Below are 72,089 nucleotides of genomic sequence, written 5' to 3'. Positions count from 1 at the left end.
TCCAAGCGGCGCTTTTTCTCCAAAAAGAGGCTGGTCTGCTGTTCCCGCTTCTGTTTGTAACGTTCCACGTTCTGTCGAGTCCCTTTCTGAAGCATTACCACTCTCGCTGCGTTCATCTCCTCCAAAACCGTTCTGCACTTTTCGTCGATCCATTCGTTCCGTCGATTCCGTTCCACGTATCCGATGGCGCTCTCGGATGCGTCGTTAATGGCTGCTTCACTGTACTCCAGCAGTCCTCTAGAGGGGCCTCATCGAGCTCGCCCTCGTCTGGCAACGCGGCCTCGAGATTCTGCGCGTATGCTGAGGCGACATCCGGTTGCTTCAGTCGCCCTAGGTTGTACCGTGGCGGTTGCCGGTACCGTACATTGTTGATGACGGAGAGTTTTGGGCGCAGTTTGACCATCACCAGATAGTGGTCGGAGTCGATGTTGGCACCATGGATCCTGTCCAACACACCTCCTGCAACGCTACGATGCCGAACCCGTGGTCCTTCAGTAGATCGGCGAGTATGCGGGTGCTCCCAATGAAGTTGAGAGATCGGCAGTTCCACGTACCGAGTATCTAATCGCAAGTCCTTTTTGTTCGCTGGGGTCGTTGCCGTTGGTCTCGGTTTGTATTATTTTGTTGCTGATTTTCCGTTACAATGTTTTTTTACGGCTGGCTCGTAGGGCCTGACAGCAATTCCCTACTTTCCAGGGAGACCATAGTGCACAGTTGAGCTTAGAGTCCTTCCCTGGCACTCGGACGTAGATCAGCCGCCCCTAACATGGAGATCAGACGCTTAGGTTTGCCGAAGCAAAGCCCCCCTTCCCTGACCAAAGGTCCCACCGGGGTTGGTTACACGATCTTCCCTAAGGTAGCTCATAGTTTCCGGTCGGTACCACGAGGAGGTAGGGATAGGAGTTGCTGGGCAGAGGGTGGTGGATCACAATGGGATCTGAATTGCGCAGCATAACCAGCCTTTACCGTGCCAAAATCAGATCTGTATAGGAGGCCAAAAGTCTATATGTCTTTAGACTAGATACTGCGTAAGGCTATCCGATGTTGTACTCTGATTACACTTACCGCACATGATGGCGAGAAACGTTGGAATCAAACGTGCATATTTAGTTCATTTCATTTTAAATCAAATGGAATTCATGTTTTTTTTTATTCTCCAACCAGAACTTCCATTCAATGGAAATAGTAATGGTCAAATTGATATATCAACGACTCGTTGAATTTTTCAATTTCAGCAGTTAGAAATCCTAAAGCAACAAAGAGATTGATTTCTCGCACACACGCACACACATCATCCCACTACATGTGAGGGGAAACTAAGAGGAAAAACACCTGCTACGTACACACGAAAGTCGGAAATTTCCCTCCGGGTTTCGTTCCGATTGACCGTTATTGCAAGTGACAGAATGATTGGCACTGACACTGGTATACAGCTGGAACGTCCCGGTCGGTCGGTCGGTCGTCGATGTTGGTGGTTTAGAATATGCAGCTCTAACCCGTTGCGTTGGTCGTCGTCCCTATACGGTCCAGTGAGTTGGAAACTGATTCGATGGCAGCGGGATATTCCAGGATATCAGTCAAATCCAGAGAGATTGAGAGGGTTTACCAACTGCTTTTTTTTTGTTGCTTGTTCTGCCGTGCGTTTTTATATTGCTTGAATAAGCTTGTTTAGAGAATCATGTGTTCGCAAATATGATTCAAACGATGTATTGAAATTTTGCTCGGTGAAGTGAATTGGTTCAGTTTAAACGTATATATTTTTTGTTATTAATTTTTTTTGCTGTTGGAGGCGTTGGTATGCATTCTAAGTTGGGGACTCAAATAACGTGCTGTGTTTAATCATAGATTTAAGTAAGTTTTAAGCCGAAATTCAATTAACCTCATCATGATAAAGCCTATGCTATTTCCAGCTCATTTTTTTTGTCGTGCAGTAAAGGAAGGGGAGCATTTTTCACCAGCTAAGCGAGACGCATCTGCCGTCGACGATTTGTTTTTTTACGATGCAGTCAGATGTAATAGGAGGCAATCAGTGAAGTACTAGATTGAAAGTAGTGAGCTGGATTTTTGTATGGTGAGATGTTTAATTCTCCATTTCTGCAATGAAATGGTGCAAACAGCGTGGATATTATGATTTCTTGACTAAGTTGATGCTGTTTGAGCAAAAGTTTGGGTAACTGTGTTGTTGAAGTTGCATGAAATGAATAATACAACAACGAAGTTACCCAAACTTTTGCTCAAACAGCATTAAATTAGCCAAGAAATCACATAACCCACGCTGTTTGCACCATTTCATTGCAGAAATGCAGAATTGAACATCTCACTATACAAAAATCCAGCTCACTACTTTCAATCTAGTACTTCACTGATTGCCTCCTATTGCTTGAAGAATTGTCATTAGAGAAGCTCAAAAATCTAATGCCATCTATTATATCTAGGTATTCAAGTCATGACAGTTCGGATTATGTATTATAAGAACACTGAGATCCACGCTTCAGCAAACAACTGACTTTATTCACTCTGATCGACTATCTCTAACCGAAAAGTCTTACTTCACCTCACCGGTCAGGCTAAGGCCTGAGTGGCATCTTCTGTACATAGTAACCGTCTCCATTCTACTCGATCAATGGCTGCGTGTCTCCAGTTTCGCACTCTGCGAAGGGTCCGCAGATCGTCTTCGACTTGATCGACCCACCTACAGTGTATCAAACAATTGTCCGTACAGCAAATTTTTTGTCAAAATAATTTTTCCATCAAATGTTCATAACTTTTTTATACGTCAATCAAAACCGCTGAAATTTTGACCAATCATGAATCATATATTACTGCTCTATTGGAAAAATTTTGAGCAAGATCGTGCAAGTTTTCTGAAAGTTATAGAACTTTTACTAAAACTTATAAGATTTTTGAACACATTTTTACAACATTATATCTCAATATGTAGTCGATGAAACTTTTTCAATCTTTTTTTGTGTTACAGCTTATACCTAAGGCTTTCATATGCAGCTTTGTTTGAGGTTTTATATTCACTACAAAAAATATGAAAAATTTGCTTATGTAGTTGACGGTATTCAAAAAATTACCATATTTTGAACATATAATCTGCCAAACGATTTCTACCAATAAAAGTGCATTGACTGAAAATGCATATGTTGTTAAGTAGGTCCTGTCTAAAAATATTACATTAAGAGAGTTTAAAAAAGTTGAAAACACTTGGCACTTTCATTAATCAAAATATGATAAATTTTCAAATAATACTTTGAATACATACAGATTTTTCATATTTTTTGTAGTGAATATAAAACCTCAAACGAAGCTGCATATGAAAGCCTTAGGTATAAACTGTAACACAAAAAAGATTGAAAAAGTTTCATCGGCTACATTTTAAGATATAATGTTTCAAATATGTGTTCAAACATCCTATAAGTTTTACTAAAAGTTCTATAACTTTCAGAAAACTTATTCGATCTCGCTCAAAATTTTACCAATGAAGCTGCAATATATGGTTTATTATTGGTCAAAATTTCAGCGTTTTTGATTCACATATAAAAAAGTTATAAACATTTGAATGAAAAAATATTTTGACCAAAAAATTGCTGTATGGACAATAATTGTTTGATACACTACGCACCATGTATTCTTATACCGGTCGGATGGCTCTCAAGAACCATTTTATTCGAATTGCAATCCGACGTCCTGATGACGTAACCCATCCATCGTAGCCTCCCGATTTTCGCGGTGTGGACGAGGGTTGGTTCCCTCATCAACTAATGCAGTTCGTGGTTCATTTGCCTTCTCAAAGTCCCGTCTTCCATTTGCACTTCGCCGTAGATGGTACGCAACACCTTCCGTTCGAAATCTCTAAGGGCGCGTTGGTCCTCTGCACGTAGGATCCATGCTTAGTGCCCATAGAGGACTACCGGTCTAATCAGTATTTTATTGGTAGTTATTTTCGTGTGACGGCGAACTTTGTTCGATCGCTCCTCTCTCTCTCTCTCTTCTTGGCGTAACGTCCTCACTGGGTTAAAGCCTGCTTCTCAGCTTAGTGTTCAATAAGCACGTCCACAGTTTTTTACTGAGAGCTTCCTCTGCCAATGACCATTTTGCATGTGTGTATCGTGTGGCAGGCACGAAGATACTCTATGCCCAAGGAAGTCAAGGAAATTTCCTTTACGAAAAGATCCTGGACCGACCGGGAATCGAACCCGTCACCCTCAGCATGGTCATGCTAAATACCCGTGCGTTTACCGCCTCGGCTGATTCCTTACCGATCGTTTGAAGCAGCCGGTCGTGTGTACCGTGTCTGAATCGCAGTCAATCGCTTTGTAGCCGGTGGAGTTTTTTTGCCCACCTAGTGGTTTTTTATATCGCGAGTTATTTATCCTACCGAGGACGAAGACGATTGTCTTGGGCGATCCGCGATCGCGGGAAGGAAGCAGGCATTGGAATAGTGCACTGTGCAACGGAAATTTAATTACCCACGCCATCAATAGCGGGCCCGACATCAACGGCGGTGCGCGGCGGCGGCGGTGACGAGTGTGACGGGTGATACAATAGCAGCAGCAGCGTTTTGTCTGTGCATCCGAGGCATCACCAACAAACAGCTATCTATACACTCGATAAGTATAATCGATATTCGATCTCGTTTTGTGTTGTCCCATTCCTCCGCTCATCACGTCATCACGTGTTAGTTGTTTGTCCACTTTGCAATAACAGTAGGCTGAGGCTCTACAGTGGGCTAAGGCTCAACAGTGGGCTGAGGCCAGAGTGAGCAATTGTAAAATTTTTTTCTCTTTATATATATTTTTTTTCTTGTGAATTTTTTTTTTTTTTTGCCGGGTTTTTTTTTTCTTATTAGCTAACGTTCCACACAGAGTGTGTTAAAATATAAACAAATTTTGTATTAATTCTTCTCCTGTGCATGGATGAATCCAATGGAGGCGAAACGCCTCCCAATGATATCATTGCTCGTACGCGGTTTTATCAGCCATCTTCGCCTGGGCCTTGGGTTGTCTATTTCCGGCGCAAATGCAAACCATTGAATATGCTTTCGATTTCTCGAGAGCTGACGCGTAAGTATCCTGGGACCGTTATTCACCAAGTGAAAGCATCCAAGCTGCGTGTTACCGCACCTAGCTACAAAGCAGCAAATGAAATTGCTCAACACGAAGCGTTTACTGTTGAATACGTGGTCTATGTGCCAGCACGAGAAGTGGAGGTGGAGGGGAAGATCCTCGACGAAATGTTGACATGTGAGGACATCAAGACCGGCTTTGGTCGATTCAAAAATAGGTCAATTCCTGATGTGGCTATCCTAGACTGTAAACGCTTATCTAAGGCTTCCATGGAAGGAAATAAAAAGGTGTACTCGCCTTCAGCGTTTTTTCGAGTGACTTTTCCAGGTTCCGTCCTCCCGGAATTTGTTGTTATCGATGGTGGTTTTTACCCAGTGCATCTTTTTAGGCCGAAGGTTTTTAATTGTACCAAATGCAAGCAGTTTGGTCACAGTGATAGCTTTTGCGACAACAAGCCCCGTTGTGGCAAATGCAACCAAGCTCATTTGGAGGACTCTTGCACACAGGAAGCGGAAAAATGTAGCTACTGTGGTGGAGATCCACATGACTTGCAAGTTTGCCCGGCTTACAAAAGACGCATTCGAAATGAGAGTCGCTCTATCATAAGGCGCTCCAAACAGACATATGCGGAGATGGTGAAATCTTTTAAAACACCAGATTCCGTGTCTGAATCAGCTGTCCCAGTTGAAAATCCCTATCAGGAGTTGTCTTCCGATGATCAGGACGATGGCGAAACTGATGAGGGTGGATCTCTATCGGAGGTACACGCACCTGGAAAAAAGAAGTCATCATCTTCCCCGGGATTGCGCCGAAAGGTCTTTTTGAAGTCTTCCCTCAAAAGTTTGCCTAATGTCAAAGGAGGCGGGGTAAATTTAAAAACTCCAAATAATCAGGTTCCTTTACCTTCAGATCCATGTTGTAGCAAGAATCTGTCATCCCCGTCTCCGCCTGTTAAATACACTTCAAAGACAAATATTCGACAAGGTAGCAAGAAAAAAGCTACCAAAGTTCCTCGCACTTCAAGCAAGCCTCCTAGACCCAAGCGAGGACTGTTTACTTTTAGGGTTCTCGTGGATCGCTTATATAATGCCCTCAGCCTTCCAGAAACATTTAGAGGCATTATTGATATGTTTATACCTACAGTAGAAGAATATCTTCGGAATCTGACACAATCATGGCCCCTCCTTGCTGCGATCATATCTTTCGATGGATAATTCATCAAGTGAGGTACAAGATATGATCACTGTGCTACAGTGGAACTGTCATAGCCTAAAACCTAAATTAGACCTGTTTAAGTTTTTGATTCACAACTCTGACTGTGATATATTTGCCCTTTGTGAAACATGGCTTTCTTCTGAAGATGAACTCAACTTCCACGATTTTAACATTATACGCCAGGATCGAGATGACCATTATGGAGGGGTTCTTTTGGGGATCAAAAAGACTTACTCATTTTATAGAATTCCAATCGCGACTCATCCTGGCGTAGAAATCGTCGCTTGCCAAATAAACGTAAAGGGTAAAGAACTTTGCGTAGCTTCCGTTTACATTCCTCCAAGAATTTCAATTAACCGCCGTCATCTTTGGAATGCGGTTGCTGCACTATCACATCCAGTTTTAATTCTGGGTGATATGAACGCACATGGTACAGGGTGGGGCGAACCATGTGACGATAATAGAGCGGCCATTTTCTATTATTTGTGCGACGATTTCAATTTGAACATTTTAAATACAGGTGAAGTGACACGTATTGCATCTGACGGCAAAGAAAGTCGTCTCGACCTATCACTGGGGTCAAGTTCACTATCATTCGATTGCTTGTGGAAGGTAATCGAGGATCCTCATGGTAGTGATCACTTGCCCATTATAACCACCATAAAGCATAATAGTGAAAGGTCAGACCAACCAATTCAGGTTCCTTTTGACCTCACAAGGAATATCGATTGGCAAAAATATGCAGAAGCGGTATCTTTTGGCATCGAATCATTCAACCCCCTCCCACCTTTGGATGAATATCGATTCCTATCAGAACTGATATACAAGAGTGCATTAGAATCACAAAAACGACGAGTTCCCAGTGCAACTTTCAAAAGAAGACCCGCCACACTAGGCTGGGATGATGATTGCACCCAGTTGTATCTTAAAAAATCTGATGCTTTCAAAGCTTTTCGTAGGCATGGTACTTCAGATCTTTTTCAAGAGTATGCTAAGCTCGAAAGACAGCTGAAGAACCTGCTGAAAGCGAAGAAGCGTAGTTATTGGCGACACTTCATTGAGGGCCTCTCTAGAGAAACTTCAATGACAACGCTTTGGAGAGTGGCTCGCAACATGCGAAACCGCTCTTCTTCTAATGAGAGTGACGAATACTCCAACCGTTGGATATTTAGCTTCGCGAAAAAGGTCTGCCCAGACTCAGTCCCAGCACAACCGATTTCTTGGGAAACATCCTCAGGAGACGGTTCTCTGGACAGACCCTTCACTATGCTGGAATTTTCTATGGCTCTTCTTTCATCAAACAATTCCGCTCCGGGACGCGATATGATCAAGTTCAATCTTCTCAAAAATCTCCCAGATATCGCGAAAAGACGATTACTGGACCTGTTCAACTCATTGATGGAGAATAACATTGTTCCGCCAGAATGGAGACAGGTCAAAGTAATAGCTATTCAAAAGCCTGGTAAACCAGCGTCTGATCATAATTCATACCGCCCAATGGCTATGTTATCATGTTTAAGGAAATTGTTAGAAAAAATGATCCTATCACGACTCGACCATTGGGTTGAATCGAATGATTTGCTTTCAAATACACAGTTCGGGTTTCGCAAGGGCAAAGGAACAAACGATTGTCTAGCGTTGCTTTCAACAGATATTCAACTGGCCTTTGCGGAAAAGGAGCAACTGGCTTCAGTTTTCTTGGATATTAAGGGCGCCTTTGATTCAGTTTCCATAGGAATATTGTCAGAAAAACTGCACAATAGTGGACTTCCAGGAATTTTAAATAATTTCTTGTATAATTTGTTGTCAGAAAAACATATGAGCTTCAATCTCGGACAACTGACAACTTCCAGAATTAGTTACATGGGCCTACCCCAAGGCTCATGTTTAAGTCCCTTGCTTTATAATTTTTACGTGAAAGACATTGATAGTTGCTTGGAAGGACAATGCACGCTAAGACAACTTGCAGATGATGCTGTGGTTTCTCTAAAAGGCCCACATGCAGAAATGTTGCAAAGACCATTGCAAAATTCTCTAAATAATCTGTCAATCTGGGCAAGAGATTTGGGGATCGAGTTTGCTCCGCAAAAAACTCAATTGGTTGTGTTTTCTAGAAAGCGGAACCCAGCCCAACTGAAACTCAATCTTTTGGGAATTGAAATCGACCAGTCTTTGACTTCGAAATACCTTGGGGTCTGGTTTGATTCAAAAGGCACTTGGGGTACCCAAATCAAGTATTTGGTGCAAAAATGTCAACAAAGGATCAATTTTCTACGCACAATTACCGGAACATGGTGGGGTGCTCACCCGGAAGACCTCATAAAACTTTACAAAACGACTATTCTCTCTGTTCTCGAGTATGGCTCTTTCTGCTTCCACTCAGCAGCAAACTGCCACCTAATAAAGTTGGAACGAATTCAATACCGTTGTTTGCGTATTGCTCTCGGTTGTATGCACTCAACGCATAATGCGAGCCTAGAGGTCCTGGCAGGGGTGAAACCTCTCCAGAACCGATTCTGGGAGCTCTCGCTAAGGTTACTTATCAAGTGTGGAGTGAGCAACACACTTGTCATTGAAAACTTCGAAGAAATGCTCAGTCTGAACACTCAATCAAAATTCATGAGAATCTATCTGTTCTACATGTCATCTGACATAAGCCTACCAAGTTATAATCCTCCTCGTGTACACTTCACTAATGACAGTTCCTCTGTTAAATACGATCTGTCCATGAAACAAGCTATTCATGGAATACCAGATCAACTTCGTTGTCTATCTATTCCTCGCATTTTTAACGAAAAGTACCAAAATGTCAATTCCTGTAAGAGATTCTTCACTGATGGGTCTCGCATAAATGGATCCACTGGTTTCGGTGTCTTCAATGAAAATTTCACCGCCTTCCTCAAACTTCAGGAACCTTGTTCGGTTTATGTTGCTGAGCTGGCAGCAATCAATTTCGCTTTGGGGATGATTTCCAACATGCCCGTAGACCATTTCTTCATCTTCTCGGATAGCCTTAGTTCGATTGAGGCACTCCGGTCGATAAAACCTGTAAAACATCCATCTTACTTTCTTACAAAAATAAGGGAGCAGATGGGTGCACTGGTCGAAAGATCCTACAAGATTACCTTTGTATGGGTCCCCTCTCATTGCTCAATTTATGGCAATGAGAAGGCGGACTCTCTCGCAAAGGTGGGCGCACAGGAAGGTGAGATCTATGATAGAAGAATTTCACATGATGAATTTTTCCATTTTGTTCGCCAGAGTTCTCTTCAAAGTTGGCAAAATGATTGGCGAGATGGCCAGCTGGGACGGTGGTTACATTCCATTATTCCTAATGTTTCTTTGCGAGTGTGGTGGTATGGTCTGGATGTAAGTCGCAATTTCATTCGCGTGATGTCAAGACTTATGTCCAACCATTACTCGCTAGACGCGCATTTACACAGGATTAACCTCGCGTTGAGCAATGTTTGTACTAAGTGCGGTTCCGGTTATGATGACATCGACCACGTAGTTTGGCAATGCCCGGATAATGACGCCTCCAGAGCACTACTTTTGGATACCCTTGAGGCCCGAGGTAGACAACCCTTTGTTCTTGTGAGAGATGTGTTGGGGACCCGCGATGTCACATATATGGGATGTATTTTCGACTTTCTTCGCTCTGCTGGTATAAAAGTTTAATTCGCTTGTGTTTTCTTCTCCAGTTTTTTTTTCTCTGTTTTGTCCTCTTTGTGTTACCAAGCTACTCCTGGCCATCCGGAAGACCAAGTCCCACAACAAGTTGGTACCAACACCACAAGGCACCGAATTCGCTAGCAAGATGCGATTTACCCCCGGATGAGCAGCAGTGAAACCTTTGGCCCAATCCTTACCCTGTCCATCCCTCAAAATGTGACCTTCTAACCTCGAGCTGCCACGAGTACCCTGGCTTCCACCCATTACTAACAGATATCATTAAAAAGTTATTACTATGTATAGTGTATACTATTAAGTACAAAGAAAGATCTTCGGCTCCGTAAAGCGTTATACGCGATTGAGTCCCAAATAAATGAACTAGATAAAAAAAAAAATACCGCCTCGGCTATATGAGCCCTGTTCGATCGCAGAGTTCTCGATTTCCTGCCACAATGCGTCTCTGAATTTCTCTGCTAGTGCTGTTGTCGGCGGTCACCAGTGAGCGCAAGTACACGAATTCTTCAACCGCCTCGATTTCATCGCCGTCGATATAAATTCGGGGTGGCGGGCGCGGTGATTCCTCCCTGGAGCCCTTTACCATCATGTACTTTGTCTTCGACACATTAATGACTTATCCGATTCGTTTTTCTTCACTCTTTAGTCGGATATACGTTTCCACCATCGTCTCAAATTTGCGAGTTATAATATAAATATCATCAGCGAAACCAAGTAGCTGAACGGACTTCGTGAAAATCGTTCCCCTCGTGTTTATCCTCGCTCTACTTATTACACCCTCTAAACATTGTTGTACAGCAAGCACGAAGGGCCTGTCCATAAACTACGTATACTCTAAGGGGGGACGGGGGGCCAAAGTCTACGCTCTATACAAATTTTGAAAAATTTGTATGAACAAAAGTCTACGAGGGGGGAGGGGGGGGGGTTGGAAATGACCGAAAAAAGTCTACGTAGTTTATGGACAGCCCCGAACGACCATCACCTTGCCGTAACTCTCTGCGAGATTCGAAGGGACTTAAGAGTGTCGTTGATACTCGAACTACGCACATCACTCGATCCATCGTCGCCTTGATCAACCGTATCAGTTTATCCGGGAATCCGTATTCGTGCATAATCTGCCATAGCTGGTCTTGTTCGATTGTAACATACGCCGATTTAAAATCGATGAACAGGTGATGTGTGGGCACGTTGTATTCGCGGCATTTCTGCAAAAACCTGGCGGATGGCGAACTTCTGGTCCGTTGTAGCGCGTTCACCCATAAATCCAGCCTGATATTACCCCGCGAACTCTGTTGCAATCGGTGATAGACGGTGGCATAAAGTTTGAGAGAGTATCTTGTAGGCAGCGCTCAGTAGTGTGATCGCGCGATAGTTCCCGCAATCCAACTTGCCGCCCTTTTTGTAGATGGGACACACGATACCTTCCATCCATTCCTCCGGTAATACTTCTTCCTCCCAAATCTTGGTAATGACCCAGTGTAGTGCTCTCACCAGTGCTTCTCCATCGTATTTTAGAAGTTCGGTTGGTAGTTGATCCGCTCTAGCAGCTTTCTTGTTTTTCAACTGGCCAACCTCCTCCTCAATCTCTTGGAGGTTGAGGGCTGGATCGTTCTGCGCACGTGCTCCCAGATCTGTTACCACGCCCCCTTCGGTACTTGCAACGTCGCCATAGAGGTGTTTATCGTAATGCTGCCTCCACCTGCTGCCACCTGTCGACCACCTCACGCTCGCTCGTGAGAATAATCCCGTGATTATCTCGGCACATGTCGGCTTGTGGCACGAAGCCTCTGCGCGAGCGGTTCAACTTCTCGTAGAATTTTCGTGTGTCCTTATTGCGGTACAGCTCTTCCATCGCTTCGCGATCTCGTTCTTCCTGCTGGCGCTTCTTCATCCGGAAGACTGAGTTCTGCCTGTTCTGCGCCTGTCTGTAACGTGCCTCGTTCGCTCTCGTACGGTATTGCAGTATTCTCTCCCATGTTGAATTCTTCTCGTTTTTCAACTGTTCACATTCGCCGTCGTACCAGTCGTTTCTGTGATTCGGAGTCGCGAAGCCTAGTGCTCCAACCATCTTCAAGTATAGCTGCGCCAAGCTGCTCTTCCGTTGGTACGGCCACTGCTAACTGCTACACGTAGTCTTGACCCAAGTAACACACATGTTATATAAAAGTTACGACAGCGCAAGTTTTGGTTGTATAGAAGTTTATTTTACGTTATTTCAACACAATGTTAGATTTACGTAAAATAAACTTCTATACAACCAAAATTTGCGCTGTCGTAACTTCATTATAACATGTGTGTTGCTTGGGGAGCCACTTCTACGTTACGCAGTTGCTCGATGTTGAGCGGCGACATTCGATTTCGACGCGTGGTGATAACTGTTGAAAGTTTTGAGCGCATGCATACAGCGACTAAGTAGGGTAATTCGCCAATTGTTGAACGGTTAGTACTGACATTTTTGTTTTCGTTTATTTTTCCGTGCATAATTCCACTTTAGTTGAAAAATATCCAGTGAACGTATAGATCCACTCATTCCTTATACTTCCCATTGAATTTAAATTCCCTTAAATTACACCCACGGGACACGATACGAGAACGGACACAACACGTATTGCTCTCACAAACGATTTAAAGGGTTTTTAATTTACCTTTTTAGCCGACCGGTTTCGGGCTCGATGCAGCCCATCGATGGGACGATGTCCGACTAATTACGTAGAGTCGCTCACACATATTCGTACTTTACACAGTACACGTCGAGATGAGATAAAATGTTTACTGTATTTTCAGCTTCGTCAACGACGTTGACGATGTTGACGTTGCACGATTCTCGCTAATTGTTGAACGGTTCGAGCCTTCTTCGTAATTGATGACGTATAACCCGACATCAACCTATCATTGACCTGTTTTTATTTAGGCTACTAAACGCAATATAGACCCTACATATATCCGATGTGTGTCCAACAGTGGTCCAACATTTGATAAAATTTGACCCGACTTTGACCCGACATCCGATAATGTTTCACTCTGGCGGATTTTTTTTCCGGATATTTCGTGTTTTGTGGCCAGTAAGTCATTTGAGTAGCAATTTATTCAAATGACAGGGAATCGCTTGTTATTTGAAAAGAGCTCTAGTGGACTGAAATCGCTTTAAACATGACTAGATATAAAAAATGACTGAAAAAATTTGACTAGAAACGAAAAAGATTGGAGAAAAGAACGCTTGTGAAAGCCCCTGAAACACTCCTGGATACCCACGGTATCCACTCAACCTCCTAGAACACCCCTGCAACGACTCTGAAATCCCTTTCAAACTCGTGGATCGCTCCTAAACCCCTCTGGAACGCCCTGAAATACTCCTGGGGGGACCACCTTAACACTCTGAATCCCTCTGGAACACCTCTGGAACGCTCTTACACGATTAGGTAAAGTGGAAAAAAATCTGATAGTCATGCTAACATCGTAGGTTATGCCAGTGTTCAACAATAGAATCTTAGATGCATAATGATAGTGTGATAAAAAAAAAATATTTTTTAAAAATGAATTAAGAATGAAAATGTGATTTTAAGCAATGTTGAACTGTTAAGGACATCCTTCCAGTTCTTGTAACTGTGGTGTGACTTTGATATTTGTGTATGATTTGCCAACAAAGCTTATTTCGTAAGAGCAATTTCTTAAAATTAGTCTTAAGAATTGTGCAGTTTTCGTGTCATCAGCGGTACAAAATTTGCAATCAATATTTTTGAAGTCAAATGTGTATAATTTTGTAACCTTATTGGAGCAATAGGTATCGTGACACACATGTACAGTACTGGCCAAAATTATAGGCAATGCTCATGATACTATGTTTAGGTTGATAAATCTCCCTTTGAGATAGCTTTATTCAAATGCAATTATTTTAGTATTATTGGCTATTGACTACATATTAACAATACAACGTTTTTTACTCCAAACGATTATCAATATAGAAATACTAATTAAATTATTGAAATTGGTCAAAAACTGTCTGGCCAAAATTATAGGCACTATGTTGACCTACTAAAGAAGGTATGATGTCCTATCTCAGAAACTTTTTATCATCGAGGTTATAATACTTTCACGAGCCTTAAATATTCTTTTAGCACGGTTTGGAATCGGGATCATAAGTTTATGCCATTGGCGTTTGGTGAATTTTGAACAAATATCCATGAAAGCTACAACGAATACCTGGCGATTTTTAGTTTGATAGTTTTACAACTGCTGATCAATATACTTCAAGTGTTCTCAATACGATTGTTGTCTAGGCTAGTTGACGATCAAGCTAGGACAGAAATTCCATGACTTTGAAACCAATCAATTGATATTTCACCTTGTGATATGAAGCATTCTCTTCATGGAAATACCAGTTATCATCATTATAACTGAAGTTCTCATCAAAGTGTTTATCCTAGAAAACAGATATAGTTTTGATATATTGTTTGGCATTCAGCATACCCCCAGATGATATCAGGGGATCAATATCTTTAAAAAAAATCATCCTCACAGACTGTTACTACCCCAGCCCCTTGCAGTCGTGTTTGGATGCTGAATAGCATATTGCGTTATTCTACTCTCCACCTTACAGACACCCCATATTCCAGTAAATTTCTTCAAAAAGGATAAAATCACTGAATACAGCATGGTACCGTTGTATTTGGCTCCAATGGGCATGTTTTTGGCACCCTTCGAGGCGTTCTTAATTTACTTGTTGTCTTAGACTGAAAACCGCTTTTTTGAGTAGCTGTATATAACTAATAACGGAAAGTGGGACTGGATACTAACAGTGTGTGAGACTGCATTTCTTCAATAGAAACTGGACTGCCGGTTTCATAGAAAGATAGATTGAATTCCATTAGGTATATCAGAAACATTTCCAATGTCCACGAGAAATATCTCAATAAGAACTTTCGTCGTAATGATGGTTACAGGTATTTTGAACAAGCCAACGCTTAATTTCACAATTCAAAATTAATCAATTTCAATGCCATACAACAAAACTTACCCATTACAATACCTGGGAGTTCATATTCTGAACGGCTTGCGCACTAACCTACACTTAAAACCTTTTGGAAACGTATGGAGGACATTTATTATTAACTGCAAATTAGAAATGACAAGTATCTCGAGATAGCTATCATTGACATTTGATAAGATACACCCAAAATCAAACTTACAAACCAATGATCTCGATTCTAAACAATACTAACACCTCTTCTAAACAGAATATTGAAGGATCCAGGTGATGTTATTACTAATGTCTGAGATAGAACATCAAACTTTCTTAGGAAGGTCGATAAAGTGCCTATAATTTTGGCCAGACAATTTTCGACCAAATTCAAGATTTGAATTCTTTCTCCTTCGTTAAGTTTTGCTTGATGTTTGAAACAATGCAATTTTATTTCGTGATCAATTAACACTTATATTTGAATAATGGCATTTGAGTTAAGCTAACCCGAAGAAAGGTATATCGAACTATGCATCGTATCATCATCACTGCCTATAATTTTGGCCAGTACTGTATACGCATCTACATCATACGTTTACGTTGAGTGAAAATAACTTAAGATAGATTTATAATAACATTTTCAGAAACTGTTCAACATTTTGATTCACTTTCACGAACATTCCCGATCACACGTTGTCGCATCTTGCCCAACACTATAAATCCTGATCCCAGTTCATTGGTGGTGCCACAGCTTTGGTAGAAGGAAGCCACTCGATGCCCGCTTTCCCACACTTTCTGTTCAGTCCAACAAAGTTCCTGCAACGCCACGATGTCGAAGTTGCGGGAATGTAGTTCGTCGTAGATTATCCTGTCACATCCTGCGAAACCTAGTGACTTGCAATTCCATGTTCTAAGTTTCCAATCGTAGTCCTTATTTCGTCGCGTGGGTCTTTGCCGATTGTATCGAGTCGTATTTTCTCCTATGTTATTCGCAATGGGGATTTTTACGGGTGGCTTATTGGGCCTACGCCAACACTCCTGTCTCGCCGGAGGGCCATCGTGCCAGTTCTGTTTAACGTTCCAACCAACACTGGGACGACCACGCTGATGGGGCTACCACCTTGGATCTAGCTGGGCGTGGTGCAGCGTTTCTTACTCAGCCACTGGATACCAGAACAGACACTGTTTGACCCACACCTCCTTGGTGAACAGATGTAATGTACCTCCTCAATCTAACTGAAGTCAGAAGGACAACAGTGCCCAGGCTGCACTACCAGCTAAGCACACAACTCTTAGCTGACGGTCTTTGTCATCGTTTGACCCGTGGAAGCATGAGGTAGGAACTTGTGAGGACCAGAATTTTTTTTTTAAACTCAAATTTTTTTTATTGTAGTTCCTACCGAATCCATGGTAATATTAAGTACTGCACCAACGATTTCCAACTGAATGCAAAATTATGTTAATTGTACTGAAACATTGTCGATATTGATGCTACTATTTTTGCATTGTAATTTCAACCATGTCGACTTGACTTGATGCGCGTCTTGGATAAACATGGTCAAAATAAGGACTGTATCGGAAATTAACTATAAACATTCAAAATGCTCTATCTCGACGCACAGTTGGTCTTTTCATTCCGGTTTTTCTATGAAATCTTCACAATATAGTTAAGTTTAGAACAGCTTAAAGAAATTTGGAAAATGTTTAGTATTATTGAAAATATGGCTCTATGAGTATACCACACAAAATAACAATCTGTTCAAACAGCATTTTAATTTTAATTTTTTTAACGTTTCAAACATCCCTAGCGAAAAAAATTTGAACGGGGGAAAATCTGGAAAATAATGATTATTACTAGCAGTTATGTACACATAACATATCACTCAAAACCGACTTTTAAAGTTCTTATTTTGGATAGAAAAACCTTCAACCTTAAGAATATGGTGTATCCCAAATAAACACTTTTTACTTTTTGGTCGAACTTTGACGCTCTGTTTTAAATATCTTTAGAGGTTATAAAATTCCGTTCTCTGGCAAAACTACCTCTTCAATAGATTTAAATACATACCCAATCGAAAAAAAAATGCAAATTTTCAACTTTATGTATTATTTATTTGCGTAATCGTTCTTTGAAGACGCATAAAAAAAGAGTTCCTCGAAAAATGGCCTTTTTCCATTTTTAAGAATTGCCCTAAACTGCGGAGGAAATTTTTCTTGATAAAAATAATTTTTCTATATCAAGAGCATTCTGGAAAAGAATATATTTGCGCAAAAATAAGTGAAAAAATTTAATATTTTCCCACAGTTTTCGCAATTTTAAATTTTTAGGAGGTGTCCAAAATTTTAAAAACATATGTGCAATCTTTGAGATAAAAGTCCAAGTTAAATGACTATTTTTGGAAAATCTGAACTGCCATTCTTTATATAGTATCTCCAAAAATAAAGTTCTGTTTATTTCGAACATATTATTTTTCAGGCAATTGTGAACGTTTATAGTTAATTTCCGATACAGTCCTTAGTAGCATCAATAATGTTTTCAGTCAACGGTACCGCGCGCTTAGCAATATAGAAAAGGTTTCAGTACAATTAACAGAATTTTGCATTCGGTTGAAAACTGTTGGTGCAGTTCTCAATTTTACCATGGTTTCGGTACAAACTACAACAGTACAAACTACAACAATTTCAGTGTAGTAAACGAGTTATTAGACGACAATTGCATACTTTTAGGCGTTTATCGATTTCTGTCCCAGTTTACAAAATTGATTCCAGTTTGTAAAAACACGTTTCGCTAAGTAATCAAAGGCCAGATTAAGATTATAATACAATTGATCTACCGAGAGTAAACAGCTATTTAGGGTAACCTGGGGTAATACGCACCCCCGGGGAAAAAAAGCCCTCACGCTATTTCATATAGCCGAGGCGGTAAACGCACGGGTATTCAGCATGACCATGCTGAGGGTGACGGGTTCGATTCCCGGTCGGTCCAGGATCTTTTCGTAAAGGAAATTTCCTTGACTTCCTTGGGCATAGAGTATCTTCGTGCCTGCCACACGATATACACATGCAAAATGGTCATTGGCAGAGGAAGCTTGTCACCTCTCTAAAGAAAGGTCGCATGAGACGGAGACAAAGATGGTACGAAGAGGAAGTAGTGACCTTGACTCATTTACCTTTCCCTCTAAGACCAAGGTTCGAATGGGGAACCATCATGAAACAATCTATCCGAGTCAATTCCGCACCAATATAAAAGCATAAATTTACATGCAAGAAATGAGTAAATGGGTTTATTAAATGTTTCTGTACTTACGTCTATTTTGCTGACTTACAAACTACGTTAGGACTTAAGCCTAGTGTTGTGTGGTGTCAGTGTCCTAGTGTATCCCACGGCGACAGGAAAGCAGGACTCCGTCCGGACAGAAGGACACACCGGCTCCATGCCAGTAACTCCGCAGCAGAAAACACTTCCAGGCCTGGTGGTACACCAAGGCACTGAACCACACCATGATGACTCATGGAGCCATTGAATTTGGGTCGAAGCGAAAGGCCTGAACAAAATGAGCAAGAAAGGATCGGGGGCGTTAAAGACAAGGAACGCACTTCAAACGCACAAATTTGGGAATGGCTTTAAACTTCGTCTCAATCCCTTACCGATCTCTAGCAACACACAGCGAACTACTCCATCATGCTATTCATGTTCGCGAACGTTATCTCCATTGTGGATGTATGCTGTGGAAGGGATACATCTTATTTTCGCAACACTAATTATCCACTCAATATCTGCAATCACTGCACATTACCCAATAGGCATTTTATCACATATCAAAATCCACCGTATTCACCAACTTCTATCACTTGAGCTTCTATTATCTCGAATATCTGGCTGTTAATTCTCGGTCAGGCTATTAAAACGAACGATACGCTAGCTAGACTTGCCTGCTTGGAAATTAACCGACTTCTGATCTCAGCTTCAGTGCCGTCCCAATATGTAGCCGCAGGTAGACTTGAGTGGCTGTATCTTCAATTCGTACATGGCTGGCGATAACGAGTAATAGATAGAGAAGAGATGGTGAGATGCTAGGCTGAGAGCGTATCGTGTGGTTAGGGTTTACAAAACCATATTATGGAGACATTGTTGATGTCATCCTTCCCCTTTTCCACATCCAGATAGATAGCCTCTTCCGTATCCTCTGCGCTCTCAAGCCTAAACTTCGTAGAAGATATATGCCTCTCAATACACTGTGTGGTCGGTAGATATCTGCGCTAAATGACTAGATTGGTATTAGCCATTTGATATACTCAGAGAATTGAAATGTTCTGTTGTGGTGTGTTGTAGTGTAGTGGTTTTCACATGGTAAGATGACCTATACTTTTATTTTGAACGGTAGACGTTAGGAGCAACAATCAAGCTCTCGCGAACTAAGGTCGGTATGATGATGTGAAGGTTACAAGCTCTCAGTTAATAACTGTGGAAGTGCTCATAGAACACTAAGCTGAGAAGCAGGCTTTGTCCCAGTGAGGACGTTACGCCAAGAAGAGGAGAGGAGGCTATTTCATTATATAAGTAAAGTTCCATTCGATGCAAGCAAACTAGACGTAAAACTAAGCCGGACAAGCCCAAGAATGCAAAGAATATTCGAATGAAAAGCGTGGAAAACGATGATTTTCCACATTTGGAAAGATTGGCTAATTTGAAGCGCACGCAATTTAAGCTTATTGATTGAACACATACCCTACTTTTACAAAAAGTTTAACTTTTCCTTATTTTTACGCACGTCAACATATATAACCCCTTTATTTATGTACAGTGACCGGCACAAAAATAGATCCACCATACAGTGATTACAGTTTCTAATAAAAACTACATGCAAAAATGATAAAATAAGTATGCCTTTCAATGAATACACTTCATCTATTTTATATAGTTTGAGTAATCTGTGTAGATTAATGTTTGGTTTGTTGTGATGTTTTTAACATATGAAGTTTATTTTGACATGAGTTTTATAAATTTTTAGGGTGATATGGGGTGAATTGATTTTACATAGTGCGTATCATGGGTCAATTATCCCTAAACTACAGGAACTATATGTAAGCATTTATTAATGCTATTATTCCACAACATAATAATAATTCAGCTTGCAGACATGCAGGGATGTACTTTTTTCGACAATTTTTATGAGTTTTGGTCGACCAATGCAAAGAAATTCATGTGTCGTGATCTTTATTGCCCGTTGCGAAGATTTAAAGATTCCGACGCGAAAAATGATTAGGCTCATTTTCAGCGTAGGTACGTTATAAATGTTTGTTCACAATGCAAAACCATCACCAAACGTATACTTAACAACGCAGGGTAAAATATTCACCAGGACATGGTCTGTTTTTATATCTGTGGGCCCACGCAAGAAAAATCCACGCAACTAATTTGCGCGCAGGAGTCTAAACAGGTGGAATCTCCGCAATATTAAGATTTGTTTGATAACTGAAAATACTCTCACGTTTGTTATCGCAATGATCACCTCCATCTGCTTGCGATACAGCTTACTAGGGGTACATTCTATCATGTACACTTTGAAAATTACAAATTTTTAACGTTTCACAAATGTAACAATCTAATGCAACAATCTAACAATCCACAAGGCTGCTCCATAAAACGGTCCCATTTTATTTTTCCCGACGGCAAGGAAAACTTTTCGTTCACCCTTCGTCAAAAACGCACATTGGACGAAGCAAGAAGTCGTCGCGGTGGAAAACTGAACCACAACAACCCCACATCGGACGCGACGCGGCGGAAAATTCTCACCCAATCGGTGCCCCAAAATAGCTTTCCTCACCGTGCTCAGTCTCGAACGGACCGCGGTCGCGTACGGAAGGCGTAGTTCATTTCACCATCGCTCGGGAAAATTTTCATCTTCTCTCTTCATCATCCCAGGACGGATCCATTTCATGCAATGGTGGCAGAGCGGTTCTGGTAGCAAGTGGAAAATCGAAACGTTGCGGTCATTTCCCACGTGGGAATCGTAGGTTTACTGGTGGAAATATGTGTGTTAGATAATATTATTAGTGATAGAGTGCAATTTAGGGGTGGAAATGAGTGCTAAAGTGGGAAAAATGAGTCCTAAACGTGGGCTCATGCTGAGCATCGCTATATTCCTTTTATGGATGAAATTGCCGGACCAAAGTGCTGATGCAACTGTACAGACTGAAATGTAAGTAAGAGAAGTAAATTTTAGGCATCCAATTAGCAAAATTTGAATATTTAGTATGTTTCCTAGATAAAAGTCCAAATTCGTAACCATTTTGACAGCTGTCACCAGGGGAAAAGTGCCATCAAAATGAAAACGAAAACTTAACGAAAGGAAAAGTTATTTTCAGATGCGTGAGATGTCCTCCGCTCACTTCTGAGTGATTTTTCCCACTTCTCACCAAAAACACATGTTGCGCGTGCCGGCATCGTGAGACGATGAGACGAATTCCGGCGTTGTTTTGAACGCTCGCGTGTTTTTGTTGATAAACATGTTTTCTCGGCACGCTGTTTTGTAGGTAATCATAACAGAAAACAGATGATTTTGGGGTAAATGCGCATGCCTGACCGTGAAAGTGAATGTTTGTATACACATCTCCTCTGTTTGCAAACATTTAATTCAAGACCACGCGAAATTGATTTGTTTACATCTTTGTACAATGTATTTTCCTGATCTTTTGAATTTAACCCTCTAATACCCAATCCCGCCTTTAGACGGGGTATAGTTTGAGCATTTTTGTAATTTTTGTTTCGTGGAAAATCTTTTTTTTTATATTTTTGGCTGATATTTTGGACTGTTCTGTATATCTCAAAATGGTTTTTGGTGTATCTTAAAGCGTATTTACATTTTTTCAAAATCATTGAAAAATTGATGTTTCAGTCACCTTTTAGAAGTCATTGCTTATTTTGTATTGAATCGCTACAATTAACATATTTTAAATTTTTCCCACATCATTCTATCCTTTTTTAATACTTTAAGGAAATCGAATACACTCTAAAATTATTTTCCTTAAAATTACACGGAAAATAAAATTTTCTGTGAAAAAAATTTAAAATAATAATTATTCAACAATAATCATAAAATCTCAAAATGTTTTCATCTCAAAAAATCCGTTCCCCAAATTAGCTTCCAGGAAAAATATAAAAGTGTGGGGATGTTCAAAAATAAAAATTAGAAAAATCAAAAACTGAAATTCACGAAATCGAGAATTGAAAAGAATCATCTTCCAAAACATGTTTAAATCGATTTTAGATGACGAAAAATGATATTTAGATCAAAATCAAAAATTTGGGTATTAGAGGGTTAATTGATGATGGTCATTTGATTGAGAAACTATAGTATTGGTCCCCAAATTCATCCTATTCGAAAACAAGGCGATTACGATGTCTATTGATTCTGTAATTTTTATTAGTATACACGGTGTTCAAAACGTTCGAATACACCATATAACTTGAATTAGGGTCTTGTACCATTTGTGCAGGTGTACCTATTTTGGGCACTTGCCGTTACAACTAAGTCAATTTCAAACCGATTGATTTGAGATTTTGTACGTGTACGTGCTCAACTCTATACAAAAATTCAAATCAATCCGTTTGAAATTGACTTAGTTATAGCGGCAAGTGCCCAAAATAGGTGCACCTTGTACCTACCCAAATGGTACAAGACCCTTATTTCAGATTTTCAAAGTAAATGTTTTTATTGAAAGGTCATATAATACTGATCAAATACAGCATATGGTTATGAATAACGTCTTTTTTCATTTTTTTATTTGCATTTGATGATTCTAATGTTTGTTAGCTCCTGCACTCTAAAATAATTTTTGAAAGTTATCCTGTAGCTCATGCTACAGAAGTCTAAAACGTTGACTTTTGAATTTACATCTCCCTATACAATGAGAGTCCGCATTGACGTCTTCCGCGATAAGCTGTTGAAGAAATTCCTTCAATAACTACGTTTCTTCGCCTTCACGAGAATCGTGAATTTGTTGTGATGAGAGAAATACCGTTTGTAGTTCTGCCGTCTACAGTATGACCCATAAAAAAATGCGACATTCCATTTTTTTGCGGTATTTGATAATTTTTAATGAAATAATCCTAATGAATTAAACTTTTTGGGATTAGGATACAATAAGGAGGTCATTGTCATACAGGATCTCCAAAAGTTTTGTCAAAATTTGCATTGGTTACGTATATGAGATACCTTATAATTGTTAACAATTTTTAAATAAAATCAAGTTTTCCTTTATTTTCAGAGCAAAATGAACTTAGATAAAAACTTTTAAACACATGGAAACCATGAGGATATATGTACTCTTTAATACGCCCATGTTTGAAAAATATGTTAAAAATAGTTTCAAATGTTTTGAAAACAAAAACTAAAAAATATGCTACATATTAAAAACCGTATCTATATATATAAAAATGCAGTGGCATACGTGGGACCGCGCATAACTTGCGAACGGATGGTCCGATTTGGGTCGTCTAAGTTTTGTTCCGTTAGTTTTCAACCAAGGAAGGTTTATGAGGCATAAAGCATGGGAAAATTGCGAGTTTTTGAAAATCGGGGTTTCATATATTTTGAACGGGGACTTGGGCTTGGCTAGGAACTTGAAACGTCAAAAATCGCAGTAGGCAAGACAAAGTTTGCCGGGGACAGCTAGTATAAGATAAATTAATAAAAAACTTATCACTGTTTGAACATTTTTAAAAACATTTTTTTGTCCATGAAGGCATATAAACCTACCTTTATGATAAGTACAAATACTAAGTACTTAAAACAATTTCATGCTTTAAAGTAATATTTTCTAAAAATTATCATTTGTAAAATAATTCAATTTTCAAAAAATGTCTCTCAATTTATAAGTTTCTATTTTTATCGTTCTTGTCCGACAAACCAAAGAACTCCTAAAGACCTTATCCAGCCATAAACGTACTATTTTGAAAATAAAATTTGATTGAATGTGATTGAAAGCAATTGAAAGAAAATTATATCCTTAAAAAATGGTCTCTGGCGCGTGGACGATTTCGACATCCATATGTTCAACGTTATATTTCCAAAGGTATGTGCATGAAATCAGTCTATGTTCCTTTGCCATTATCAGATTAGTGGCTCTACTATATTATCCAAGAGATACATGCAAGGTTAATCAGTTCGAAGTAGGAGAACGATGACTTTGAAAACTGTCGCATTTTTTTATGGGTCATACTGTACCGCGCTTCCGGTATGTTTTGAACGCGGCGGATTTTTCGCGATAGGCTCCGGTACATTCTTCATCCCACCACAGGGGGGGGGGGGGCGTAATTGGGTCTTCGCCGCATCGAAGTTCCCGGAGCCGGTCTACGCTGTTACGCCGAACAAGAATTGGTATTCGTCCTGCGGGGGAAGAACATCTACCGACTGCTCGCCGTCGGAGACCAACTCAACATATTTACAGTATGTGGCAGGAAAAAATGCGAAAGTGTTTTTCAACTTCAAACCTCATTTTCGTCCATTTGAAGTTAACCAATCTATGTTTCAACGTTACTTTTTCGTGCCTCTTTGAGAAAGATTTCGTTGAAATCACTCAAAGGGGGTTTTCTCTCTTTCTAAATTTCAAGTTAAAATAAACAATAACAATAATGTTTCAACGTTACAAGATCTCTAATAGGTTACTTTTCTGACAAGTTAATTAAAAAATTTCCCATTTTGGTCACTAACCTTTTCAGGGCGGTGCCTGAATCTGAAGGCAATCAAAATTTTCAAACCGCAGAAAAGCACACAGGTCGCTAAATTTCGTATCTGATAAAACAAACTTTTTAATTTTCTCTACAATATCATCAAATATATGTACTTATTTCATCTAGTATGTGAAACTACATGGCTCTGGATCAATGTGGTCTGGTTGTTCATCGAATTTAACCTAATTTTATTACTGTAATAGTCATTCTGTTTAATGACCATTGGGTGCCCAGTTTATTGATACCCGCTTATTAGGCTTACATTATCACATGTTAAACATCAAATATGTTTATTTTTATTTTGCAGTGCTAGAATATAGACATTGACTGATACACTGTCATGAAAAAATAGTCATATGTATCCCATATTTAGCGTGTAATCGTGCCTTGAACTTTTCGCATTTTTTCCTGCTGCACCCTGTACCCCAGTCAGTATGCTTTGTGAGGTCATGCGCGGCATCGATCTGACGAGCCAGACACGCATAATAGGAGGCAATCAGTGAAGTACTAGATTGAAAGTAGTGAGCTGGATTTTTGTATGGTGAGATGTTCAATTCTCCATTTTTGCAATGAATTGGTGCAAACAGCGTGGGTTATATGATTTCTTGGCTAATTTGATGCTGTTTGAGCAAAAGTTTGGGTAACTTTGTTGTTGTATTATTTATTTCATGCAACTTCAACAACACAGTTACTCAAACTTTTGCTCAAACAGCATCAAATTAGTCAAGAAATCATAATACCCACGCTGTTTGAACCATTTCATTGCAGAAATGGAGAATTGAACATCTCACCATACAAAAATCCAGCTCACTACTTTCAATCTAGTACTTCATTGATTGCCTCCTATTGGTAACTGTAATGTTGATTGGCAGATGATCACTACCATGAGGATCCTGAAATACGTTCCACGTGCAATCCAATGATAGAGCATTCGAACATCGGAGTTCAAAAGAGGCAAATTGAAACAGTCGCAGAGGTCATATCAGGGTTGCACGATTATCGTCCTTGGAAGACCCCTAGGCTGTTCCGTGTGCATTAAAATCTCCCGGGATCAACCATGGTGCAGGCATATCAGCATATCACAGCATAAATATCTCTTCGAGATACTCTAGCGCCGGACGGTATGTACACACTGGCTATACTGAAACTTTTACTTTGTATAGTAACATGACATGCAACTGTTTCAGTGCCGTTCATTTGGGGGAAATAATTCCTTTGAAACCTCTCTGGAATAATATTGTTGCTGTTCGTTCAAAATTTGAGCCGGAAGCGAGTAAATGAGATAGAGCGAATGTAGGGATTGTAGGGACTGTTTTCATAATTATACATAATTTCCGGATAAAATGAATCAATTTTTAGTGTATTCATTGGTATTATAATGCTAGATTAGTAAAGAAATTAATGAAGAAATTAATAAAGAAAACAATAATTTACCGGTTGATGTCACTCACGGATTGCGTTGCTGATCGATCGAATGCGATGCGAAAATGGAACGAAAGCTACCGGCTTTGGCACCCACCTGAGGACTCAGCGGCCTGAAGTAGAGGACTCAACCTGACGCCTGAAAGCAGAAGTATGGGAACACGACACACCCTATCTTCTCTCCCCAGGATCTGCCTAGATGTGTGCGCCGACATTCGGCGTGCATCGGCGTGGGGCTTCTTAAACAATTATGAACAAAGTTCATAATTCATCACTTGAAAAATATTGGCCAGATTCAGAGTGATATCTGTCGTTTCTGTAATACGGAACGTGAAACCTCGGAACATCTTCTTTGCAGTTATGGTGCTTTATTCACGCGCAGGCAAAGATTTCTAAATAGTGGTGGCTTGCCTGGTAACGTCTTGGGGTTTATTAATTCCATTGCACCTGACTGGGAGACGACGCGTCGTGGCAGAAGCTGATTGCTTGACGTATGGTAATTAGCGAGCTAGATGCGAATATCAAAACGGGACATGCCACAAAAGTTCAACTTATTGAATAAAAAAGAACAAAGTTAACTACTTTCTAATGATTGGATTATAACAAGTGGACATGGGGTCTCCAGTTAGTCTAGTGGTTAACGCTATAGATCGCCAATTCGGAGACGGCGGGTTCGATTCCCGTTCCGGTCGGGAAAATTTTCTTGACTCCCTTGGCATAGTGTATCATTGTACTTGCCTCACAATATACAAATTCATGCAATGGCAGGCAAAGAAAGCCCTTCAATTAATAACTGTGGAAGTGCTCAAAGAACACTAAGTTGAAGCGAGGCAGGCCAAGTCCCAGTGGGGGACGTCAAGCCATAAAAAAGAAAAAAAAAAGAAAAAAAAGTGGACATCCAGCTATGTGCTGATACAAAAATTTTCTGGTTTTAATGATGCCTTTCTAAAAAGGGATACGCCGTTCGGCGTGCAGTTTTTCACACCTCCGCCGCCGATTGCCACGTCAATCAGGTTTCTGAGTTCTCTCTCTCTCTCTCTCTCTCTCTCTCTCTCTCTCTCTCTCTCTCTCTCTCTCTCTCTCTCTGAATTTCACTCAGGCCGCTTTATTACGCACAATCGACTCACAGCTTGGCTTTTACATTTAGCAACACGATATTGACGGTTGGGCAAGAGCTCACTGATCTCGACGCTCACGGATCGATTCCAGTCTGCATCATTTTACGAACTTATTGCACTTTTCATTAGTTTATATTATGTTATTACACACTAAGATCAGCTCGGTATTTTCCCCATCTTTTTACGGAGTTTTCAATAGCAGATTTAACTCGGTGCGGTCGGTTATCTTTTTTGCTGAATACTCTATAAATAAGTTAACGAGTCCTGCAAATGAACTGCCAAAAATTACAGATGAACGGTAAATGACGTTACTGGTGAACGGTAAATATTGATTACCGAGTGTACCGAGGTAAATCTGCTGTTGAGAACTAATTAAAAAGATGGAAAAAATACTGTGCCCAGTAAAAATATTACTGAGCTGTAAAATGAGAATCTTTGTGTGTAGGTCATATTTAACAAACATGATAAATTTTCATAAGGTATTCTTATGGCTAAATTTCATAAGGTATTTTGATGAATTTCGGTAGTTTACTTCGCTGAGTACTATTGGGGACAACCAGGCTTGATAATCCTCCTCGAAATCAAAAGAGTTTTTCAACATGCTCTAGAACACTCAGAAATAAAAGTATACACGGAATTACTATTATTTATGCATTTTGTATCCACATCTCTCTCACTCTCTTTCTGTTTTCATGCTATCTGGTGCTTCGCCTGGGTTGACGAAACACTTCTCTTCAACCCAGGCTAAACGGCAGATAGCATGAATACAAAAAGATAGTAAGAGAGATGCGGATACAAAATGCATAAATAATAGTAATTCCGTGTATACTTTTATTTCTGAATGAACGGTGTTTTGCTTCTGACTGGAAGGACTGAGAGGACTGAGCGAGGAAGAGGGGAACGAAAAAAGAGTCGATGATTATTTCGGGTTTTTGAGTGCGATTTTCGCCTCGAGAGTCTTTCAATGTATGGGAGTGGAACTCCCGAGTGCTTTTTGAGTGTGAGTGGACGTGAGAAACACAACAAGCAATTATGAGTGTTGGACGAACTCCTCGCTGCGTGGCAAGCTCGCACTCGGTGGTGTTGAGCATTTGCGTTGTGATTTCCGAGTTTTATTTTCACTCCTCAGAAAATCGCCGAAATCGCTTCCTCATTTTTTCGCGAGGGAGTTTCTGTCAAGCCTTTACATAACTTATTCGCATTTTGTGCTTCCTTTTTTTATTTGCAGTATGGAAAAATGGGGTGACAACTTTGGGGAAGAACTGTGGGACCTAGCGCAAACCATGACAAAGGCTAGCGAAATCACCCAGAAATACAAGGCATACAATGCCCGGGTGGAGCACAAAGACGGCACCAGCCTGATCAAATCGATCGTCGAGAACGTCGGCCGGATGTTGATCCGCAAGATGGACGCCATCAAGTGCATCATCAACATGGCCGAGCAGTTGTCCGAGGAGTTCGAGTTCAACGATACCATCGCGAGCAACTTCACGTACTATGCGAGCAAGTATTCGAATGTGAGTGTTGGGTTGGCGTCTCGGCGAGTGTCGGTTTTAATTGACTTGTTTCCTTTTTACAGATTGATGGTCGGCCCGCACCTGATATACCGTCGACGTTGGAAGAGAACATCTGGATGTATCGGAATATGTCCCTCAATCCGGATACGCACTTCTTCAACATCTCGGTGAATACTTCGTACAGTTCGGTACACGTGCCGCAGAACGTCTACGATCGGTACCCGTGGGTGATGGAAGCTCTGCAGTGGTCCGAGGCGTTGGACGACGTGTTCATGCAGAACTACAATTCGGATCCGGCACTGTCGTGGCAGTACTTCGGTTCCTACACGGGTATTTTGAGGCATTATCCGGCGCTGGAGTGGGACCGCGATCAAGTGGACACTTTCGACTGTCGGAAGCGTTCGTGGTACATTGAAACGGCGACCTGCTCAAAGGATATTGTGATCCTGCTGGACAACTCCGGTTCGATGACCGGTTATCGTAACTACATCGCTCAATTAACAGTTAAAAGTGTATTGGATACGTTTTCCAATAACGACTTCATCAACATCTATAAGTATTCGAATGATGTGGATCCGTTGATCGACTGCTTTTCGGTGAGTTTGAGAGTGGATGGTAGTGTACTTCAGATTTTTAGGGTATTGGTTCCCTTATTAAGCATGTGGCTCCCATTTTCATCCTACGAAAAACAAAGCATTGAAGCGCTGTCTGTTTTGTTTCTTATTTTTGTATTTTTTGTTAGAAGTGAGCACCCATGAAAACAAAAAGAACGGAACCAATCGGTGCCGTAATCACTTGTTTTCGAATAGGATGAATATGGGAGCGTGAGATTACTGATGGAACACATACCCTATTTACAAACTTGAAGGGCTCAAGCTCCAAAGTGTTGATTTGAATACTTATACTCAGTAAGTGTTAGAAATCCATTTTTTTTATTTCGGTTATCCTTACTGACATGATATTGATAAGCTACAATTCGTTCTAAGCCAAATGAAGAGTGCTTCTGGATGTTAATGGCACATGAACCTCTCTTTAACGTGAGGCTCAGATACCCGCTGCCCCCTGTTTCTTACAGCTCTGTTTTCATTCCCGATAACCTTGCACCGGGATTGGTAAACTAGACAATATCCATAATATCCATTCTATATCCATGCTAATACATGAGATTCATGCATCGTCCAGAATGTATTCATTACTAAAAGATCTTCGACCTACAGGGGATACTCAAAATAACTGGGATAGGTAAAATTTTCACTTTTCAAAAAATGTTCAACTCGCTGTAACTTTTCGAAAAGGGCATCAAATATTCTCAAATTTTTACTGTAAGTTCATCAACTAGTTGTATATCAGTGGTCAAAATTTGGAAAAGATCGAGGCATTCTACACGAAGTTATAAAGGTTCTAGAAAAAGGTATAATTATACGATCGCCAACTTTGAGCTGTTATATCTCCGGATTCAATGAACCGAATGCAATGAAATTTCGATCATTTATGACTTATATAATGAGCTATTAAAAACTTTTGACTAAACTTAAAATTCTTTACACGAAAGAAAATTATTACGATTTCATTATTTTTCTAATATACCACCAACTTATCCAAAACTTCATCATCGTTTCAAAATTCGAGATAGTAATTATAGTTCATTTAAATTCCCTCTAATTGACTTCAATATGAATATTTTTTGAAAGGAAGTAACAAAATAATCGGCATTAAATTGAAAAAGTAATGGGATGCATATGAAAAATAGATAAATTTACTAAAAAAACATACATTTATTCTAACCGCCATAACTTTTTTTCTTATTAATAATTTCAAATTAAGTAAACTGTTTATCAAAGTTCATTATATAAGTCATAAATGATCAAAATTTCAGTGCATTCGGTTTATTGAATCCGGAGATATAACAGCTCAAAGTTGGCTATCGGATAATTATACCTTTTTCTAGAATCTCTATAACTTCGTGTAGAATGGCCCGATCTTTCCCAAATTTGAACCACTGAAACACAACTAGTTGATGAACTTGCAGGAAAAATATGAGTATATTTGATGCCCTTTTCAAAAAGTTACAGCGAGTTGAACATTTTTTGAAAAGTGAAAATTTTACCTGTCCCAGTTATTTTGAGTATCCCCTGTACCTTGAATCGCATCCGCCACCATCAGAATTGTCTCGAGTTCAACTAGTTCAACTATACCAAATCTTATTTTCAAAGACATCAAATGTTTTCCGATAGTCTTCGTTTGACGTTTAAGACACGTGACCATATAGAGCGGACGGAATGATCAATGTCTTATACTCTGGAACTTCATGGATTGGGGGCGCATAAACTAAAAATGAGCATAAATTAGTTCATTGCTCTAAATGACGGGGGCTTACTTTAACTTTAGTGGTTTCGGAACTGCACAAGCGTTTGCAAACTCACGTAAAATCCCGATCCTCCCATAGAAACTATGAAATGCCATGAAAATTCCTCAACTTTTCTCGCCTTCTCTGGGCATAGTGACAGTGTCACAAGGCAATTACTCGCATTATTCAAATTAATCCAATGGCAGACAAAGAAAGCCCTTTAATTAATAACTATGTAAGTGCTAGCTAAACAAACTCGTCCGAGTGTATTTGAAGTCCTAGTCCTAACATTCCACGTACCGAGTTTCATGCCATATTTCTTATTTTGTTGCTAAGTCTTACCGAGTGTCCAAATGAAACCGTAACTGACTTCCATTTTATAAAGTAAGATGACCCAAGCGTTACTCCCAAGGGAGACCATCTACCGAGTGTAGGGTTGCCCTACCGTTGAGACCTTTCAGAGGATTAATTTGGAATACGGCATCACGTACCGACAGCTTCTGCTAAATGCTTTGACTTGCGCGGTATGGGTAACCAAAGGGCAGCGTAAGAGGGACAGTTCCTTGAAAGGCAGGTAGACATCGGGGTGAACGGGAATCATGGTTGAAACCATCAGCAACCTGACTTAGCACTTATCGGGGAGCTTCAGGCAGTATCTACACAGATTCCTCATGAAGCACACATGTCACAGAAGAATCACGAATTCTCAAAAGAATATGCTTCAATGATTCCTTCAGAAAATTATCGAAGGACTCATTTAGAAAACCATCCTTAGATATCTTCCGAAACTTCTCCTTGGATTCCTCTAAATATATTCCTGTTTTTTTTAGCAGAAATCCTTTAGAAAAACTTTCTAGGGATTTGTAAAAAAAACTCTACTAGGAATTCTTTCGCAGAATTATTTTCTAAATTTTTCTGGCGATTACTCCTGAAATTAATTTGAGAACTCCATGGATTTCTTCTAAAACTGCTCCATGCACGTGTTCATCCTGTGACTTTTAAGCGGTGCCGTATTATCAAAGGAGCCAAGCAACCGAGTTAATTTTCCGTGAACGCGACACCGCTCAAAGTAGTGAATTTGAGGTCCATAATCCATAAAAATAATTTAAGAAAATTTTCCACAGATTCCGTTTGAAAGTTATTCTAGAACACCTTTTACAGTTTGCTTCAGAATGCTGGAATTTCGTTCAAAAATTGTTATAGTAGCTTCTTGACCATTTTTTCCAAGAATGCTTCAAAAATAGCTTCCTTGTACATTCCACCTTAGATTCTTTCAGGAATCCGTACTAGGAAATCATCAATGGATTACTTTAGAAATTCTTTCAGCGATTCCATAAGAAAACCAAAAACTCTGAATTTCACCAAAAAATTCTCCAAGGATTTCATAAGATAATTCTTCAGACTTCTTCAGAGATTCTTCCAAAGATGCATTTAGAAATTTCTTAGGAGGTTCCTTCAAAAATTGTTCCTGAGATTCCTCCATTAATTTGTCTAAAGATTCCTTTAAAAATCTTGTATGGATCCTTCCAGAATTATACCTTGGATTGTTCAAGAAATTATTTCAGAAATTCAGTCTAAAATCTATCACGGTTTATTTCAGAAACTCACTAGGTTTCTTCAGAAATTCTTCCACAAATTTAGTAACATATTCCCTTAAGGACAGACTTGTTGGAATCCCAAAATAACCGCCACAATGGCCGACTTTGGCACCTACTCACGATTTCGAGGGCACAAATCTCCTCGTAAACAAAACCAGCGCACTTGAGCTTCTTATTTTAAGCTTATAACAAGCGAGCAAGAACAGAATAATAAAATGCACTGTTGTTTGAAGCTTGCGTCTTTAGATTTGTGCGTTTGAAGTTCTGATGCACTGTTGAAGCGGGATTTCAAGACGTTTGTCCTTAAACATTTCTACAGAAATTTCTCCAATAATTTTGTAGTGTAGATGAGTACAAGTACTTCAAGAATTACTCAAGAAATTTGTTTAGAAATTTCTCCGCTGGAATGTCTCCAGGAATTTCATCAGCCTACTGGAATTCCTCCAAAGCTTTTTGCAATATTGCTTTCAGTAATTCAGGCAAGAATTTCTTCGGAAAATGCTGAAGGAGTTGGTGCAGATATATTTCCAAGGATTTTCTACATGAATTTCTTTAGAATTCCTTCGGAACTACGTTCCCAATTTGCTTCAAGATTTTCCTTCAAAGTTCCACAATAAACTTTTCTGGGAATTTTACCGAAGCGTTAAGGAGTTTTTCCAAGAAATTTTTCAGAAATTACACCTGGGATTCATTCAGAAAATTCCCTGGGATTTTTCTAGATATACCTCTAGTACTTCTTGTGATTTCTGGAGGGGTTCTACTAGTCATTTCAAAAAGTCCATGATGGTTTTTTTTTGTTTAGAGAAGCTTTACCTCTAGGGCATTTGTCTCTGACTATCAGGGATTTTTTATAGTCTTCTGATCAGATTCTTTCTGTAATTCCTTCAGTTTTAGCAAAGGGAATCTTCAAATTTTCAAAATTGCAGGGCTGTTACAAAAGTGTCGATTTAGAAACCGCAAAATCCGCGCCAAGCCATTTGAAATCCGCGCCGAGGTCATCCGGTTTTGATGACCCAAATTCATAAAAAGACTGAATTTTTCGAAGAAAATCAACTGTTCATGACTTTTGTTGCACTCCTGGTGAAGAGCATTTATTTTTATAAATTTATTTTTAACCTCTTGGATGACTGATTTTGGTGGGACTTTTAATGGTTTCGGCTTGCAGTCACAGAAATAAGCGTTGGTTCTGTGACTGCAAGCCGAAACCATTAAAAGTTTATTTTTAACTATTACTAATCCACGACTTTGGATGACAATGCTGCTCAGGTTAGTTTTTTAAATTTGGAATAAAACATGTTGGATCAATAGTTCTTTGATTGATTATCAATCAGGGTATCTACTACTTAACGAAAAATGAGCATTCTTGGTGAAACTTTTGAAATAATTCATAATCTTGAATATAAGAAATCCTGAAAAGCCAAAAGGTCATTTGAGAGAATTTCAAGAAATTTTTCTGAAGCTCTTTGAAAAATTCATGGAACTTATTATGTAAAGATGCAAATGGAGTTTTACCTGGTGAAATTTATTGATTAAATCACCACTAAACTATATTCCTAAGGGTGATATTTATGAAAAAGGAAACATGTAGAAAAAAAGATATGTAGAAAAGTATTAATTCATTGGAAAATGTATGATAAGAGTTTCTGGCCATGCAATACCCTTGGAAATTCGGTGAGGATTTCAGTAAGAATGTCTTCAGTCTTAGGATTTCGAAAGCTTCAATGATTTCGATGTATTCTACAAAAAATTCCAAAAATTCTACCAAGAAACCCTTTACTCCTTAATAACTATGCCCATAACGCCCCTCTCAACGAGTGTTCCGATTGGAAATCATAGTTTTCAACAAAAAAATTGATTCGGCAGAAATTCCATTAATAATTGATTCAGGCATTTCGTGAATTCCGTTATTCTGAAAGTCATCCATAATGAATCAAGAAAATTTTGCGTATTTAAAAAAATCTTATGATTAATATTCTACCCAGAGTTTTTCAAAATCTTTTTTCCATTGAATTCTCTAACAATACAATCGTAAAAATCTCCAGGACGTCTTATCTGATCTATCTGTTTTGATTTCTTACGACAGACATCAATGATTTTCTTTACGAGATTCTGTTAAATTTGATTAGAAAATTCAACCAAATGTTTCTCCGAAACATCCGGCTGACGTCTTTTTGCAAATTCCAAAAAATAGCTTGCCATGATTTAGTGTTATTTCGAACCTCAGGCATTCTTCATTACACCAACGAACCTAACCTCAAAATGACTGACAATTCTCACGTCATTTTGACAGATGTAACATGAGCATGAAAAGGACGACAACAAGATCGATAAAGTAGAATATGTTATCCGTCTTTTTCGTGCATGTGTGTGGTCTGTCAAAACGACCTGTGAATTGTCAAACATTGTCATGGCTAGCTTTGTTGGTGTAATGAAGAATTACTCTATAGGGCACTGCATGAAATTCTCCCCTTCTCTTTCACTCTTACAGAAATTTTGTAAACAACAAGGCAAAGGAACGTCAAAATCTCATACAAAATCAAAACAATGCAGTGCCCTATAAGTTCCGTCCAAAATTTAAATTCTATCCAAAAGTTTAGCCAAAAATTGATTTCGGGGTTAAGACAGAAATTCCTTCAAGAGTTTGACTAAGAAATTCAGAAGAGGATCTTCTCAGTTTTAACGAGTGTTTAGTGCAGTGGAGCTTAGGGAAGGTTCATTTATTACGTCCATCGTTTTTCGGGAATTCTAGACCCCCCTCCCCTGTCTGTCACGCTATTTCCCTATACCTTATACACGTACTGTCACACTTTCCTAGACCCCACCCCTCCCCAAATGTTGGACGTAATTTTTTAACGTTCCCTTATCTAGCACTGTAAACTAGGGACTGTTAACATTGTTTTACGCAAGTATAAAATCCCATAACTCTAATTAGAACATGTTATTTTTTCTGATTGTGTTGAGTTCCTACTCTAAATATTTGGTGTAAGTGCATTTGAAAACCATTTCCGCAAAATCCGCGCCGAAATTAGCAAAAACGCGCGAAATCCGCGCGAAACGCAAAAACCACGAGAAACGCAAAATCCGCGCCAACTGTAACAGCCCTAAAATGGTCTTATAATTTTATATAACAATCCAACAGAGATATCTTTAGAAATTCTTTCATGTTTTCTCCAAGAATTCATTTATATATTCTCTTAGGGATTCCTGCAGAAAATCCAACAAGGATTATTTTTTAGAAAATATGTTAACGGTTCCGTAAGACGTTCTTCTAGCAATGACACCAAAAATTAAGAACTCTTGATGTAATCCCTGAAAGAATTTCTAAAGAAATCGATGGATGCCTCACACAACTACTGGTGATTCCTTCGGAGATTCCCATGAGAAATGGGGATATTGTTTTAGAATTTTTGAAGAGATTTCTGGTAAAACTCTCGGGGAATTTCTGAAAGAATCTCCTAAAAATTGTTTGCAACTAAAGGTAGTAGTTAAATTCTTATAGAAATCCTTGAAACATTTTCTAATGTAACCCATGGAAGAAATTTGTGGATCGAGATCCTACAGAAGCAAACTAGTTTCCTGGTGGCATTCTTCAAAAAAAAAAACTGATAAAAGAATGATTTATTGAAGGAATTTTGCAAGAATACCTGGAAGAACGGGATAATCCTTTGAAAGTATTCATAGAAGTTTTTCTTGAAAAATTCAAAGAATAGCTATCAAACATTAACTGCAGGAAGTGTTGAGACAATCGTTGGAGAAGTTCCTGCAGCATCACAAAAAAAATCTGAAAAAAATTAAAGAAATGTCTTTCTTATGCAATTATGAAGGGATGCCTGGAGAAACTTCTGGAGAACCCCTTCGAGGTATTTCTAGAAAAATCTCTCGAAAATGCTAGAGGGATTTGTAAACTAGTGCCTGGAAGAATCCCTGCATAAATGGAGTAATATTGCTGCAGTCCATAAACCACGGGGTCATTTTTCTGGATATTCCAACAACCACCCCCTCCCCCGCCTGGTTGCTCTCAGATTCATACAAAAAAATATCGACAATGCCCAAGCAACATGATTTGTTTCAAAGCCGTTTACTCAACCGTAGTGCAATTTATTGACTGTCCGCATTATAGACGATAGCACCCAATTGCTTCTTCTTTGAAACCCAACAAGCGCAGATTCTGAATCATTATGCAATGAAAAAAAAAAAAAGATTTTGTCCAGACTCGAACCATGGACACCAGGAGTATTAACTACTCACCTTACATCCCGAATAAAAAATACAGTAGAAAAACCGAACGTTGTATTGTAACAGTACTATTGAGAACCACATTTTTACAATAGACACTACTGTAAAAATAAAAATACAAAAACAGTCAGATGCAATGTAGGCACCATACAGTAATTTGTAAATAAGATTTTTACAATATACTATACGGGTTGTTAAGTAGCAATACATAAAATATTTTTCTCCATATATACAATTTTGTAAAACCATACTTAATACTGTAAATTAATTGTTCTAAATACTGATACGTGGGTTTTAATATACCGCACATTGTATGGTACACGTATGGTTTCAAACAATAAAATGTACCGTAAATATATTGTTTTTATTTGTAATTTCTCTGCTGGTTATACATTTAATCAAATGGTTTTGGAATGGTTCTCTTTTGTTACGTTGTTATGTTATTGTTTTACATTACATAAACCATATAATGTTATATTATCAGGTCATTACTAGCTTACTAGCATTATAATTATGCGCTTTGGGAATTCTCCAGCGCGTTTTGGATAGCCCTTCATATATTGGATCGCCCACGTCTAAGTCCGAGTAGTCTCTGATTGCATTAACAGTTGAAGCTAAGGCTTCCATGCCCCACTAGCCAGATAACCGGGTTTTGCAAACTAAGCATTATTTGTGGCAACACTTTGAGCGGCATGAAGGAACTATGCCGAGCGCGCTAAGTATTATTAGACCAATAATGTAGTTGCATAAAGTGGGTGACGAGGTATCATTACAGCGCGCCTAACCGTTATTGCAATACTGAGGCTCCAGTTTGACTAAAGTTTGAAATACACGGGGAAATACATAACAACTCATGAGAAAACTGTCAAGTTCGATTCAAGTATAAGTTAGGTTAAAAAGCGAACCCGCAGACGTACCTATATTAGAAGTTCATTCAGTGTTCAGTCCAGTCCATATGTTAAAGATGGCTCTACGTCGAAGATAAAGTTCGTTAAGCATATTCCTCTCATCGCACATACCTAGCCCGCCATATCTCTTGGACCTGCAGTTCTTGAGACATCTGGTTTACTACTTATTTAAAGATTTTATTGACTTTTAATTGATGTTTCAACTTATTCCCTTTTTTTCTTTCTTTTTCTTTGCAACAAAAAAGTGACAAACATCAACAAAACATAGCACGGAAAAAATCTAAAACTGAATAAACAATTAAAAATGCACGGAATAATAATGTTTTGGAAAAGTGAATGGTTCAAACGTAAGAAAAACAGTACATATAATATGAGGGGGTTAGAAGCAAAGGGGTGTAAGTGACAAAAACCCACTTTCGAGTAAATGACGTTTAAAGATTTTCACCAATTTTCCATCCCATACAAAATGTATGGAGCTTTAAAATCGACCCAATTTTCTACGATTTATTGTAATTTTACTAATCCCCGTGAAAATAACCTTAAAAAAGTTCCTGAAAGCTTGAAATCTGAAGAATTTTTTGGCATGCTCAGCTCAAAATCGACAAAATGGTCACATACACCCCTTTGATTCTGGGCCCCTCATATATTGTTATACAAAAATAGAATGTATATGTATAGTAGCTATAATGTGCAAAGCTTTTAGCGAACCATTTCATTACAATACACATTATTGTAGCTGGTACATTGTATGGTGCAGGAATGGTTTTCACCAAACACCATATGGTTAGTTTTATCCGGGACGGGATACTACACCAAACGCTCTATGAGAGAATTCGTGCTCAACACACCATAAAAGCTTGTTACTTGTTACTTCATTGCACTTTCTTTGTCACAAGTTAGAAAACTGCTAAAATGAAAAGACGTGCAGGTTTTTCGCAACACATTTGGAACATAATCTGAACAAATAAACCAGAGTCAGATGTTGCATGACAGTAACATAGCACATTTAACCCTCCTTTTGCATCACGTTGGCAGCAGCTCGCTGACGTAGTGTACGGTTTGGATCAAAAATGAACATATTCCCAAAGGAGGGTTAATGCAAGCTGACTGTTTTATCACTTATGAGGAATATGCAAGCTCCGCCTCCACGAGTCGATGCCAAACAAGAGGTATTTGGTAATTTCTATGAAACAAGCCGAAACTTTACAAAATTCAGAGTTTAATGGAAATCAATTGACAAGATGGGAGTTGTGTGTGCTTCAGCGAAACTCATTTAGACCAAAGCATAGAAAGCCACATTTTGGATGATGTTGCAGGTGTCCCCACCAAATATCACGTGTTTTATGAACGGACCCAAATACCTGAAGGAGCATCTGGAGAATCTCCAACAATAATGTCTGAAATAGTTCCTGGAGAAATTTCAGATTTTTTGAAGGAGATTTTGGGTGGAATTTTCAAACGAATGTCTGAAGGACTCACCGAAGCTCTGTGTGAAAATATCCTGGAATTCAATCTCCTGACGAAATTTTTGGAGGAATTCCTGGAGAAACTCCTTGAACTAATTCTGATAATATTTCTGAATGAATTCCTCTCGAAATGTTCAGAAATGTGGTGGAATTCCTTCATCACTTCTATGGAAATCCTTGAAGAAATTCCATAATGAATCCCTGAAGTTATCCCAGGAGGGATTTCTGAAGAAACCCGAGGATTAGTTTCAAGATGAATCTTTTGAGAAATTTCTTGAGACACTCCTGAAGAAGACCCTAGAAAATACCTGGGAAAATACCTGAAAGAATCGCAGGTTTAATCCCTGAAGAAATTCTAAAAGAATTGCATGGATAGAAATACATTCTATAATGTATACTATTAAGTACAAAAAAGATCTTCGGCTCCGTAAAGCGTTATACGCGATTGAGCCCCAAATAAATGAACTAGTTAAAAAAAATAAATACATTTTAAAGGGTTAGCTGAAGGAACCTTTTTGCTGGAGTCATGCTAGGAAATTCCGCAAAAATCTCGTTTGTATAAAAATTTCGGATTTATTTTTTAAATCCTGAAAGAATCCCTGACGGAATTTCTGGTGATGTCTCTGGAGGTAATCGTGGAGAAAATTCTTAAGAATTACATAAGGTGGAATACATTCTAAAATATATCTCGGAGGGAGCTTTTGTTAATTCCCACATCATAATGGAAACTTGCAGCCCGGATGTGCTGCTGTAGTTTATCGCTGATACTGGTAATCACGGATACTGCACAACTGCTACATCATTGCAATACTGAACCCGCTGGCTTTCAGTACAAGCATTGTGGATGTGCTTCAGTATACCTTAAGGTTGAAGGGTTTGTCATTGACATAACTGTCATTATCGAAAATTCGAAAGCAGTTTTCACGTTCAAATATGAAATTTCCGTAGTGAAAATGTATTCACTGTGTTGTGGGTGGAGAATGGAGTAGAGTGAATAAATACATTTTCAATGCAAACATTTTAGTTGTGTGCGAGAAAACTGCTTTTGAATTTTCAATGATGACGATTATGTCAATGACGAATCCTTCAACCTTAATACATTTTGGAGGGTTTTCGTATGACAAAGAACACCCTGAAGGTTCAATAGTTTTTCAGTAGACGCAAAATAGATTGTTAATCTGATTTTTTTATTTCATTTAACGAGGGTTTATTATTTCTTTCACAGGATATGCTTATTCAAGCAACCCCGGAGAACATTCGGTTCATGAATGAAAAGGTACGAGAGTTGGAACCTGATGGTTATGCCAATGTAAAGAAGGCCTTCGTAAAGGCTTTCGAGCTGTTGCAACATGTAAGTTCATATCGCAAGCACCCGTTTCGCCATTCAATACAGTACATGTAATTGTTTCTATTCAAGTACCGTGAGATGCGCCGGTGCAACGAGACGGTCAGTGGTTGCAACCAGGCTATAATGTTGATCACCGACGGGGTGCCCAGCAACATTACGGACGTGTTCGAACAGTACAACTGGTTCGAAAACGGGACCAAAATTCCGGTGCGAGTTTTCACCTACCTGCTGGGGCGCGAGGTTACCAAGGTACGGGAGATCCAATGGATGGCTTGTCTGAATCGTGGCCACTACTCGCACATCCAATCGCTGGATGAGGTGCAGGAGGAGGTGCTGAAGTATGTAACTGTGATAGCAACCCCTTTGGTACTGCAAGGGGTGGAACATCCGCCGACGTGGACGCACGCGTTTACGGATACGGCGGTAAGTTGATTGGTCGAAGAAAGACCATTGGGGAAGTTGAATGTAATTTTGCTATTTCAGGAGAATCTTCAATCTGATGCCGATGACGATGAACCACCTCGACTGATGATTGCCGTCGGAGCACCGGCTTTCGATCGGAAAGCCAATCACTATAATGAAACTCGGACGGCGCGATTACTGGGAGTTGCAGGAACGGATATTCCTCTCGAAGATCTTGATGACCAGACCCTGCCATATAAGGTACTTTCAGAAGCTCAAAATAACTTGATCACTCACTGTTTTGGTATTCTTTTTACAGCTCGGAGTAAACGGATATTCCTTCATCGTAAGTAACAACGGGTACGTGGTGATGCACCCCGATTTGCGGCCTGTCTACAAGCGTCGTCTCAAAGAGAACTACAACAGCATAGATTTGACGGAGATTGAACAAGTTCTAAACGACATCATGGAGGCGTCGGATGAAACTTTGACCGGTCGAGAAGTGAATCCTCAGATGGAAGCCCTCAGAGAGAATTTGGTGTTCTCCAAGTCGGGCAAAATGTTGAAGGTTCCGGTGCGTTTTCATTACGATAAAATGCGACGTGTGTCGCTGGAATACCAGGACTATTACTACGAACCACTGGAGAACACACCGTTCTCGTTGGGTCTAGTGCTGCCACACGACTACGGTAACACCTGGATCAAGGTCGGAGACGAAATCAAACGGAACCAGCATATGGGCCTCAATATATCGGACTTCTTCGTTGGAGAGAACTGGAAGCTACATCCGGACTGGTAGGTTTCATTGCATTAACAGCTAACTCGAATTGTTGATTGACTTTTATTCATCCATACCAGGATCTACTGCAAGTACCACTACCTGGAAGGTCACGAGTTCAAAACACCGGAGGACGAGCTGCGGCACTTTTTGGTGCGACTGTACGAACCCAACTGGAAGTGGTTCCAGCAGTATGAGTCAGAACCGGATGATGTGGAAAAAGATGGTGACGAACGTGAGTAGTCTTGAAGTTCCCCCATAATTCAAATCTCCACTCCCTCTTGTGCATTTGCAGCGAACTGTGGTAGAAAGACGCTGGACGATGATGCTTACTATTGCAATAAGGAGCTAGTTCAGCTGTTGGTATTCGACGCGAAGGTGACGAATACCAGCTACAGAAGTTGGGAATTTGAGAATGAGAACGAACGCAGAATCATCGATATGTACAATGCCACGTTGCGCTTCGTGGCAACCATGAGTGGCCTTACGAGGTGGCAGTTCATTTTTGGGGAGGTTGAAGTAGAATCGGACAATGAATTCGGTGACTATCACAAAAAGGCAATCGACGAGACTTGGTACAGAAGTGCCATTTTGCAGCACAAAATCGATCCGAAAAGTTTCGTGTATTCGGTTTCTCATGCTTCGGACGAAATGGAGGACGAGGAGATCAAAGTTACGGCTTCGATGGGAATATTTCCCAGAGATGGTGGTCTGGAAGCACCGGGCTGTGTGACAGGGTTCCAGTTTTCGCATCAGCTGATGTACGAACGATTCATGGAAATCACTTCGAAAACGACTGTAAGTTTAGATATCCTCGTGGAAGAATTCGTCCTAATTCGATATAACTATTTGTTTCAGTGTGATGGTTGCATAGAAACATGCAGTTCGGAGAGTCGTGACTGTTACGTGATCGATCACAACGGTTATGTGATTTTGTCGGAGACGTACAACGATACAGGCCGATTCTTCGGTGAAATACAAGGTGCCATCATGCAGTCGATGGTGAACAAGGAAATATTCTCCATGATAACGGTGTACGATCTGCAAGGACTGTGCGAACACGAACGAGTGTCTGCGAACGATGCTTTCTCGTTGATGCATGTGAGTATGATTCCGTGCAAGTGGTTATGTAGCTTGAGTCATTTAAAACTGAAACCAAAAAGTTTTTGATTGTTTTGAATGTGCAGAAATCTATTTATTTTCTAAGAAATCTGGTTGACTATGGTTTAGCTCATTTATCCCATACTTAAATCGACAATACCTTTGGCTCGAACCGTTCCGTAGAACTGGAATGAAAAGACCGTCCGGTTGTCATGTGCACGTAGTGTCATATCATTTCGGTAGTTGCCCGCCGGCAGGAATGGTGGAAACATTTCGTCGTAGAAGGTGAAGTCCTTAAACTCCAAAACTCCCTGTAAAGATTTATGTATTACGTACAAAATCAATTAACAGTACCATTACACGCCCTTACCAGCATTGGACATTTCAACGGCACATTCGGCATCATCTGCTTCAAAGTGCGCCGATAGAGTCTCTGCATAACTGGAAGTTCTTGGTCTTTTGCACTGAAGAATTGACAAGTGTTTGCAAAGCCGTCGATTCCCAGCAGCGGACGCCAAATGTTCACGTTAGTTTTATACCATATCTTGATAGTGCCGTAGACGGGGTCCAGCGGTACCAGAATGGTTCCGCGAAACGATAGTGTCGACGATCTGTTTCGGTGAAGTTTTAATTTGCAAACATCAATTACGGCGTACTTTGGGTCAGCTGTACATTGAAATCTAGTTGTGTATACGGTAAATGGTCGCTTGTTTGGAAATCCCGCATACCACGAGTTTTCTGTACCCACGATCCGAGGTAACAGACAAATGATTTGTATGAATGCAAAGCGCATTGTTAACTACCATCAAACTGATGTTTGGGTAACGATTGTGACGGAAAGGGTTATTACAAAGTGGTTAAAAATCAACTGATATAGAGGAAAGACCTACGTTAATGTGTTTTACATTGGCTACCGTAGATAAGTACTTTTAATAGCGCTCAAATTGTTTTAACTAGATTATAAGTGATATCATAAAACACCACGAATGTTGTTTTTCAAACAGTCAAAAAAATGGGATGTTAACATATGAAAAGCCTGAAGTTCATACGCACAATGGTCGAGATTGATAATTTATTCTAAAAAATCCTTCCCAAAGATGCTTTCTCTTTCATTTATTTTGTACCTATCATGTCGACGTATCACCATTGGTATTGGTAATAATCAAACTTTGACCAGAAGGGATACCCAACATGGTCCCACACTTCGAATGAATTGAAACACCGTATTTGTGTTTGTTGTGCTGCAAAACGGTGAGTCGATAAGGAGAGTGTTCAACATACCTCTGGTTCTCACTAGTTCCAACCTATTGTTTCCACAGGTCAAGCGATGACAAATACCGCCAGCTAAGAGTTGTGTCAGTTGTGTGCTTAGCTGGTAGTGCAACCGGGACACTGTTGTCCTTCTAACTTCAGCTAGAATGAGGAGGTACGTCCCAAGCATCTGTTCACCATTGGAGGTGCGATTCAAACAGCGTCTGTCCTATCACCCAGCGGTTGAGTATGAAATGCTCCTCCACCGGGAGCTATACCTATGGTGGTAGCCCCATCACGGTAGATAGAAACCTTATGCCAACAACCTACTGATCTCGAAAACCGTTACAGACTCCGAAAATGCAGGATTACGAACTGATTCAACGGCAACGACTTTTAGCGTGAAACAACGGACAAGAATTGATCTTGGAATGGCAACAGCTAGTCAATGAGGCATGTCGTATGCGGTTTTTTTTCCTTCTAAACCATAACAGAAGGTTAGGGTAGTGTAGGTCTGAGGCCGTCTTCTACAACAAAAGTAAAAGCCAGGACTACTCTCTCCTCGTACCCACTAAACCATTCCTATGGTCGCCAAACCGGAACCACCAAGAAGGTATTGCATCAGAGAGGGGCTAGTGCACATCGCACCCTCAAGGTTAGCTGCGTAGCCTAGCAGCAACGAACATCGATGACTCGCTCTGGAGAGTCCATCACGGTAACATGCTGGCGGTTAGCCAGTTTCTCGAGTGTCGTATACAGCTTGAGATCGTAGGACTGAGCGAAGTCTGTTGGCCGAACTTTGGAGAACATAGATTGGCATCGGGTCGAACTCTGCCATATTCTGGCCTACGGGGTTAACACGCTCCACGCCATAGTGGAGTTGGTTTCCTGCTCAACGCTCACGTCCACGTTGCGCTCATGAAGTGGGAACCAATTAATGTGAGGATAATTGTAGCCAGATTCAGAACACGGGTTCGAAACCATACCATGATCCAATGTTACGCACCAACCGATGCGCTAGACAAAGAAAACTTTTAAAGCCAACTGAATACTAACAGAGAGCTGTTTGCAGAGTTTTGTGTCAACAATGGCATGGTGATTGGGGTATCGCTCTTTCCTCATCGACCAGTGCACTAAGTGATATGGGTTTCCCGTGTTAGCGTCCCGGAAAATCAAATCGACCACAAGTGCATCAGCCGAAAATGGAGATGGAGCTTTTTTGATGTGCGGGACAAACGTAGCGCCGACATTGCGTCCGATCAACATCTTCCAATTGGGGGAGATCCGTTAATGCTAGGATCCACCGTTAGGAGGAGAAAATTGGGTGCCGGTTCTACACACCAACTGGAAGACGCTGCGCTGCGGTGAAAAGGCCCTTCGCCGAGGAACAAGAGATTCGTGCTGTGGATATTTTTGAAGGTGGAAGCGTGAAAGATCAAAGGAGCACCATCAAGAACGCCTTCTTCGCACGTGAGCTACGCACTACAGCACTACAGCTCGGGTCTACAACTCACACTGGGTCTGTCGCAGATGATACCTGGACGAAGATAGAGAAGCGAAAGAACGCCAAAGCCGAGAAGAGTACATACATTTATTTGTTCAACATCACATTTAAGACAAGACATAATCAACAATAGTACGCCACAATACTCGGTTTGTGGCTGCCGCTCTCCATCGTCGGTCGCACCCAATGCTCGCCAGATCACGCTCCACCTGGTCTGCCCATCGTGCTCTCTGCGCTTTTTTGTGCCAACCGGACCAGTTGCAAACACCAGCTTTGCAGGGTTGTTGTCCGGCATTCTTGCAACATGCCCTGCCCACCATATCCTTCCGGCTTTGGCCACCTTCTGGATGCTGGGTTCGCCGTAAAGTGCAGCGAGCTCGTGGTTCATCCTTCTCCGCCACACACCGTTCTCCTGCACACCGCCGAAGATCGTCCTTAGCACGCGTCGCTCGAAAACTCCGAGTGCTTGCAGGTCCTCCTCGAGCATGGTCCATGTCTCGTGTCCGTAGAGGACCACCGATCTTATTAGCGTTTTGTACATGGTGCATTTGCATTTGGTGCGTGGGTGAATCTTTTTCGACCGCAGTTTCTTCTGGAGCCCGTAGTAAGCCCGACTTCCGCTGATGATGCGCCTTCGAATTTCACGGCTCACGTTGTTGTCGGTCGTCTGTAAGGATCCGAGGTAGACGAATTCCTCCACCACCTCGGAAGTATCCCCGTCTATCGTAACATTACTACGTGTTCGGTTCCGCCTACCAGCATGTACTTTGTTTTTGAGGCATTCACCACCAGTCCGACCTTTGCTACTTCGCGTTTCAGGCGGGTGTACCGCTCTACCACCGTTCCAAATGATCTGGCGATAATGTCCATGTCGTCCGCAAAGCACACAAATTGACCGGATTTTGTGAAAATCGTTCCCCGGCTGTTGAGCCCAGCTCGTCGCATCACACTTTCCAGAGCGATGTTGAAGAGTAGGCATGAGAGTCCGTCACCTTGTTGCAGTCCCCGGCGAGATTCGAATGAACTGGATAGTTCACCCGAAACCCTTACGTAGTTTTGCACACCGTCCATCGTTGCTTTAATCAGTCTAGTCAGCTTCCCAGGAAAGCCATTTTCGTCCATGATTCTCCATAGCTCTGCGCGGTCGATACTGTCGTATGCCGCTTTGAAGTCGATGAACATGTGATGCGTTGGGACCTGGTATTCACGGCATTTCTGGAGGATTTGCCGTACGGTAAAGATCTCGTCCGTTGTCGACCGGCCGTCGATGAAGCCGGCTTGATAACTTCCCACGAACTCATTCGTTTTAGGTGACAGATGACGGAAGATGATCTGGGATAGCACTTTGTAGGCAGCATTCAAAATAGTGATCGCCCTGAAGTTCTCACATTCCAAATGGTCGCCTTTCTTGTGAATGGGGCAGATTACCCCTTCCTTCCACTCCTTCGGTAGCTGTTCGGTTTCCCAGATCCTGACTATCAGCTGATGCAGACAGGTGGCCAACTTTTCTGGGCCCATCTTGATGAGTTCAGCTGCGTTACTATCCTTACCAGCTGCTTTGTTTGTTTTGAGCTGGTGAGTGGCATCCTTAACTTCCCTCAGCGTGGGAGTTGGTTCATTCCCATCCTCCGCTGCACTGGCGCCGTCGTTTCCTCCGTTGCCGTGGTCTCCCGTGCCTACTTTCTCCATGCCGTTCAGGTGCTGATCGAAGTGCTGCTTCCACCTTTCGATCACCTCACGTCCGTCCGTCAAGAGGCCTCCGTCTTTATCCCTGCATATTTCGACTCGCAGCACGAAGCCGTTGCGGGATGCGTTGAGCTTCTGATAGAACTTCCGTGTTTCTTGTGAACAGCACAGCAGTACCATTTCTACACACTCCGCTTCTTCCAGGCGGCGCTTTTTCTCCCGAAAGAGGCGGGTCTGCTGTTTCCGCTTCTGTTTATAACGTTCCACGTTCTGTCGGGTCCCTTGCTGCAGCGTTACCGCCCTCGCTGCGTTCTTCTCTTCCAAAATCGTTCTGCACTCTTCGTCGAACCATTCGTTCCGTCGATTCCGTTCCACGTTTCCGATGGTGCTCTCGGCTGCGTTGTTGATGACTGCTTACACTGTACTCACTGTACTGCCAAAGCCGAGATAGAGCAAGCAAAAACACGAGGAGCCATAGCCGTAGCCCGTCAGCGCTATTCGGCTCTCGAGAAGGAAGTGAAACGCTCATGTAGACGGAACAAAAGAGCGTGGGTGGACTCCCTAGCCGTGAAAGGCGAGGAAATCGCAAACACCGGCTACATTTGTCTCCTTTACGATGTCTTATGTCACCTTATTGTTATTGTTTGTTGGGATTGGAAACCTTTTTCAAGTATCGGTCACTCCATCAACACCTCAGCATGATCCGCCAAGGGTTCGACGCATTACCCGTGTCAACACCGAAGCTCCATCAGTGCAGGAGATAGAAACAGTCATCCGTAGCATGAAATCTTACAGAGCCCCGGGGGTCGATCGTATATGAGCCGAGATACTCAAAGCTGATTCCGTAGTATTCTGCTGCATATGGGAACTGGAACATTTCCGGCCGGCTGGATACAAGGCGTCCTAGTAAAGGTGCCCAAAAAGGGTGACCTGGCTGTCTCCGATAATTGACGGGGCATCATATTACTGTGTATCGGGTAGCGGACGTATTCTGGCCCGGGCATATATTTTGACCCATCCTGAGATTTTTAGTACATTTATCATATCACAATCTATGAAGGTGTTTGTAGGGACCGTCGGCGAGAATCTACGAAGGAATACTTGGAGAAGTTTTTCCTAAAATTGTTAGAAGAGTAACTGAAAGTAGGAAGAAAAATGAGAGAAGAACTTGGAGGCATTCTCGGATAATCTTGAAGAATTCAACCTTATAAGAATTTCCTGAAAAATCCTGAGATACATTACCGTATACATCATTTGCAAAGTCCTTAAAGAATCCTCGGAGGATTACTTCTAAGTGAATATCAATTGGAATTTTTCGAAGATAGTCCGTGACATTTATCTTAAATATTCGAAAAAAAACCGGGTTTTCTGTGACTTTTTTGTAGAAATGGTCTAGCCGCACAAGTTTTTCATATACCATATTCTCAGGTACAGCTTCTGAAATGAGCTGTAGCTGGTTGAAAGCAGCATAGGCGAGAATGCTGCAACATCTTACGAGAGCGAATGAGGCACGTTACAGACAGGCGCAGAACAGGCAGAACTTAGTCTCTCGGATGAAGAAGCGCCAACAGAAAGAACGAGAAGGAAGAGTTGTACCGCGCTAAGGACATACGAAAGTTCTATGAGAAGCTGAACTTCTCGCGCAGAGGCTTTGTGCCACAAGCCGATATGTGCCGAGTCAACCATGGGAATATTCTCACGAGCGAGCGTGACGTTGAGCGCATAGTGGGTAAGGTGCGATGCAAAGAGATAAGAGATCGGATAAGCGTCGAAGCACACTCTGTGGAAACTATATGCAGAACGCATGAACCGCACATAGTAGATGAGTTGCGATGAGTGCGGAGATGCGATGGAGCTGCTTCGACGCATGTGAACGCAAAAGAACGCAAGAGAACGATTGTCGGGCATGGATTTTATGATTGCGCTCGTTGTGTATGTTAAGCAATGCGGATTTCATGTGTTGGGAATGCTAGTAGGTAATATAAAATGCTTTAATATGTTGTTGTTTTTAAACATAACTCAAATCTTTCTCAAATGACTTGCATTTTGACGATCCAGTCGTAATAAAAATTTATCATACTGTCTATCGATCGCCAAATAACATACTTCATTGCATATAAAACAGTATTCCATCAAATCGTTTAAGTTTTTTTATAGCATAATTTTGTTATTGTATGTGTAGGTATAAGAAAATATTTTATTTTCTCTGTTTGGGATTTAAATCAAGTGATCAATGTTTGATATGGTCGTTTGTTTAGGGCATGTTATTCATGTGCAAGTTAGAAAGTTTAAGGTTTTATGAAAATCAACTTAATTGCTAAAAGGATTATGATTAAAAGGTTCTGCTTTTTTCTTTGTCGGGCAAAACTAGATCCCTTAACGAAAAGAGTAAATAAACACGAATATTGACCATGCATCCAAATCATACTGCTTAAAACCAAAGAACACCGAATACAAAATTATAAATATTAATTAATTTCTCCAAATTTTAAAAATCTTTTTCATAACATTCAACAAGGTATGTATGGTTATGGTTGATGTATAACATTATGGGTTTCACGCATTACGGACTAAAACAACTTTTGTTGCTACGGTTTGTAAAAAAATGTTCATACTGACAACAATGAGTCATTTCAAGCATAATTTTTCAAATCGACGTATCTAACTTTTTCACTGATCTGAGTAAATTCATGGTCAATGTTGACGACCATTTCACTAAAATGTTTTTTTATAAAAACACTTTTCATAAGTTTTTTTGTGCTTAACATCACCAGGGATATAGCACGCACTAGGTGAGAAACAAAACCTACCCATTCCATATCATTTTCACAATGAATTTTGACAAAAATACACATACACCAGGTTGGTTAGAGATACGTCATGCCAGATACGTCGCTTTTGTATGGTGCCAGTTTGGTGTATCTGTTACTTTTGATTTTGGCTAGATACGTCGTTTGGTTTTCTTATATATCAAAACGGTGTATCTATCAGTAAAGTTGTAAACATCCAAATAGTTACATACGTCGTTTCAAAAAATATGCTTAGTTAAACAAATTAAGCAGTAAATCATCAAACAGTGATGTGGATTCTTTAATTTGCTTTATGAATCATGCATTCAGCAGTAAACCCGGATTTGTTTACATTCTCGAGTTACGTCGGATTGAAAAGTTATGCTTGATTTAACTAATCACTCTTAGTAATGTACACTGTACATATTTTTGTGCGAGGAATATGTTAGAATATGAATATGTTATGAATACATGCATGGAGAAATAATAGTATGATTTCATTGAACATCATGCAAAAACGAAACAAAAAAACGTATACATTTTTTAAATTGGATGCACCATCTTTGTTTACTCCTCCGTTCAACATCCATTTTCTCCGAATTTCAAATGAATTTGGTTGCATACGGTGTTTGGGGCAGTTATGTTTCAATAATAATTGCAATTTGTAAATTAATAGAGACATGTCATGATTTATTAAAACTTTTACACATATTTATTGAAGAATTTAAATTTATTGCTTGTGTACTAATTAGAGACATCTTTTCTCGTAGATATGCCGAAAATTTTGTAATAAAAAAACCTATACCCTTAAATAATACATACCTGCCGGTTTTTTGTTACTTTTTACCGAGACCAGCACAATCAAGTAGTCTACAAAATGTTCTAATGCCGAAAATCAGTATAACAGCCTCATATTGATTTAAATTGAAATCAACACTCAGATAGACCAGTACAGAAAGTAAAAATATGTGTATACAAAAGACATCGCTCACTAGAAGGTGTAATAAGGAGAGCGGGGATAAACACGAGTGGGGCGATTTTCACGAAGTCCGTTCAGCTGCTTGGTTTCACTGATGATATTGATATTATAGCTCGTAAATTTGAGACGATGGTGGAATCGTACATCCCACTAAAGAGTGAAGCCAGGCGAATCGGATTAGTCATGAATGTGTCGAAGACAAAGTACATGATGGCAAAGGGCTCCAGGGAGGAATCAGCGCACCCGCCACCCCGAATTTATATCGACGGTGATGAAATCGAAGCGGTTGAAGAATTCGTATACCTGGGCTCACTGGTGACCGCCGACAACGACACCAGCAGAGAAATTCAGAGGCACATTGCGGCAAGAAATCGTGCTTACTTTGGACTCCACAGAACTCTACGATCGAATAAAGTTCGCCGTAACACGAAGTTAACTATCTACAAAACGCTGATTCTCCAAACTGTAGTTCTCTATGGGCACGGAACATGGACCCTACGTACAGAGGACCAACGCGCCCTTGGAGTTTTCGAACGGATGGTGTTGCGTACCATCTACGGCGGAGTGCAGATGGAAGACGGGACTTGGAGAAGGCGAATGTACCACGAGCTGCATCAGTTGCTGAGAGAACCAACCATTGTCCACACCGCGAAAATCGGGAGGCTACGGTGGACGGGTCACGTTATCAGGATGTCGGATAACAACCGGACCAAAATGGTCCACGAGAGTCATCCGACCGGTACAAGAAGAAGTGATCCGCCGCGAGCTAGGTGGGTCGACCAAGTCGAGGACGATCTGCGGACTCTACCCAGAGTGCGGAACTGGAGACAAACAACCATGGACCGAGTGGAATGGAGACTGCTACTAAATATGTACAGCAGAGGCAACCCGGCCTTAGCCTGATCGGTAAAATAAGTGTGGTTGAAATTAAGTCGAAGTTACATTTTCAGCACCACTTAGAAGACTCTTTCCAAAGGATCCAAGAAATACCACCACATGAACTGTTGAAAAAATATTTGAACAAATGCCTTGGATTGAAAAAAATATATAAAAACAATCAATTACTACATCATTATAATAAATTCAATATTAAATACGAGGATCGACCATTGCCATATTGATTGACAGCCTTTGCAAAAAGTGCCGATTAAGAAGATCTCAGAAAGTTGTGATCTTGGATGAGTTTATTCGTCGTATTTTTTTTTCATCATATTTTTCATAATAAAAAAAGAAATAAAAAAATATTACATAACGTGAATCGAATAACCATTTTTTTTATATAGACTATTTTAAAGTTACTTCAAGTCGCATAGAAACTATGTTATAATGTTTTGATATCCATATCGCATGCATGTAGTGAAGACATGCAAGAAGCTCCGTAACTTGGCGGTGAAAGAAGCACTTGTCTTGTGAATCGTGGAAAAACGATCTCACGTTTCTTTGTACATGCACGTCAAAACATAACAACAACTAACCCATACTCAAATCGAATAAGCCCTTAGCTCGAACTGTTCCGTAGAAATGTAACTCCAAAACTGTCAGATTTTCCACCGTTAGTAAGGCCATGTCGTTCCGGTAGCTCCCTGCTGGAAGAAAAGGCGGAAACATGTGGTCTTCAAAAGTGAAATCCGTAAATTCGTAGGTTCCCTGGGAAAACGTCAGCCAATTAAAAACGGCAACTCTATTCCTGAATTCTCATTCTTACCTGTAGCGGACATCGAACGTCCAGATGAGGCAACATGTGCTTCAGAGATCTACGGTATATTTTCTGCATCAAATCCAAGTCCTCGTATTTGGCGGTCAAAAAGTCGCAAGCGTGATTCCACTCGTCTATTCCCAGCAGAGGTCGCCAGATGTTCACATTCGTTTTGTACCATATCTTCATCGAGCCGACAACGGGTTCCAATGGTTTTAGGAAAGTAGCTCGGAAGGTTATAGCCGATGGCTTGTTTCGATGGAGCTTCAGCTTACACTGCTCCACAATGGTGTAGTTGGGGTGACCAGCACACAGAAACCTAGTGGTATGAACAGTGAAGGGTCGTTTATCCGGGAATCCCATGTACCATGTCTTGTTGCTAGCGAGAACGTTTAGTGTCAAGTGAAAAGCAAGTATGAATGATGAACGCATATCTGCCGGTTTTGATGGATTGATATGTATTGATATAGTCACAAGTATAGTTCTGATCCAGTCATGAGCATCTCGTTGATGATACATGCAACGCAAATTTATTTTTAATTGCCAGTTCTATTTAACTGAGCATGTGAGGTTTTACATGTAATCAGCATCTCTGGATCAGCATGGCAATCCAAAATTGGAAATAATAGTGATGTCTTTATTTATTCCTGTTGGATCATGATCTATCAAGATATCAATAATTCCGCTACTTTTGTCTCATATAAATCTGCAACTTCTTCTTTTCCTACTATGTATAATCCCATTGATTCTTTTTGCAGCCCTTGCGAGTCCTGATGCTGGGAATAAACTGGTTGATTACCGAGTTCTTTATCACCTTATCTAAGTTCGACTTTTGGGTGCACGGCATTCCTAGCCCTGAGTATGATTACGACACTGGAGGTAATTGTCATCATAAAATCATTCAAGATTGGTGATGTTAGACTAACACATTATTATTTTGCCGCTCTATCCCGATAGTTGAGTACGAAGATTCCGACTACAGTGATGTGCCGCGTAAAAAACCGAAGAAGCCTCTCGTGGATGAGGAAGAGGAGTACTTCAACCGTCCCAAGGAAATCAAAATGGAAACTGTCTACGAAGCGTGCGACAAGAAGTCCAATCTGTACGTCATGCAGCAGGATAAGTTCATCAAGGGAGATGGATTTTTCTACGAGTTCGAACCGGTCAACCCGATGGAGTAAGTTTAAAATTTGTTTGTCCCTTTGTATGCATGTAACATTGATTCCCAATTCGCAGACTGCTGCACCGACCCTACTTCGCCAAACGGGTTCCACGGTCCAATCTACTCATGGTCATCGTCGAAAGCGAGTATCCATCGGATCATGTGATCTTATCGGCAGCCCCACAGAACGTCATCCACAATGGAACCCAGGAGCTGCCGTGCGTCAAAACAAGGTTAAACTTTTTACCCCGCCGACGGCTGGAGGAATGCTACACCGAGCATCCTGACGTAAGTATTCTTTAATGTACACACTTAGAAAAATGCATGTAAATTTGCGTCACTTTGGATGCACATGTGCAAGCGGCACATATGACGTAAATTTAAACGCCCAAGTGACGTATTTTTCTGTCACATTCAATTGATTTTTTTCGTCATATGAAACGAAATGATGCACGATTCACTAATTTTTTGAACTCAATTTTACAAGAATGATATATTATTAAGTCAAAAGACCAATAAATTTTCGTCATTAAATTTCTTACGTTTTGTGCACGAGTAATTTTGATTTTTTCGTAGTGTGTAGTCGTAGTGAATACAATATACAATATTTGAACTAGCAGTTGGGTAAAAAAACTTAGCAGTTAGGTACTTTGCGCACGAGATCAAATGTATATAACCTAAATCAACATCGATTTCACTAACTTATATATGGGTTCCCACAAGCAACTCCGCAGTTGGGTGAAATAAACTCTTATTTGAGTACTTCCGTTTATCTGTGTATATAGTTTTGGTTCGGTTTTCTTTAAAGCTTTAGAAGCTATCAAATTGGATAACAAGTTCGCACTATTTAGACATAGGATTCCCTGAAGAATTTCCAGGAGGAATCTCCAACGGAATCCCAGGAAAAATCCCCAAAAGAATTCCAGGACGAACCTAGGAGGAACTACAGCAGGAATTCCTAAAAATCTTCCAAAAGAATCTCTAAAAGAACTCGTGGAGGTAGTTTTGGACAAATCCCTGAAGGAACTTCTGCTGGAATGCCTGGTGGTTCAAGAATCTCTCTTAGAGAGATCCCTGCAGTAACTTCAGAAGAAATCCCTGGTTGGAATTTCGAAGGAATTCCAGGAAGAATCCCCGTAGGAAGTCCAGGAGTAATCCCGAAGGAATTTCAGGAGTAATCACCGAGAGAATTCCAGTAGGAATCCCCATATAAATTCCAGCAGGAATTTCTAAAGGATATCCAGCAGGATTTCCCAAGGAATTCCTAAAGGAATTCCAACAAGAATTTCTAAAAGAATTCGAAAATATATCTCCGAAGCATTTCCAGGATGAACCAAGGAACCTTCGAAGCGACTCCTGGAGAAATCCTTGAAGGAATCTCCGAAGCAGTTTCAGGGGGAGTACCTGAAAGAGTTCCAAGAAGATTCCTCGAAGCATTTGTAGAAGGAATCCCCAAAGATTTCCAGATATATTCCCCAAAGGATTCCCAGATAGATTCTTGAAAGGATTTCTAGGAAAAATCCTGAAGAAAATTCCTGAATCCTGAGGAACCCTGGAGGAATTCCAATAGAAAAACCTGGAGGACCTCTATGGGGAAATCCTGGAGATATCCCTGATTATTATCCTAAAGAAATTCTTGAAGATACTCCTGAAAGAATACTTGAAGCAACTGCTGTACGAGTTCCTGAAGGAACTTCTTGAGAAATCTGTAATGTAACTCCTTACCTCTTTGAAGCCGGTTTTTTTTCAAGCGTTATTATGGAGTTTTTTCTGCGTTTTCTGTAGTTAACGGTAGAATATTATGCAGAATATTTTTTCTGGATATCCTAGGTCATCCAAACTGTTCTTGAGTTTAGATCCCAAAGTCTACGGGTGTAATGGTAACTTCTTTCTTATACAAAGCTACGATTTGTAATTCATCATATCCAGAAAGTCTGCTGAAAGTTCAATAGACAATATCAGATCAGTGAGGATATCCTAGGTCATCCAAACTGTTCTTGAGTTCAGATCCTAAAGTCTGCGGGTGTAAAGGAAACTTCTTTTATTATACAAAGCTACAATTTGTTATCTATCATATCCAGTAAGTCTTCTGAAAGTTCAATAGATAGTATCAGCTCATTCGGGATATCCTAGGTCATCCAAACTGTTCTTGAGTTTAGATCCTAAGGTCAACGGGTGAAACGGTAACATCTTTCATTATACAAAGCTACGATTTGTAATCTATCATGTCCAGTAAGTCTTCTGAAAGTTCAATAAACAGTATCAGATCAGTCGGGATATCCCAAGTCATCCAAACTTTTCTTGAGTTTGGATCCTAAAGTCTACGGGTGTCATTAAAAGCTATGATTTGTAATTAATTATGTCCAGTAAGTCTTCTGAAAGTAACAGTGGTAAGTAGTTATTATGAACTAAGCTTCACGTGTAACAGTAAGGAAGCCCATAATATCCCAAAAATATAGAACAACGCTTACTGTGGATTATGTAACACTACATAACGTAGTGGCAAAAGCTTTTATCACAAGTGTAGACCTGAAACTATGGTCTCCGGAGCAGTGATGGAATTGCTCTCATCACAAGGCTTGCTCACAATTCCGAGAGTAAACAGTGTGTGAGTTTATTCGCATCCGCCTGCTTCGTGAGTAAGAAGCAAAACGAAAACAAAAACACTCATGAGTTTTTATTCGTGAAGAACTAGTGGAGGCGCGGGAAGTGCAATTCAGTGTGGTTATAATAGCAAATCCATTGATTATTCATCATAAACTAATGCTTTATGCTTCATTGTTTCTGAAAAGCAGCACTGCCAGTCGTGAAAATGCGTTTTTTGTTCAAATGCAAAAAAAAAAAAAACTCAAAGAAGCTTCACGAATCACAGGCAAGTGCTTGCCAGCTTCGTTTACTCACAAATAAGTATGCGAGTATTCTCGGGCCCTGTTGTACACGAGTGGGGTTGTATGTTTGTTTTGGTTTGTGTCTGCTCAGCTGCAATTTTCATGTCTTTCCATCCCTGCTCCGGAGTAGTGTTGTTGATCTGGAACATCTCAAAACTATCTTGAAATGACTCATGGTATGCCAGGGGGATTACATATTACAGCCTGAAGTTCATTGTGAGACTACTGTTACTATCAAGAGCTAAACTTCAGAATAGTTTGGGCGACACTCAATGTGCCAAAGGTTAATAATAATATATAGTAGCTTCGGGTTGGCCCAGTCACCACGATTGATCATGAAACGTTATTCAGTATGTCATATATTATGAGAGTAGACCTGAAGTTCTGAACTCAAAGATAGTTTGGCTGACCTGGAACATCCCTACAGTGTCTCTAAATGACATTTGAGATTTCAAGAGCTTCACGGATCTCAGCAAATTATGCTATGTTATTATTCATTTATGGTGAAAACACTTAATGTTTTTCTTGTAAAAGACGGACCGTTGTTTGAAAGACTTCATTGTGGGTCAGCTTGGAAGAACCTAAATGTCCTAAAGGTTTATAATAAAAAAGTAGACTTCAGATTGCTCCAGTAACCACGGATAAATATGCAACGATACTCAGTATAGCAGATATGGCTGTTGTTAGGAGTGTAGACCTGAAGTCCTGAACTCCAAGGTAGTTTGGCTGACCTGGAATATCTCTGTAGTGTCTCTAAATGACATTTGAGATTTCAAAAGCTTTGCGAATCCCAGCAGATTATGCATTACTATTATTTATGGTGAAAACACAAAAAGTTATTCTTGTAGATTTGAAGGACTTCATTACAGAACAGTATGGACGAGTCTCAATATCCCAAAGGTTTATAATAAGCTAGTAGACTTCAGACTGCTTCAGTAGCTGCGGTAGATTATGCAACGTTACTCAGTATAACAGATAAGGCTACTGTTATGAGTGTAGACCTGAAGTTCTGAACTCCAAGGTAGTTTTGGCTAACCTGGAATATCCCTATAGTGCACAGGCCTATTTTTTTTGTTATTTTTTGTATTGCACTTTCTGGATCCATTTGTGAAAAATTGAACACGTTGTTCTAGATTATTTTGGCAGTAGTACAACCTCCATAAAAAAACATTGCAAGAATTTCTACTGCAACATAACGCGGGCCGCACTTGGGTGATCACTGCTATAGCGTCTATAACTGACATTGTAGATGCCAAGAGCTTCACTGATCCCAGTAGGATATGCAATGCTATTATTTGTGGCGAAAATACATAAAATTATTCTTGTAGATTTGAAGGACTGTCCTATAAGTTTGGAACACCTAGAACATCTCAGAATATAAAACACCTCTTGATATGCTTGACGAAGGCTAATTGAATACATATGAGCGTAATCCACGGGCTGCAAAACGGTGAGTCGATAAGGAGAGCGTCCAACATAGCTCTGGTCCTCACAAGTTCCTACCTCATGCTTCCACGGGTCAAACGATGACAAAGACCGCCAGCTAAGAGTTGTGTGCTTAGCTGGTAGTGCAGCCTGGGCACTGTTGTCCTTCTGACTTCAGCTAGATTGAGGAGGTACGATCCGAGCGTCTGTTCACCAAGGAGGTGCGGCTCAAACAGCGTCTGTTCTGGCATCCAGTGGCTGAGTATGAAATGCTGTATTGCGTCAGCTATACCTAAGAAGGCAGCCCCTTCAACGCAATGTAGGCAGCGCGGCCCCGGTAAGGTAGCCTGCTGAAAACCTTCAAACACCCAGAAAAGCAATAGTAGAGTAAACGGATTGATTCAACGGCAACAGACCCGGCAACGAATAAAGGACAACGATTGGAAAGTCGGATCTTGGAACGTGAGAACTTTGAATGAACCCGCACGTGTTGGGCTCCTGGCTCGTGAACTGCGGAATGTCGGCGTTAATGTGGCCGCTATCCAGGAGATACGCTGGCCCAAAACTGGAGAACGCGAATTCCGAGCGGTGGATCCCATCGCCAACACTTCATTCAAGTACCACATCTACTACAGCGGCGGCGATAAGGCAGAACGCGGAGTTGGCTTTATAGTGATCGGGAAGCAGATGAAGCGAGTTATTCGGTGGAAGCCGATAAGCGACCGAATCTGTGTGTTGAGGATGAAGGGCAAGTTCTTCAACTACAGCCTGATCAGCATCTATGCGCCAACGAACGACAAACCCGATGACATGAAGGATGAGTTCTATGAGAGCCTTGATAAGGCCTACGGAGAGTGCCCAAAACAAGATGTCAAAATAGTCATCGGAGATGCAAATGCGCAGATCGGCAGAGAAAGTTTCTTTCGGCCTGTCATTGGAACGGAAAGCCTTCATTCTGTTACCAACGATAATGGTCTGCGCCTTGTGACATTCGCTGCTGCTAGAGGGATGGCAATCAGCAGTACCTACTTCGCACGTAAGAATATCCGAAAACACACCTGGCGACACCCGAGTGGTGACACTTGCTCCCAGATAGACCACGTGCTGGTCGACGGGCGACATTTCTCGGACGTCATAGATGTGAGGTCCTACAGAGGCCCGAACATCGACTCGGATCATTATCTTGTAGCCGCTAAAATTCGGGCGCGATTATCCAGCGTCACGAGTTCAAGAAACAACAGGACGATGCGTTTCAATATCCAGCGCTTGTCAGCCGAAGGGGTTGCTGCACAGTACCATCAGAAGCTAGACGAGAGGATAGGAGAGACCAACGGATCTGGAGATGCCAACAGCTTGTGGAGAAGTATCCACGAAGCAGTGACAACAACAGCGCAAGAGGTGATTGGTACCGCTCAGCGACGCCAACGTAATGGTAGGTTTGACGAGGACTGCCAACGAGCGACGAACGAAAAGAATGCCGCCAGAAGTCGAATGCTAGTGGCCGGTACCCGGCAGAACAGAGAGCGGTATAGGGTTGCAAGAGCAGAAGAGAAACGAATCCACCGCAGGAAAAAACGGCAACACGAAGAGAGTGTTATTGCTGAAGCGCAGGAAAGTATGGACAGGAACGATATGCGGAGATTTTATGCAACTGTCAATGGCGCGCGGCACAAGACTGCGCCAGTGCCCGCCATGTGCAATGACCGGGAAGGAAATTTGCTGACAGACAAAACAATGGTGGCAGCCAGGTGGAAGGAGCACTTCGAAGATTTGTTGAATGGTAGCAGCGAAGGAGCACCCAGGAACAGGATTAACATAATGGATGACAGTCAAGCAGTGGAACCACCAACACTGGATGAGGTTAAAAAGGCCCTTAAGGAGCTGAAAAACAGCAAGGCTGCTGGGAAGGACGAGATCCCGGTCGAACTTCCTAAGCACGGAAACGAGCAGCTACATCAATCAATCCATCAAATTATTATAAAGATTTGGGAGGATGAAGAATTGCCCACTAGTTGGTTGGATGGCCTCATATGCCCAATCTACAAGAAAGGGCACAGACTGGAGTGTGCCAATTACAGAGGGATTACCCTTTTAAATTCGGCGTATAAGATACTGTCGCGTGTCCTGTTCAACAGACTGAGACCTCTTGAGGAGTCCTTCGTCGGCGAATACCAGGCTGGTTTTCGTGAGGGCCGATCAACGACGGATCAAATGTTTACCCTGCGGATGATCCTAGATAAATTTCGGGAATATAACTTGCAGACTCACCATCTGTTCATTGATTTTAAAGCAGCGTACGATTCAGTGAAAAGAAATGAGCTTTGGCAGATAATGTCAGAACATGGTCAGAACATGGTTTAATTAGGCTGATACGCGCAACGCTGGATGGATCAAAATCAAGTATTCGGATCGCGGACGAAGTGTCTACGTCGTTTGTGACCTTGGATGGATTGAAGCAGGGGGATGCTCTTTCAAATTTATTGTTCAACATTGCACTCGAAGGAGCGATTAGGAGGTCAGGCGTGCAGAGGAATGGCTCTATCATCACACGGTCTCACATGCTCCTCGGTTTTGCGGACGATATTGATCTCATCGGCATCGATCGTAGGGCAGTGGAGGAAGCTTATGCTCCTCTGAAGAGAGAGACAGCGAGGATAGGCTTGACGATTAACTCTACCAAGACGAAGTACATGATAGCGGGTAGAGACAGAAGCAGGCCTAGTGGTGTTAGTGCTGAGGTAGTGATTGATGGGGAAGTGTTTGAAGTTGTTGAAGAATTTGTTTATCTTGGAACACTTGTGACATGTGACAATGACGTTTCCCGTGAAGTGAAAAGGCGTATTGCAGCTGCGAATAGGGCCTTTTACGGATTGCGTAGCCAGCTTAGGTCCCGTAACTTACAAACGCAAACAAAATTCGCTCTGTATAAGACGCTGATTCTCCCGGTTGCCCTCTACGGTCACGAAGCGTGGACGTTAAAGGAGGTAGACCGAAAAGCTTCTGAAGTTTTTGAGCGCAAAGTGCTGCGGACAATTCTCGGTGGGAAACAAGAAAATGGAGTGTGGCGCAGACGCATGAATCACGAGTTGTACCAAGTGTACGAAGATGCGAATATTGTGAAACGTATAAAATACGGCAGACTTCAGTGGGCTGGACACGTAGTGCGAATGTCGGAAGAAAGAATAGCGAAAACAATATTCAGCAGAGAACCCGGTAGAGGTAGGCGACTTCGTGGGCGGCCGCGAACTCGCTGGCTGCACGCGGTTGAAGAAGATCTACGATCCCTACACGTTCGGGGAAACTGGAGGAACATCGCCCAAGACCGACGAAGATGGTGCTCTACTATACGCTCGGCATTGGAGTAAAGTTACTTTGTAGCCAACAAGGTATCAAGGTAGGAGCGTAATCCACATCTAAGTTCAGCTTTTAGAACAACTGGCATGTCATTTATTTCGTTTTTTTCCAAATTTAATGGTGTTCAGGATGTTCTAGGTTATCAATAAAATCTCAAATACAAATATTCCCATTTTTCCCTAATAAAGGACTCAATTTGCAATAACTTTGCCGAAGACAATATTTTGTTTTATCGAATGGGTGAATTTATACAGCCATTCCTATGTTGGGGTTATTATGACCCGTTGGGGTCATTATAACCCCTCCGGCTCCAAAGAGTCAAGGTAGCAACGAACGAATTATTAAATTTGTCTAGTCGAACGCCACAAACATTATATTAATTTACAAGAAATTTGGTATTGAAAATGCTTAACTTTTACTTTGTTCCACCATTCTATCATTTTCTTACCGTATTACATATTAATAGCAAGAGCTCATATTTTTTTTTCTTTTTTTCAGGAGGACATCGTAGCTCAATGTGGTGCGGCCTCCCAGCCAGCCATTCAACTGACTGTAGTGATATCGTCTCTAGTATCACTTTTGTTATATCGATGTGCCCAAACAATAGTATAATCTTAAACTAAACCAATCAAACCTGGAGTTAGCAAACAATTGATACTATCGGTCGAAACCAAAGTCTTTGTACACCGTAGGAATAGAGGAAAACGTTTTCGAGCAAGCATATACCTGTAGATGAGAAAACTTTTTTACTGAAACAATTAGGAGGCAAGTGAGATTTTTTCGCAATTACCTACTTTCCATTTAGGAAAGAACAACATACGGAAGGATCCAAATTTGTTAGGAAACTATTTTTCTTTCTATAGCGAAACGCACATTCAAGTGAAAGGACCCTTGGAATCTATACAATCAGGATGAGTCAATCTTTTGCACTTGTAAACACTTACGTCCACGATTTTGCCATTCAAAGACAGATCATTTCCGCCCCTTCATCCTCTCTCTGTCGTTCATAACGCTTTTATTCCTTCCCTTCCTTCACATTTCACTGATATCGTTCGAGTCCATTTCGAGCACCACGCGCTGTCCTACACTCACACATCGCACCACACCAACCTATAGCGTTGAGTTGCTCGAATCCGAAAAACGACGACACGAGTGTTTTATCATTCCTTTTAACGCGAGCTGCACTCTTTAATACACTAGGACGGAAATACAAACGGAATATACAGAACCTCAGTCAATAATACTCAAACGTGAAGGGATACCAACGGATTTCCCGTTGCACAAGACAATGTTGTTTTTTATTTTTGATATATGAAATTGTTACTGTAAAGCTGAAAGTGTGTCAGGAAAAAAAGCCAATTTGTATGAAAAAAAAAACTTGTTTTGATTTTAAAAATCTTAGAAAAAATGTAGTTCATCAACTAGAAAACAGACAATTAGACAATTGTAAATATCGTTAGAGTAAAAAAGCATACTTTCTCAGACACGACCATCATTTCATTCGATGCTTGGGAGGGAGTTACTCAGAATGCAATATTTAGAAAAAAAAATGACGACATCAACACCGCAGTAGTCATAGGGAGTAGCTAGTAAAAGTCGTCTTTTTAATGGGAGTTTTATTCAGTTGATGCAGTTATTGAGACATTTATAAGTTGATAGTTTGTTCGATGTAACGAGAGGTATAACGGAACACTCTGATATAAGATTGTTGTTAAGTTATGATATTTGTATATTTTAGGTTTTGATGTATCACATCCTTTTACTATTCTGACTTTCGGTGGAGCCAGGTTTTTTTTCTTACTCACTCTTCATAGTTGGATCGGATGCAGCTCGGTGGTCGCACCTGGACGAAGAGGTTAACAGGAGGAGTGATCCGAAAGACAACATGAAGGTGGAGCTCGGACATTCATAACATTCAAGAGAAAGAGCGGGATGAAAGAGGATGCCAGCTGCCTCCTCTTCCATCTTTCTCTTTCTCGTGTTTATTTAGGAGAGTAAGAAAGAAGAAAATGGTGACTCTGCCAATGATTCTGACATCAATAAAGCTGGAATGTAAATGTTGATAATTGTTGATCTGTGCAACTCTAATCCGCTACTGAGAAATCACTAATACGCCGATGTGTTGCCGCGGGTGACAACACACGTCCGACCACACGAACCTCTCCACTAAGACTGACTCGCTGCTTCTCATCAGACAGCAGTGATCGGGCCCGAGTACATAATAAGGCAATCTAGCGCTCATCACCCTTCTCTCTCAAGCAGACACAAAAGATAGCAATTTTTTGTTTAATATTTTCATACGGAAACGTTTCCGTATGAAAATAAACCTATCCTCCTCGGGAGCGAAACAGAGAAAGGAGATCAAACGTCAGATAGCCTTATATGGAGCGACATACGCTGTTTCCGTCTCACCCTACACAGGTTCCTTTAGAGCTGTCCAGGATGCTCTAGTTGCAAATACAAATGAGCTCATTTGCACCTCCAGTTCTAATGGTGAAGCAAGCAAAGCAAAGCAAAGCAAAGATAACCGTACACATCGTAGTTGCTACTCCGTGATTGACCAGAACAATCGAAGTTGCACAGAGAGCCAATGAATGTGAAAGCTTGGGACTAGCTAACCATTCTCAATGTGCACAATTCGAGAGTTCAGCTATTTAAAGTCAATAACGGCGCTGGCCACGTCCTTACGGTCATCAGGAAAGGGAAGGAATGTTAGTTCGACAACCGTTGCTACTAGAAACCGTGGAATCCACAGCATCCCCACAGTTGTCACGAGAAGGTGGTTAGTAGGGTAGGGTAAGGTGTGGATCTAGGAGCCACCTCTGTTAGGTGATATGATCCACTAGTTATATGGAAATACACGTCGCGGTCTTCATCACGATTATGATTTATTTGATCACGATGACCACTGATCCCGGATTTCGTGCTCGCGTTTCCATCGCCCTACCGTGGAAACCGACTGATCTACGATTATTGTAGCGCGATTCTGAACCCGGATTTTTCACTCGCACTTCCATCGCCCTACCGAGAAAACCGACTGACCAACGAATATTGTAGCGCGATTCTGATCCCGGATTTTTCACTCGCACTTCCATCGCCCTATCGAGAAAACCGACTGACCAACGAATATTATAGCGCGATCTGCACCTCCAGTTCTAATGGTGAAGACCCAAAAGTCGATTGCTTGAATGCCAGTGGCCCGTGAAGCATACAAATTGACCGGGTTTCGTGTAATTTTTATTTCGGCTGTTTAGCCTAGTTTTTCGTATTGTACCATCCAATGCGATACAAATCATCAGTCATATGGCCTGTTCATATACTACGTAGATTCTGAGTCCAAAGGCCAAAGTCTATGCTCCATACAAATTTTAAATATTGTATGACATAGTCTCCGGTTAGATTTGAACGAAATTGGCAGTTCAACAGAAATCTTAAGGTCGAGCTCGTTAGAATCTCAAGATGGTCGTCACAAGGGTCGACTTCTGCACCTGCTCCAGAAGAAAGGAGTATGTACAGGGGATAGACAAAATGTTCATTTATTGATTCATTTTCAGTCCTGAGCACCCATGGTGGTGGTGCAGAGGGCCAAATTGAAAGATCTCCATCCTGAGCGATTGCCATCCACCTGTGGCCAGGTCAAATTTCTGTCGACTTGCTTGATTTCGTTATTGAGACTGCGCCGCCATGAGCCTCTGGGCCTGCCTCTGCTGCGATGTCATGCTGGGTTCCAATCTAATGTTTGTTTGCAGAGTGTGGCCAATCCACCTTCACTTTCACTCCCGAATTTCTGTCGCTATCGGTTTTTGGCTACATCGACGATGGAGCTCCACGTAGATCCAATTGTGAGGCCTCCATGCACGAATTGTATACTGCAGGCATCTATTGATGAAGACCTGCAGCTGTTCAGTGTTCTCCACTGCTACACACAAAGTTTCACTGGCGTGCAGCAGCACAGATTTCACGTTTGGGTTCAAAATTCGGATTGTTTTGCATACTTTTTTTTTAAACTCGCAAAAGCAGCCATCGCCCTCTTAATCCATGCACCTATGTCGATCTTTATGCCACCATCGGCTGCCATTTGGCTACCAAGATATTGGAAGGTTTCGACATTTTGCACTACTCCCAGCTACCGTGAAGCTGGAAAGGTTGGCCGTGTTTATGATGAGATCTGCCGCTGAGGAGCGATTGGCTAGATCATCGAGCTTACTCTGCATATCAGTTGAGCTAGGAGTGCAATGTCATCAGCCAGTTCGAAGTCATTTAGGTGTTCCATGGTAATGGGCTACCATAGCAAACCACGATTTGGTTCACTATCAATCGCACCTACCAGGATCTCGTCGATTACGATGATGAAAACCGGGTGGGCGTAAAGTAATACCAACCGTGTATACCTGACTGTATATGTAAACTTAAAATTCAGAAAAATATAGACACAATTATCTCAAGGTTGGTCAGAACTCAAGAATCCCCATGGGAAGCGATTAAAATGCATAATGAGTACAATCAACGTAAATGTCGAAAATCCTGACCTAGAAGGATCAAAATATAACTCATTTTGATGAATGATTTTTTTTTCATTCACTCAATCATTTCTTGTCATTGAGATTTTTTGCTGAGAAACATTAATGGAGCATAACTCCCGATTATACTTCCAATCTCTAAAAAAAATGTATACAGGTATGTTCCGTTTTTATCAACACAGTCTGCGATTTTCAGTTGACAAAAACGGAATAGTGATAAAAACGGAATAATTTTCTTTGACAAAATTTTTTGCAACATTTTTATACAAATTGGACGATTTCCTATAGAACACATGACAAAAGTAAAAATATGCAGTTTATAATGAAATTTGACTGTTTTGATGTCTTTTAGCACATCTTGGTTGCACAGTTCAAATTACAGTTTTCTGACTGTGTCGTCGACAAGAGGTTTTCACCACCATTTTAACAGATTCCTATGAAAGGTTCAACTAGGATACTACTTGATAATTCATGGGCTACAACTCGTAGCGGTGAATCTACGCCGAATGAAGCATTCGTCTCCACTAGTCTCGGTCCTGGGCCAATCGCTTCCAGTCACCCTCAACGTTTAGAGCCCTTAGGTCCTCCTCAACTGCAAAAAGCCACCGTGTGCGTGGCCTACCACGAAGCCGACGGCCCCTACCTGGTTCTCTGCTGAATATGGTTTTAGCTTGTCGTTCCTTCGGCATACGAGCTACGTGTTCAGCCCACCGCAGCCTGCCGTGTTTTATTCGCTTTCCTAGGATACTTTTAGGATTCATTAGGATACTTTTAAAAAATCTTCAGGAAATTTTCTAAGCAATCACTTGTATTTTCTCCAGAATATTGGATTCTCCAAGAAGTTCCTCCAGAATTCTTGTAGGTTACCTTGTACCATGCCTCTTGTTTATCTTTTAGAATTCGATAGGGGTCGTCCATAAATGACGTAGCATGTTTTAGACGATTGTATGGCCTTCGGGCAATGCCGGCGTACTTTTGGTACAACTTGGGGTCTAAAACCCAAGTATATCAAATGGATTTACACAACTGTGGTTCGGCCAATATTGGCTTATGGATGTCTTGTGTGGTGGCAAAAGGGTGAAGTGAGAACGGTCCAATCAAAATTAGGCCATCTCCAAAGGATGTGCTTAATGGCGATGTTTAAGGGCCGTTCGAGTCCGTATGAAGTTGATCATCAATATTAACTTCTTTTCTCGATCAGCCTAGATAGCTGTGTAGTGTCGGTAGCGATTGTCTCAATTGGCTAAGAATAACACTACGGACCGCCTGTTCCGGTGGTAAGAATCCACCAACAGGTGACCCCTAATTCATGGTGTGATGCGGCTTTATGCTTACCGTGCCTAGGAATGAATGGCTAGGGGGGTCTAATAAAAACCTAACCGCTAACGGAGCCTGTGGAGTACCAGGGCGCCCTCCACAGTATGTAGCCCTTACTGCGCTAACCGGAGCAATGGTGCAGTGGACCTTGTGTTTCTCCGAGACAATCAGCTGCCCTTCTTTAGTCTCACTTGAGGCTAAATAAGGGCGGGATTATGAAGATGTTGTTAATTAGTTTAAATTTTCACCTATATGGTTTCGCATTATGCGATTTACACAGTGTATTCTGTGTATCCTCGCCTTTGGCGTTTTCCAATCGATACCGATTTGGTTTTATTGTTGCTGTTCTTTGTTGTGCTGCTGTTGCGAAGAGTTTAATCTTACCTAGTTTGGGTAGTGGCTACGGTTAGGATAGCTCAGATCAATCTTCAGCATAAAAGAACAGCAACGATGAATCTTTGCAGACTTATGCAAAATGGTACAGCCCAAGTGGCCTTGGTACAAGAACCTTACTTTCGTAAGGGAAATTTCTATCTAGGAAACCTTGTGAACCCGGTGTTTGCCACTTTCAGTAAACATGAAATGGCAAACTCGCGTGTCATGCCTCGAGCCTGTGTGCTTGTCAACAACGCAATAGTTGCTACACTCATCTCTGAACTAACCACCAGAGATGTATGTGCTATCACAATTGATGTATCTGTTGGAAACCTCAACAGGAAATACGTCTATTGTTCTGTGTATTTACCACATGATGAACCATCCCCTACGGATGCTTTCAAACAAGTCATCGCATACTGCACTTCAAAAGGCCTTCCGCTAATTGTTGGCAGTGATGCTAATGCTCACCATATCATCTGGGGCAGCTCAGACATTAACTTGAGAGGCTCCAGTTTGATGGAGTAATTAAGTAGTACAGATCTTGCATTACTTAACATAGGCAACCGCCCAACCTTCATGGTATCTGCTAGAGAGGAAGTGTTAGATATAACGCTTTGCTCTAGCAGAATTAGTCACGAGCTGACCAATTGGCATGTGTCAGATGAAGAATCTTTATCTGATCATCGCTATATCTTTTTTGAACATTTAAATGTTACTTCGCAAACATTGCGTTTCAGGAATCCTCGGTCAACAAACTGGGATCTTTATACTGATTTGGTTGCAGCCAAATTTCATGGATATTCACCATCCATTGACACTCCAAGTGATTTAGATGATGCCGTTGATACTACAACGACCTTCATCATGGAAGCTTTTGAAGAAGCATGCCCTCTACGGTCTGTGAAGATCACAAGAGGAACCCCTTGGTGGAACTCTGATCTGGCGAAACTCAGGAAACAATGTAGAAAGAGTTGGAACAGACGACGTTCGGCTGGTTCGGAGGCTTTCAGGTCGGCTCGCAAGGCCTACAGGAAAGCTCTCCGGTCTGCTGAACGATCCGGCTGGAAAAACCTTTGTACAAATGTTTCCAGCTTGAGTGAAGTCAGTCGGTTAAACAAAATCCTTGCGAAATCTAAGGATTTCCGGGTGAACGAACTTCGTTTGCCAAATGGCGATCTGACTTCCTCTGATGAGGAAGTTCTGGAATGCTTATTCAGCACACACTTCCCTGGATGTGTGGATATTACATCTTCGGATGATCCTGATGTCTTTTCTTGTAGTTATGATTCTTTAGCTTCGGCTCGGAGTATTGTAACTATAGAATAGCTTTGCTCCTTTCAAATCTCCTGGGGCAGATGGGATTTATCCTATTTTGCTTCAGAAGGGATTTGATTATTTCAAACATGTTTTGAAAAAACTACTTGTTTGCAGTTTTGCTACAGGGTATATTCCCAAATCCTGGAGGGATATTACTGTAAAGTTTATTCCGAAAGTGGGTCGTGCGTCGTATGAAGAAGCAAAGAGTTTCAGACCTATCAGTTTGACCTCTTTTCTTCTGAAATGCTTAGAACGCATTGTGGATCATCATATCCGTGATGTTCATCTGGCCAACGTGCCTCTTCATGTGAACCAACATGCCTACCAATCTGGTAAGTCCACTGTGACTCTTTTACACAAGGTTGTTTACGATATCGAGAAAGCATTCGCTCAAAAGCAATCTTGTTTGGGTGTTTTCTTAGATATCGAGGGTGCCTTTGACAACGTGCCTTTCGATGCCATATTGGAAGCCGCACGGAGTCATGGTATATCTCCAATGATTTCCAATTGGATTCACCAAATGCTCAAAAACCGATATCTCTTCTCGACATTGCGTCTAGCAGGGATTAGGAAATTGAGTGTTTGTGGATGCCCCCAAGGGGGAGTCTTATCACCGCTTTTGTGGAATCTCGTAGCAGATACGCTATTGAGGCAACTCAATAATAGCGGTTTTCCTACTTATGGTTTTGCCGACGACTACCTAACATTGTTAGTTGGTATGTGCATCAGCACCCTTTTCGACCTGATGCAAAACGCCCTTCAGGTAGTTGAGGGTTGGTGTCGCCAATATGGCCTTTCGGTTAATCCGAGTAAAACATCCATTGTTCTTTTCACGGAAAGGCGAAACCGTAATGGCGTTCGACCTTTGCGTCTCTTTGATTCTGAAATCGATGTGACTGAACAGGTAAAGTACGTTGGAGTCATTCTTGATTCCAAGCTTTCCTGGACACCTCACATTGAGTTCAGAATCAAGAAAGCTTGTATGGCCTTCGGGCAATGCCGGCGTACTTTTGGTACAACTTGGGGTCTAAAACCCAAGTATATCAAATGGATTTACACAACTGTGGTTCGGCCAATATTGGCTTATGGATGTCTTGTGTGGTGGCAAAAGGGTGAAGTGAGAACGGTCCAATCAAAATTAGGCCATCTCCAAAGGATGTGCTTAATGGCGATGTCTGGAGCGTTCTCTTCAACTCCTACGGCAGCGCTAGAAGTTCTCTTTGACGTTGCCCCACTACACATTCATCTCAAACAAGAAGCCCTTTCTTGCACTTACCGGTTACGGGTACTCGGTCTACTAGAGGAAACTCCTGTGAACCGCAGTTCAACACACACCTCGTTGTTTCCACTTTTGGTGAATTGGGACAAAATTGTTCTTGCTCCAAGTGATCTTACAATTGCTTGTAATTTTCCATATAGGACATTTTCCACGAAATTCCCTTCCCGAGAAGAGTGGACATCTGGTTATCTGGAAAGAAGTATTTCAGACGGCATCGTATGTTACACTGATGGCTCCCTTCTCGAAGGTCGAGCAGGTGCTGGTGTTTATTCTCGTGAGCTAAGGCTGTATCAGTCTTATTCACTTGGTAGACACTGCACCGTTTTTCAGGCCGAAATCTTTGCTCTTATGTGCGGAGTGCAATCAGCACTTCAGCAGCACGTAATGGGCAAAGTAATATACTTCTGTTCAGATAGCCAGGCTGCTATTAAAGCACTTGCTTCGGCCAACTCCAGGTCGAAGATAGTTATCGCTTGTCGAACTCAAATCGAGGAGCTGAATTCAGCAAACGCTGTTCACCTTCTATGGGTACCTGGTCATTCTTCCATCGCTGGAAATGAATTGGCTGATGGGTTCTATAACATTTACCCGAAAACCATTTACCCGAAAGACATTTACCCGAATGACATTTACCCGAAAGTCATTTACCCGAATGCGACAAATACCCGAATACGACAAATACCCGAATGCGACATTTACCCGAATGCGACATTTACCCGAATACGACATTTACCCGAATGCGACACTTACCCGAAAAATAAAAAAAATGTGTACTTGATCCCCATATGATTTGTCAATAATAAATATGTTATGGCCCGGTATCATATAGCAGGCTTTGGTTAGACCTAATAATCATCAGACTGAGTGATCATCAAGCACTCTGGTACAGGACTAACTGGCTGTCACAATGCTCTTTTAATCAAAGGATTTTTGTTGATATTCTGTTCTTGTACGGCTCCATCCAATTAGCCCGAACGTCAATCCGAATCAATCAGGAGGTCGCCCAAAAAATGCAAAATTAGCTACTGATATACACGATCACAAACTGGCAGCCATACCGCAAGTATTATCCACTTCTTCTAAGATTTGCCTTCTTTTTAAAATAGGCTGTTCTTTCGAATTTACATTGTCCACCCGTAAACTGTTGATTAGTTGGTCGGCTGGTACTGGCTAAACTGGTAATTTCCCTATATAATGTATTCATTCTTTCCATAAGAGGCTACTTTTGCGAGTTGGAGTTGAAATGTTATTTAGTTTGTTGAGGACGAACTACTAACTCCATAGGAGACCCGTGAATCCATATTTCTATCTATATCCTTTAGGGAACTATTATACATATCTATCGGGGTGATGACCCATTCGGGGAAATGGCTTTTGGAATAATGTCCTATTCGAGGTTATGATGGCATTCGGGGTAAGGGGGTAGAGTTTCTTTTACAGACATAGTATCACTGTGTTGTTTGGTGGCCAAACTATTACCTATCCTTCGGAGATTTTCCCTTCTTCTCTTCAAAGGCTGTTCTTTCGAGTTGCACTGCTGCATATTTTGTAGGCGTTCGAACTACTAACTGCACAGCAAACATTGTTGCTGTACAATAGAAGAATAAGTCAAACAGAAGCTTAGTTTTTGAAATTT

At 41.0% G+C, this 72,089-nt stretch overlaps 2 protein-coding genes across 2 annotated transcripts; one reads left to right on the top strand and one right to left on the bottom strand.

The window, feature by feature from the left end:
- Positions 1-20,628: 20,628 nt before the first annotated feature.
- On the top strand, positions 20,629-63,361 carry LOC109400990 (voltage-dependent calcium channel subunit alpha-2/delta-3-like). The gene is made up of 14 exons (XM_019673455.3): positions 20,629-21,134; positions 28,436-28,724; positions 28,787-29,320; positions 40,505-40,630; positions 40,697-41,050; positions 41,111-41,290; positions 41,349-41,824; positions 41,888-42,042; positions 42,103-42,605; positions 42,666-42,908; positions 53,572-53,692; positions 53,771-53,990; positions 54,050-54,263; positions 62,141-63,361. Exons 1-14 carry the CDS (start codon positions 21,016-21,018, stop codon positions 62,252-62,254), a joined length of 3,648 nt encoding a protein of 1,215 aa, XP_019529000.3. The 5' UTR covers positions 20,629-21,015; the 3' UTR covers positions 62,255-63,361.
- LOC109401081 (uncharacterized) lies at positions 52,493-53,561 on the bottom strand. Its single transcript, XM_062851346.1, has 2 exons — positions 52,823-53,561; positions 52,493-52,703 (listed from the first exon to the last, which is right to left on the bottom strand). The coding sequence occupies exons 1-2, from the start codon at positions 53,330-53,332 to the stop codon at positions 52,671-52,673; spliced, it is 543 nt and encodes a 180-aa protein (XP_062707330.1). The 5' UTR covers positions 53,333-53,561; the 3' UTR covers positions 52,493-52,670.
- Positions 63,362-72,089: the final 8,728 nt, after the last annotated feature.

This window comes from Aedes albopictus, chromosome 2 (genome assembly GCF_035046485.1).
Source record: "Aedes albopictus strain Foshan chromosome 2, AalbF5, whole genome shotgun sequence".
Classification (NCBI taxonomy): Eukaryota; Metazoa; Arthropoda; class Insecta; order Diptera; family Culicidae; genus Aedes; species Aedes albopictus.
The sequence above is the reverse complement of the archived record's forward strand: the minus strand, read 5'-3'. Positions and strand labels throughout refer to the sequence as shown.

Excerpts from the sequence above, each read along its gene's own strand:
- LOC109400990 (XM_019673455.3), top strand. The coding sequence starts at position 21,016 with ATGAGTGCTAAAGTGGGAAAAATGAGTCCTAAACGTGGGCTCATGCTG. Across the intron at positions 41,291-41,348 it reads ACCAGACCCTGCCATATAAG|CTCGGAGTAAACGGATATTC; the intron begins GTACTTTCAGAA and ends TTCTTTTTACAG. Across the intron at positions 53,991-54,049 it reads GAACCGGTCAACCCGATGGA|ACTGCTGCACCGACCCTACT; the intron begins GTAAGTTTAAAA and ends CCCAATTCGCAG.
- LOC109401081 (XM_062851346.1), bottom strand. The coding sequence starts at position 53,332 with ATGTATCATCAACGAGATGCTCATGACTGGATCAGAACTATACTTGTG. Across the intron at positions 52,704-52,822 it reads ACGTTCGATGTCCGCTACAG|CAGGGAGCTACCGGAACGAC; the intron begins GTAAGAATGAGA and ends CTTTTCTTCCAG.